Source organism: Rattus norvegicus, chromosome X (genome assembly GCF_036323735.1).
Source record: "Rattus norvegicus strain BN/NHsdMcwi chromosome X, GRCr8, whole genome shotgun sequence".
In the NCBI taxonomy this organism is placed as follows: Eukaryota; Metazoa; Chordata; class Mammalia; order Rodentia; family Muridae; genus Rattus; species Rattus norvegicus.
The window spans coordinates 138,486,754-138,556,625 of record NC_086039.1 but is presented as its reverse complement, the minus strand read 5'-3'; the positions used below and the strand labels follow the sequence as shown (position 1 = coordinate 138,556,625).

Genomic DNA, 69,872 nt, shown 5'->3' with positions numbered 1-69,872 from the left:
GGTTTTTCTGCCATGCTTTGTACAGAGAAGAACACAGCAACCATGTGAGGTCTCGGGGAAAGCTGGAGTCTGTGGCCATTACTATAGGCGGGAGTCAGGGATGTTTGACAGGGCTTAGGTGGACTAGCCACTGAACTTTAGGTCAGGTGGAGAGACGGAGATAAAAATATTGACAAGGGCACACTTTTCCAGGCAGGAGACAGTAATGCTCAGCAATCGTGCCAAGAAGGCAAGTTGTAAAGTAAACTCTGTGTGTGTGTGTGTGTGTGTGTGTGTGTGTGTGTGTGTGTGTGTGTGTGTGTTTTACCGGCAGATTCAAGGGAAGCTGGGAAGGGGCTGGTATTGCAGTCACCTCCTGGAGAAAAGGTGAGTAGAACAAAACAGAAGCCAGGTTGGTGCTGGTAGCACAGCCAATCCCAGAACAAAAGGTAGAAGCATAAAACTACATGGATCACCAGTTCCTGTAGATTGAACCTCCATAGGCATTAGGTCCATATGTGGTACACGTACACACATGTAGGCAAAATACTTATACACATAAAATAGTAAATAAATTAAGACAAAATTTTAAATAAAAATCACAAATACCAAGGTAGAAAAATGGACAACTGCCAAATGAAAGCATAATGGCCTACAAATTACCTGGTGCTCAGTGGCAAAAGTGTTTACCTCACATGCCCAAGACCTCCCTTTACTTCTAAGCTCTATAAGAAAACAAAAATAAGATATATAAATCAGTAAGAAGTTTAATAGCAACCAGTTTTAAGATACAATATAACCCCACAAGCAAATATTTTTGCAGAAATGGAAAAGCATATGGCTACTACAAGTTTTCAGGAACCAAAAGTATGCATGATGAGAAAAATATAAAATATTCCAAGAAATTTCATTTTCCCATACATTTAAATAGCAAAATTTAGAAATGTGATCAATACCAAGTGATCACGAGTACAGATAACAGTGTCCTGGTTCCTTAAATTATGTTCTTTATTCATCTTAATGAAGTTATCCTTATGTCCAAACACATTTTTAAAATTTAAAAATTTAATTTGTTATGGGGAGACTACCATAACACTTAGTTTTAGCCAATTGAAAGTTTTTGTTCCAATTGTCTTGTGTTACTCAAGTTTTTTGGGACCCAAGTATAGTCTTGAGTGTTTAGGGTAAGGATTTTTTAAAGAAAAAATAAGTATACCCTGGTATACTCACTCAGCAGCTGACTGTCCTGGAACTCACTGTGTAGACAAAGCTGGCCTCAAACTTTTGAGTGCTGCCGTTAAAGGCATGTACTAACACTGCCTGACCTTTTATTCTCTTTATTTTTTAAAAATTATTTCAATTATGTATATGGAAGGGTATATTTGCATGAACACAAGTGCCCATAGAACTCCAAGGTGTCAGATGTCCCCTGGAGCTGTGGTTACAGGGAATTGTAAGCCCTCCGATGTGCTAGGAATCAAACTCAGGTCCCTTGGGAAGAACGGCACATGTTCTTAACCACTGAGCTATCTCTCTAGCCCCAAATATAAACCTTTAAACCAATTCTAATGGGCTGGTTAATGGTCCCATCCATTCACCCCAACTGGTTCTTTCTGATAAGCTGTACCTCATCCTGTACCAAACCATACAACCCAAGTCCTACGCTGTTGGATTCGCGCCTTCTCCTGCCTTCTCCCGCACATCCCTCTCCTTATTGATGGTGCCTACTTTCTGCCCACGAAACCCTGATCCCTACCTGTGAATCCACTTTCCACATCCAAGTCCTGCCCCTCAAAAAGCTGCCCACCACCGGTGTCCCTCCCACACCCGAATTTCTGCTACACTCGAAAAAGAGCCTAACAGCCCACACACGCATGCTCACAGCATTCATCCAATCAACAAGGATCCTGGTCGGCATGTGCGCAGCATTCATCCAATCAACGAGGCTCCTAGTTGAGACCTCCCTACTTAAATTCGCTTACCTCAGCCTCTCCTCGCAGTATTGAAGCAGAGCGTCGGTGGAACCGGAGGTCTTCCAGAAGGCCACTGAACCCGACCCGTGGTGTAAAGGTGATTATTTGTCGGGACAGTAAACTTGGTTCAGTCAAGGTTCTGGTGGGAAGAGGGGATGAATGTGAGGAAAAGTGTGTGGAGGAGGGGGAAGAGTGAAAAGGAAGGATTTTGAGAAGAAAAGGGAGAAGGAAGGAATAATGTAAGAGTGAAAGCGAAGGAAGTAGGGGAGGGACGTGAACCCTTGGGGAAGGCCTGGTCCCGGTCGCCATTTTATTTGTGAGACAAATCTCTGGCGTTGCTCAAAGCCACCAAAGCGGTTGGGAAACTTGCTGTGGTTACCGAGGGGATAATGGAGATGATGGTGTGCCTTGCTGTGCTTGCGAAGGGGAAAATTGAGGCGGTGGTGAATCTTGCTGAGCTTGCCGAGGGGGAATTGGAGGTTTGTCAAGGGGAAAATGGAGGCCGTGGACCTTGCAAAGTAGCCAACCACAAAATGGAGGCCATGGTGGACCTCGCTGAGGTTGCCGAGGGGAAAATGGAGGTTTTCCGAGGGGAAAATGGAGGCCGTGAACCTTGCAGAGGTAGCCAACAGCAAAATGGAGGCCGTTGTGGACCTTGCTGAGTTTGCTAGGGGAAAATGGAGGCGGTGAACCTTGCCGAGTTTGCTAGGGGAAAATGGAGGCAGTGGTGGACCTTGCTGGGCTTGCTGACAGGACAATGGAGATTTTCCGAGGGGAAAATGGAGGCCGTGAATCTTGCCGAGTTTGCTAGGGGAAAATGGAGGCAGTGGTGGACCTTGCTGGGCTTGCTGACAGGACAATGGAGATTTTCCGAGGGGAAAATGGAGGCCGTGAACCTTGCCGAGGTTGCCAGTGGCAAAATGGAGGCCGTGGTAACCCTTGCTGGGCTTGCCAAGGGGAAAATGGAGGCGGTGAACCTTGCCGAGGTCTCCAATGGCAAAATGGAGGCCTTGGTGAACCTTGCTGAGGTTGCTGAGGTGAAAATGGAAGCAGTGTTGAACCTTGCTGAACTTACTGAGGGGAAAATGGAGGTGGTGGTGAGCCTTGTGGTGCTTAGTTTTGCCGACGTCACGAACGGCAAGATGGAGGCTGTGGTGGACCTTGCTGAGCTTGCCTGGGGGAAAATAGAGGCGGTGGTGAGCCTTGTGGTGATTAGTCTTGCCAAGGTTGTCAACGGCAAAACAGAGGCCATGGAAACTTACTGAGGTTGCCGAGGGGGAAATGGAGGCGGTCGTGAACCTTGCTGAGCTTGCGGAAGGGGAAAATGGAGACGGTGGTAAACCTTGTGGTGGTTAGTCTTGCAGACATCGCCAGTGGCAAAATGGAGGCCATGGTGTACCTTGCTGAGTTTGCTGAGAGAAAAATGGAGGCTTGCCTAGGGGAAAAGAGAGGAGATGAACTTTGTCACTAACGCCAAAATGGAGGCCTCGGTAAATTTTGCTGAGGTCACCAACAGGAAAATGGAGATGGTGGTGAGTTTTATTGAGGTCTCGATGGGAAAATAGAGAGATACTGGTGAATCTTGCTGAGGTTGTTGAAAGGACCATGGGGGCAGTGGTGAACCTTGCTAGAGCAGCAGGAAAATGAAGGTGGTGGCGAACCTGGCAGAGGCTGCTAACAGGAAAATGGAGGTGGTTAAGCTTGTCGAGTATTCGGCCTTGCACAGGTTGAAGCCTGAGTGGAAGGAAGGAAAGCCTAGAGGAGTTTGGAGACCCTGGGAGCTGGGGCAGTGATGGATGAGGAGAACTTGGGAGAGACTATGGATAAGGAAGACCTGGCCAGGGGTAAAGTGCAAGGAGGAAATGGACGAAAAGAAGTTGGATAGGGAGAGGATGGAGATAGTGGGAGAGAATAGAAACTGGGAAAGGACTAGGAGTCAGAGCTGGATAGTAGAGGTTTGGGGAGTAGGGATTGGGATGAACAAGGAGGAAATACCTGGTGATGAGGAATTAGGAAGAGGAGGGGCTGTGGGGAAGTTGAACCAGAGGAGCTTAGCAGCAGAAGGAATTGGGGCACTGATAGATGAGTAAGAAGTTGAGAAAGGCTAGGAGAAAGACGATGGATAGGATGATGATCTGGGAAGAGACTAGGGATGAGGAAGACCTGACAGGGAATGAGAAGCAAGCAAAAAAATAGATGAGGGATGTATGGAGAAGCTGGGGAAAGGCTTAGGGTTCAGGAGCTGAGGAGGGATTGGGATGAAGGAGGAGAGCCGAGAGGGGATAGGAGAGAGGAGGAATTGGAAGATGGTAGGAGAAAGGAGTGAATCGGAGCTGGGGGTTATGAAAAGGAAAGATTAGGGGTGATGAGCTAGAGTGTGGGGGAAGGGCTAGGCATAAGGATGATCTGGGGAAAAGTGAGGAGCAAGGAGGAAATGGATGCTGAGGTGTTGTGGAAGGATGTGGAGAATCAGGGGAAGGCAGAGCATGAGTTGAAATTTGAAAGGAGCTAGATATGAGCAGGTACTCTGGAGAGGCTAGGAATAAAGGTAAGAAGGAATTAGGAGCCATGAAGATTTCAAGAGGGTGAGGAGTCTTTGGAAGACTGAAGGGATAACTATAGTTGGGTAGGTGTTTGCTAGATGTAGGAAGTCCTGAGGAAGAGTGAGAGGGAAAGAGGAGCTGGAAAGGAGCTTCAGCTAGCTGGAGGAGCTGAAGCTAGTTGAAGCTGAAAACAAACCTTTCGGGTTGAGTAGGAACTGACTAGAGATATTGGTTAAAGAAGAGTTGGGGAGAGGTAAGAAGCAAGGAGGAACTCAGGGTGAGGAGCTGGGCAGGGTCTAAAGACAAGGAAGACATAAGGAGGTATGAGGAACAAGGAGAAATGGGGGCCCCAGAGCTACTGGAACTAAAAATGGGAGGAGTTGGGGGTGAGGATGAGCTCAGAAGGGGCTGGGGTGAGGAGCTGGGCAGATGTAAGAAAAAAGGAGGAACTAGATTTTGGGAGTGGGGAATCTGGTGGTAAGTAGCTGGCAATGGGTTAGGAGGTTTAAGAAGCTAGGAGGGCATGAGGTAAGGAATACCTGGGGAAGGACTATAAGCAATAGTCCTACTGATGAGGATGGGCTATGAGGTTAGAAGGAGATGGGGAGAAGTTAAGGGGAAGGAGGAGTTGGGGGAAGGCTAGGAGCAAGGTGGAGCTATGATGGGAGGGTGATCTGGGGAGTGGCTGTAAGTGAGAATATGCTGAGGAGGTATAGGTAACAAGGAGGAAATGGAGTAAGGAGGGGCTTATAGTAGAATCTAGGGAGGTTTTAGGGATTAGATTTCTGATGGGGGTGCTGGATAGTGGATACAGGTGAGGGAGGAGGGTTGGGGAGGGTTAAGGGGAGGAGCACCTAGAAGCAAGGAGGCGTTAGGGGTTTGGGAAGAGCTTGTGGGGAAGAGAACCTGGGGGATGAGATGTAGAAAGGAGGAACTGAGATTAGTTAGAAGTAGGGAAGAACTAAGAGAAAAGGAGCCAGGGAGAAATTACTGGGGAGGGCTAAGGAATGAAGAGGAACTGGGAAGGGTGTGAGGTGAGGTAAAACTGGGGAGTGAATAGGGGTAAGGAAGACCTAGTGTGTTAGGAGAGATGGGAAGAGATTGGAAGGACAGAGTCGCTGGGGAGAGATGGAGTAGGAAGAAAGCAGAGGACAATGACAGGCTAGATTGAGTAGGGAGTGAATCCTTAGAAGTTGAAGCAGATTTGAAGGAATAAAAGCATGTAGGAGCTAGTGTCGAGGAGGAGCTCAGTGCCAGAAGGGAACTAGGGATGAATCAGGAGTGTGGGGCCCCAGAGCTCCTGGAGCTAAGTAGAGTTGGGCAGCTGGAAGTCGCAAAGGGTCCAGGGAAGAGGGTTCTAGGGGCCCTGGTAGAGTTTGGGGGTATGGAGGAGCTGCAGAGCAGGTGCAGTCCAAAATTGGGAAGGGAGAAAAAGACCAAAGAAATTCAAAGGGGACAGAGAATAGGAAGTGAGTGGGGAGGGCATGGCCTAGAATAACAAAGAATGGAAGAAACAGCTATTACTGTATAACCAAGATAGATTCAAACCAGTGAGTCTCTGGACTAAAGTTCCTGCATACTAGGATCAGAGGAATGTACTACCACATGGAACTTTTTCTGTTTTACTTTTGTAAGATAGGATCTTACTTTGTAGCCCAGGCTGGCCTAGTTTTGGTAAGCCTTAAAGTTGCAATCTTTTGCCCTTGCAGTCTTCAGTATCTCAATTTACCAAGACCTTCCTCCACTTTAGCGGTAGGGTCGTGCTTGGGAGGAACCAAGGGTTTCTTAATATGCCAGGCATGAACTGCACTGTTGAGCTACGTCCCCAGTGCTAAAAATTGTTCGCTTTTAATATTTATTTTGTTCAGAGCAGATTTTTGGCATGCTTGTGTTCTATTTTCCAGCAGTATATATCTTTGAAAATAACATACAAACATATATTTGCTCAAATTTATTAAGAACTAGCAAAAAGATGCATAAAACTCCGAACATTGAGTGAACGGGTATAAACATGGTCCAAGTTAAACCATCATTGCTTTAACTTCTTTTACATTTGACAATTGACACGTTGTTTACCTGAGATCCACTAAAGTAAGAAAACCAACAGTCTTCAAGTAAGAACATCTTGATTTTATGTTAATTTTCTAAGTTGATTTAAATAATAATGCCTTTGGATTTGAATGGCTTGAGTGATTTGTTTTTCTTATTGTGTTTAAAACAGAAAACATACAATTATGTTTCCCCATGGACGCAGGGACCCTGAAGAATTTGAAAGCACACCAACAGAGGAAGAGAATTTAACATTTTATCCTTTTGATGACGACTTTCAGCACCCCAGTGCTTCACAGAGGAGTGATGCTGAAGGTATAAGGTGTCAGATGTTGCGGGCTGGCAAGCTGCCTCAGGGGGTAGAAGTGTTTGCCCGGAGAGCTAGAGAGGACTTGAGTTTTATTCTCCAGAACCCACATAGTGGAAGCAAAGAATCTACTCGAGAAAGCTGTCCTCTGATTGCCACATTGATGTGTGTGTATACACATAATACTAACTTTTTTAAAAAAATGAAAGCTAACTGTTGAGTATTGATAATGTCTTCTAGTTCTTTTGTTTTGAACCTAATACACTGAAAATGTGTTAGTTTCTTCCATGTACTGTGCTCTCATCTGGTCTTCATATTCCCATATCTAAAAATTCTAGAAATCCACATAGTCTAGCTTTCGAAGTTCTAACATGTTAATCAATAAAATATGTAACTTGCTATATAATTTTATCCAAGAAAGACTTGGAAATTTGTTTCTATGAATGGCCATGAATTGTGGTCTGACTTCATCTAACTGTCAAAGAAAATTTTGTATTCATGTATCTAATACAAAACCTTAAGTTGTCAAATGTCTGTGAAAGAACATAAAATATACTGTTTCATTGCAATATCTTTTTTCTTCTTTTAGGTTTTTCAAGACAGGGTTTTTCTGTGTTACTGCCCTGGCTGTCTTGGACCTCTTTGCAGACTAGGCTGGCCTCAAATTGGCAGATCTGCCTGTCTCTGCCTCCAAGTGCTGGGATTAAAAATGTGCACTACCATAACTGGCTTAATTTCACTTTCTTAAAATAACATTCAATTTCAAAAGTGTTTTTCTTTTTCTTTTCCTTGTCAACAGAACTGAGTTCAACATCTGATTCACATGGAAAGAAAAGTCCTTTAGAACTGTTTACAGATCCAGGGTAAAATATTAAATGATTATGTTTGTCGAATAATGTACTTCAAGAAATGTTTGCTTTATGTAACAAGTAGCATACATAAAATATATGACATTTGCTATTTCTAAGCTATTCTACCTCATGAATCCTTAAACAGTGTGTGATATCCACCAGAATGTTTTATGCATGCTTAGGAAATGCTCTATTACTGAACTACAGTGCCAGCTTTAATAATTTTTTAAAAATGTGGTTTCTTCATAGGGAAAAGGTAGAGGTTATTCTTGGAAATATTGGAGGTATGTTTTTGGATATCTTTAATTTTTTACAAAATTGTTTAAAACTACATAAAAATTTGCATAAAATACGTTAGCAGTGCATTCTATATCTGTTCTTCGGTGCATTGTTTTCATAAGATTTTTCGTAAATATTTGACTAGCATCATAGATGTCCTTCCTTAAATGTTTCCATAGTAAGAAAAGTAAAAACGATGTTTTTAGACATATGTGACTTTAATGGAATTTCAGAAGAAAATAGGAAATGTCTTTATATATCTTTGAACAGATGAAGTGATGTAATATTTCTGTATATCAGTTCCTTCTTTTACTGTCTGTATTAGTTTTTTAATTCAATTTATTTCTTAAGATTTATACTGTAGTCCTTTCTTTAGAGCAGACAGTATAAAATTGAAGCTTCTAAAATAACCCCTTGTTATTATTTTCATTCTAATAAATTATATATAATGTGAAACTTTGATAAACAGTAAGAAATTTAAAATGTGAGCCAAAAAATCCTTGTGTTTTAAGAACAATGTTAAGGATCAGTTATACTAGTTTCTTGAAGAGAATATTCACTGTTGTTTACTTTGTTTTGAGAAAGTCTTAGTATGGGGCTGGCGTTAACACTGTAGATTATCGGATTTAACCTCACAGATGTTGGCATTATAGAGACAGACAAAGCCAACCAAGGGGACAGTACTCTTTTTAAAAAGTTCATAGATGAAATGGCTCAGTGGTTAAGAGCACTGGCTGATCTTCTAGAGGAATCCAGTTTGATTCTCAGCATGCCCATGATGGTTCACAGCCATCTGTAACTTTAGTCCAAGGGGATCCAGTGCCTTCTTTTGGCCTCAGTGGGAACCAGGTTCGTGGTGCACTGGACTAGATGTAGCCAACCCTTCCTCACACATACAAAATTAGTTAATATTAGACCCCTTTAAGTATTACTTCTATAATCAACATTTTTGGAAGAAGTACATGTTTTATAGTCTGTTGTTTTGTCTATGTATTATAGCTGCTGAGATCATCTCTTTCATATATTTATTATAGGAAACAATTTTTATTTAGCTGATGAATGATAAATTATTGATATAATAGAGTTTTGCTATGGTTACTAAAAGTAACTGGTGAAAGGAAGATTTTTTTTCCTTATTGAGTTACAGTTTAATTGTGCAGCTCTGGGTGGCCTGGAACTTGGTATGTAGGCCAGGCTGGCCACAGATTGAATTAGTGGTGTATACTACCATTCTTGGCTACCACAGAATATTTGACATTTAAATTTTTGTATGAACTGTTTGCTGCACATCAGGGTAAAAATGCCCTATACAAGTGTTATGAAATATAAAGGATAACCAAAGCATACTAAAAAGACAAGCTAGGCAAGCAAGCGCCAACTGAACAACAGCCCCAGCTATTCATTGGCAGTTTCTTTTACAAGTAATTTTAATAATTGAATTACCTTTTTTGGTTTTTAGTGGCAGGGTTTCTCTGTGGCTTTGTGTCTCCTGGAACTCACTCTGTAGACCAGGTTGGCCTGAAACTGACTGCCTCTGCCTCTGAGGTGCTAGGTTTAACCTTTTTTAGATCTATTTTTAATAAACTTATTTCATTTTGTTCTCTCACACATGCCCTTCCAGTATAAAATGTTTTCTAAATTTTTATTTAATTCTTATTTCATAGTTCCCCCTTTGTTTTGTTTATTAGTTCATTTTTATCATCTCTCTAAACATTATCAGTTTAAGAAGCCTGATTGTGATGTGGTTGCTCAAAATGATTGGGATCAGAAATGTTTCAGATTTCAAAGTTTTAAATTTGGAATGTTTTCATAGAACTTGCTGATAGAACAGACCTGGTCAGGAAATGCAAAATACCAGATGTTCAAAGTATGAAATTTGTGTGCTATCATGTTGACAGTATTTTAAAATGTAGTTGTAAATGACTTTGCTATTGATGAATGTACATTACTCAAATTTGTAATTATTTGAATATGTAGGAACAGAATAATTTTCTTTGTTGAATTCTAATCAACATTAATTTTTAATATAGTTGACATTAACCGTGCTCTTAGTGCTAAGAGACAAAGATTGGAGACAACTGCCAGACAGTCTTTTGCGGGAGTTGAGCAGAAAATGAAAGAAGTTTGGAACTCACATGAAGATGCAATGTAAGTTTTTTAAGAACCATGTTTATATCAATTTTTTTTTGTTCTTTTTTTCGGAGCTGGGGACCGAACCCAGGGCCTTGAGCTTCCTAGGTAAGCGCTCTACCACTGAGCTAAATCCCCAGCCCCCAATTTTTAATGTATACTAATATAAATCACGCAAGAAAAATGATATCATCTTCTGTTTATTTGTGAGTCTAGTGAGTTGAGTTTTCTTTAGGAAGGTAACTCTGTGACCTTCTGCCTTCATAGAAGCCAGTGAAGATCACATTTTTCTCCTTTAAGTAACAATTGAGGTTTATTACTCCTAGGTATTCACTCCTGAAATTAGTTTGATAAATTTTAGATGAATAGAATCTAATAATTGTTAGCTAGTTAGCCATGGCTGACAATGTAAAGAAAGGTCAAGAAGATGTTAAACACCTAGATATTGTTTTCTACTAAATTCTGGCTGTGCCAAAATGGGGAGTGGGGAAATTAGTGAAATGTTTGTATTCATAAATCATTTGATATTTTCATGAGAATCTACATTCAGTAAAAAATAAAAATTAAACTATTTAGAAATAATAATTTTTTAAAATTGATGCGTATGATAAAACTTGCCTAGTTTTCAAAAGCTGCTACATAAGAGGAACATTTATGTTAGAAAAAAATACTTCTGGAATCAATATAAATCTAATTTTCCTTCTGAAGTTTCCATCAAAAGATTTAACTGTTATTTCCTCTTTATACTGTGATAGTATGTCAATTCAATTTTGTCTCAAATATTGTTTTCATGATAGTATAAGAAGTAGCATTACTATTGAATGTTGTTTTCATAATAGTATGAAGCAAAACATTACTATGTTTTACAGGGCACAGCTTAATGAAGAGTCTGCTCAGGCATTTGCAAATCTGTTTGAGCGATGGGATGCGGATTTTAAGAAATTTCGAGAACAATATGAGAAACTAGTGGTTGGTATCTCATTTGCAATTAATCTATTATATGTAAAGCTTAAGTAAGAACTGTGAAGCTATTTGAGTTGAATGAAAAACATCCAGGCTTGTTTAGAGATTGAAATGTCCAAGAATGAGTAATGTCTTCAAGTTGATTTCCTACCTTGTGTAGGGGTTATTTTAGGATTCTGATGAAGGGGAAAAATAGCATGTGAGGGGTAAAAGAGTATCCCCACTTAGACATAAGGCTCACTAAAGGAAAAATACTAAGGGCAGTCGTCTTAAAGTGTCTTTTTCTGAGTTTAGAATAGTATTGTTTTTTAAATTTAAAGTTTGAGGTTTTAAGCTGTACCTCAGAGGGAGGTACACCCTTGCACATATGTGGCCCACAGCTACAACCAGCTCTTACCAAATTGTTAATAAAGTTTTTTTTCTTTTGTATTTGTAGAATGATTTTCAAGAGGAGGAGAAGAATTTTCAACAATCTAGACTTATTCAGAACCAGAGACTGAGAACAATTAAACAAGTACATGAACAATTCTTACAGGTAATGTTATGTTCCTTAAAATAAAATGCACATTTTCCTTACCAGAATATGATAATTTCCATTTTGAATTGTTTCTAATTGATGTGATAATTAGATCTGTAGCATTCTAATTGTTTCATGGTGGTTATTAAAGACAGAAGATGGTAAGTTGTGAATTTTCTATAGATATATACTTGACCTGTAGTATAGCCATACTTCAAGCTTAGTCATTGTTTTTTACTGAAAATCCAAAGTTTACATATCATTTCTATGCTCTTTGTCTTTGTAATCCCAGTATACATTAAATAAGAAAGGCTTGAAATAGATCTTCTCAAAGATTCAAGGCAAAAGATTCCCTGGAACTGGAGTTAAAGTTGTGAGCTGCCTTGTGGGTGCTAGGAATCAAACCCAGGTCCTCTGGGAGAGCAGCTAGTACTGTTAAACTGCCTAGTCATCTCTCTAGCCTCAGGAAGAAGCCAAATCAAGTTAAACCCTTTTTTGAAATTTAGTAGGGAATTATCTTCTGGTATGTTAGATTTAGCAATGGCTAAAATAACTTAATATATCAAATTATAATCATGTTAGCCCAGAACTTAACAGTTAAAGATTAAAAGTTGGTGCTTGAGAATTAAGCATATGCTGGTAAATTGAGATATAAACAATAATTTTAAAATAAGTATTTTAAAGAACTTTTGCTTCTACCCAAGTTATTTTATGTTTACAAATACAGTTGTTGCCAGTTTGCTCTACTGTTCCCTGAAAACAATTTGTTAATTGGTACCAATAAAAGTATCTTCTAGATAATATCGTCAAATATTACTATTAGGAACTTTAGTATAATTTTTAATTTTCATACCCATGTTTTCACATTCAGTAACTACTAAAATTCTACCATTTTTAATCTCAGTAGTACTTCATTATTTCTTTAACTCTTACTTCACAAATAGATTATGTTAATATTCTTATGATCCTTTGCTCATCCTTCTTATGAAAACTGTTTTTACTATTCTTCAGTCCATGCTTCATAGCCTTGCCATATTATATTTTTAAAACATGTCTTTTTTTCCTATAAATCTATTAACTTCCCATTTTCTGTTCTGAAGAAACCCCATAACATGAATCTCTTTTGAGGTTACATTTATTCTAATTATCCATTAATACACATACCTTTCTACATATTCATTTTCTCTGTATCTCTGGATATGCTATTCTCCCTCTCCTTTAAATATTGAACTCCTTTTCATTAATTCAGATAAGTTCCTTCATCACACACACAAAGTGGAAGCATTTCCCACTTTATATTTATAGGCAGCTGCATTTTCATTCCCAATATAAAGTTTGTGTGTTATTTCAGTTTAAATTTTTATTTTCTCTTGGAAAAAGGGAGCAAATTGTACACTATCGTCTTTTATTTTCTTCATAGAACTTAACATGGTATTTGTCACTTGGTTAGTGATTTATCTCAGTGAAAAATGATTAGAAAATATTTAAAATATCATTTTAAATGGATAGCAGACACATGTAATATTTATTAGTGCTGAAGAAATTCAGACAGAAGGATGGATGGACAGTTGGAAGGTAGCCTGAGCCTGGTTAATATAGTGAAATACTGTCTTACAAAGTAGAAATAGAAATTTTGCTATTAATTACTTGAAAAAATATCCATTTTTGTAGATTATTTTCCCTTTTAGTAAATTCATGTCACATTATGTCAAACTGACGTTTGGTCTTAAGTAGATTATACACTGATGGTTGAGAAAATTACTGAATTATTCACAATTACTATAATGTTTGCTAAGAAGACCCAGCTTTGTTTCTATATTTATATTTTTCTTAAGAAAAAGTGTATGTATTGCACAGACTAGCTTTCAAGCTCTCAGTCCTCCAGTTATGCTTGCAAACTTTGTGATCCTTGCCCAAGTCTTCCCTCTCCTCCCCCCAACTTGACCTTAATATTCCCTCAAACCATTTTTGAGCAGAGAATGTCATTGGATCTTCTATAATTATATTTGACTGACATCAAGTTAGGAACTTGGATCTTCTTGTATTGGGATTTTTTTTTACTTGAAATAATGTGTATTCAATATTTAAAATTTACTTTAGAAATTTTCTTTGAAAATTTTACAACTTGAGGTGAAAAGATAATACTATGGGGATAAACTAGCCTTTTGTATTTTAGAATTTGGAAGACCTGGAGAAGAGGAATGATGATCTGCTTACTGGGACACAGAGTGAACTTAAAGAGGAAATAAATAAGCTGCGGAGAAAAATTATGAAAGAATGTGTAAGTTGTATTTCAAACCTGAAAAATGAATTATTGAAAGCACTTCCTGATGGATGACTATCACTAAAATAATGTCCTGTCCTTTCCATCCCCTCTCTCCTCTCTCTCTCTTTATATAGTAAAAGCAGGGGATGGCGAATGTTCATCACTCTTTCCAGTCCATACTCTTTTGATGGGAAGAATATTTGAAGAAAGAAATTAAACTGAAACGATACAGTTCAAGTGTCAGCTAGGAGCCATGCTTTAAGACAAGTATTAGTATAAATGATAAGATCTTTAGTCACTAGTTTGTTTCTCTTATCCTTTATTTAGAATAAAATCCAGTTGTTAGTATCAACTATTACTGTATGTCAAGGATTTACCTCTTTTGTAATACAGTGAATTCTTCTTTATGACACTGTGGAGATTTTTCAATAAAAATGATTAAAGGTTGGATATTGGCTTTAGTATATTTATAACTCCCAAAGGCACAAAGTTTCAGGTATAGAAAGTTATGTTGGTTTTATTTTATTTATTTTTCTGGCAACGTCTTAGCATGTTTGCCATGATGGTGTCTAATATTGAACCAAAAAGAAACTTAGCTATAATCTCAGGGAGTCCTGGAACCCCAGCCTCCAGAGCACCCGAGATCACAGGCGGGGCAGCACTATGCCTACTTTACATGACTCTTGAAAGAAAACACTTCCAATCCATTTTATATACTTATTAAATTGCTTGGTCCATTCTAAGAAAATGTATTAAAGAGCTTGAGTTCATGTTTTGGCATTAAACAGTTAAGACATTAATCAAACTGACTATATATACTAGGTGTTGCTTTGCTTTTGTTTTTGTTTTTTGAGACACAGTCTTGCTTTGCAGCATTGCTTGGCCTGCAACTTGCCATGTAGACAAAGTTGGCCTCAAACTCATACTCAAACTGCCTCTGCTTCCTAAGTGCTAGGTTTAAAGACATATACCTGCATGCCTTGCCTTTAAGACAGTCACAAATTTCATTTCCATGGGGCATCAAAATGCCATTGGGATTGGTCTCCTGTTAAATAGCGCATGTCCTTAGCACTGATTGAGTAATGATTATCACGATTATGAAATAGTAATGATTATTATGAAGGCAGGGCATCATAGAAGCACATGCTTTACTCCCAGCATTCAGGAATCAGAGTCATGCAGATCTATGGAGTTTGAAGCCAGGTTTGTCTACCTAAAGCCATTTCCAGGACAGCCAGGGCTACAAAGTGAAGCCCTGTCTCAAAGTTTAGAAAAGGCTATCATGACTATAGCTACGTTTTTACTGTTTAAGGATGAGGTACCTATCTTCAAAGATAAGTTTTCAACTGATGGAAACAGATGCAGAGACTCACAGACAAATACTATACAGAGTTTGGGGGATCCTGCGGAAGATGGGGGAGGAAAGATTATAGGAACCAAAGGGGTGAAGGTCATCACAAGAAAACACACAAAATCAACTAACCTGGGCTCGTTTGTGGCTCACTGAGACTGAGCCTACAACTAGGGAGCCTGCATGGGCCTGACCTGGGTCCTCTGTGCATATGTTACAGCTGTGTAGCTTGATCATCTTGTGTGACTCCTGACAGTGGGAGCAGGGGCTGTGTCTAACTGTTGCCTGCCTTTGGAACCCTTTCCTATTACTGGGTTGCATTGTCTAGCATTAGTAGAAGAGGAGATCTTACAGCAACTTGATGTGCCATGGCTGCTGGATATCCATGGGAGGCCTGCCCTTTTCTGAAGAGAAACAGAGTGGATTGGGGGAGGGGAGTGGTGGAGGCAGGAACTGAGAGGAAAGGAGGGAGGGGAAACTGTGGTCTAGATGTAAAATAAAGTTTCCTAGAGTAACATTTCAAACACTTGAATATTAATGTTATCAGATATTTCCAAGTTTTGCTTTTACATTCATGATCCAATATGAACAGTTTTAATAACTTGCCTTTTTAAATGTGCATTTTGAGCCAGGAGGCCTTGGTTCTCACCTTTAATTCTCAGCAGTAGGGAGGCAGAGGGAAGTGGCTCTCTGAGTTGTAAGGCCAGCCTAGACTACAGAGCAAGTTCTAGGACACGCAGGGCTACACAGAGAAACCCTGTCTCTAAAAAGCAAAACAAACAAGCAAAAAAACCCGAAAAACAAAAAATCATTTTTCCAGAGAAACTTTACAAAAAATGTGGTTTAATAAATGTGAAACTTTAAACATATTTTTAGAATTCGTGGGTTAAACTCATTGAGTTGACATTGCTCTCAATGAATCATTTGGAACAACTCCTTAAATTCTATTTTTTGCTCTTATAACCCACCCTCATCTTACAACTTAAATGACTTGTATAGCTTATATAGAAAGAAATTAATCTTTCACCATTAGTGCATAATTAGATTAAGAGAACAGTTTCATTCCTTTTTGTGTATGTGGTTCTGGGATCCTTCTAATGTCTTGTCTTCCTCTTGTACTGGAGGGAATCTCTCAGGTCACCCATGACATAAAGGCCAGGTTCCTTTCATTGCTAAGAATTGAGCAAGACACATGGTAATAGTAGTATCTAGACTTACTAGAAGTAAACATAAAAGCATAAGCTCGGCTGCACAGAACAGGAATGGCCTGAATAAGTAGGTGTGTAGCTCGAGAACCCCATTTGACATGTCCAAATGCTTTTTACTACAAAAGAGAAAGTACAGGTTCTCTAAAAAGGGTGGACCCTTCGTTGGCTGCTCACGTGATTACTGTTCTTTGCTGGAGGGTTTTGTACGATCCTTAGGGCAGTCAAAGAGATGCTTTTTTCCAGTTATTGTAATCTCCTTGGGACTCATGGTCAAGTGTGGCTGGCCCTATTTCCCTGCCTCATTTTCCATGGGCTATATTTACAATATGAAATAGGAATTGTAAATACTAATCAAGGTTCTAAGGTGTTCTTTATGTTTCAAATTTTACTGATCGTTACAGAGGTGAAATAAGTACTTCAGATACAGAAAACTTATTCTCTGTGTACTTTGTTCACACAGGTATACTTTTCCTTTTAAGGTATATTGTCTTTCTTCACTGTGCCTGTTCGTCCTATATAGAGAGTACATGCTTCTTACTCCCCTCATTTATCAGCGAACATAGGGCATATGAACAGTCCATAGCTGAAGAAATGCTCCCTTTTTTCAGCAAATCTGCTTTCCTTTTTTCCTCTCCTGAGCCAACTTAAATGGCAACTTTTAAAGAGCTATTTGCTATGTCCCTACCACACCCTTCCTGTGACATTGCCCCCAGGTAGGTAATAAGGCCTTTCCCAAATGAACCCCCAGACAGTTGTGTCATGTGCTGGAGACATTCCTGTATGGAGTAAGAGTATGTTGTAGGGCATTGTCTGTGACTGTCTTCTTGAATAGTATGCCCTACTGCAAGAATGGAGCCATGTAAATGCTAACGCCACCATGTAAATGGCCACTTGTTATCTGGTCAGCTGAGCATCCAGTCTCTTAAATCTCCAAACCACCTAAATAGCAATTTAGGGAGTAACTACATAAAGGGGTACATATTATGTAGTACAGTATACTGGTTCAAGATATAGGTGAAAGTACCTGGAATAGTTTACTGCCAAATATTCCTGGGGTCATGAACCTAAGAAACAGTGGTGTGAGCCAAGTTCCATTAAAACCTGGACATGTGTGCTTTTGATTTCATTCCAATATCTAGATCACAGCCTAATACATAACACATAGTTATTAAGAATTTACTTAAGATAAACCAGTTCATTCCTATGATCTTAATTACAAAGTGGAGTAAAGCCCATAGGACCATGGGGAGTGCCTACTAAAAATAGAAGGCAAATTCATAATCAGCTTACGCAGGGCCAGGAGCATATGGTAAAGTACTGGCTCTTAGGGACACTGTTAGAGCCCACCATTACTTTCCATAGGCTTCACAACATGGCAGTCACCCGGGTACATTGCTGTTAAGAAAAAAATCAAGGAATCTCATGGGGTAGACCAGTGGATCCTGGGAACAGTCCCCAGCTTGGTTAAGCAACCTCCCCTTCCTTCATAGTATTTGGATTTGTTCCAATTCTTGTCGGTAGATAGGCAGTACCCACCTTTCTCACAAACAGGATCACGGAACATGATGCAGACCCCATATAGCAATGTTTCTGTTTCAAAAGAAACCACCAGCAAGTAAAAAACTAATAATATACGGAACAATTTCATTCCCGAGACTGACCGGCAAATTAACTACAGGTAAACAGTATTGATGCTCAGGAAATAGCTTTATTGAAGGTATAAACGTGCAGTCTGCCCCATCCACCAGGCACTGCTCAGAGCTACAGGACAAACAACACTGTGTATGGCTTTGGCATTCTAACATGGGAGGATGGGTTCTACTAGAAAAAATATTAAATATTAAACCAGGCCCTTCACTACCCATACAAGTAACGCTGAAGATTGAACACAGGTTTGGTTCCTACAACACTTGTACTGGGGTCATAGCAACTGCTCTCCAGAAATAGTTGGGATGAATGCTCTGCACTGCAACCACATTGACAACGTCACCTGCCTGCGGCACATATCCAGAAGGAAGTTTAAGAGAATCCAAGGTGAAAAAGATGTCGTTTTCCAACACCCCAGTTCTTCCATCCATTTTTGTAACACAGGCCTGTGATTTAAAAGAAAATGGCAGCAAAGAGTATAGAAAATCATAATCCATGGTCATAGACTCTGCCCTTCTCCCTGGCCCTAAGCAGCAGACTCCTGCATTCCACCACGGATTCCCATCCAGCTCGGCATGTTAGCAACATCTAGGTGCTGTATAAACAGAACCCCCACCCCACAACCCCTGCCTAGGTCCAACCTCACAACAATCAAAGCAGTCTAAGCATGAGCACCTGGTCTCCACTGAGAGAATTTGGTTCTAAATCATTACCCGCCATGGGTGTTAACTTGTAGTTCAGGCTGATTGCTTGAAAAGGGTGGGAGAGGAGTGTGTTGTTAACATTTTCCTCTGCTTCCTCAGTTGCCTTAGAAGCACATTCCTTCATTTTTCCAATGGTTCAAGACAAACGTCAGCTGAGTAACTCGTTTTCAGATTTTACTGCCCACATCATACCCACATGCTCGTGAGGAGTTCAGTGACACTCCACCCATTTTTTCCTAACAATTCCAAGAAACCTGATCACTAAATTTTTTTTTGGTTTTGTTGCTCTTAGAACATTCTCTGCCTCCCAGATAGACCATACCAAGTTCAAATTTTGAACATTATGTACCACATTTGTCTCATTTTCTTTCAGAATTACAGGGTTTTTATTCACTTTACATCCTGATCACAGCCTTGGTCATCTCCTCCTTTTCTCACCCTCCCAAATCCCTCCCCCCCATTGCCCTTTCTCCTTTTCCTTAGAGAAAGGGAGTCCCCCCTTGACTGCCACCCCGCCGTGGGTCATCTCGTACCAGCAGGAACAGGGACATCTAGTCCCAACAGGACCAGGCACATCCTCTCCCACTGAGGCCTAGCCAGATAGTTCAGGTAGGGGGAAGGTAATCCAATGAAAAAGAGCAGAGACATCCCTGCTTCACTTGTAAGGGGACCCACATGAAGATCAAGCTGTACATCTGCTACAAATGTGTGGAGGCCTAGTTCCAGTACCACCATGTCCAGGTTAGTTTCTTCCTGCGGTGTCTGTCCTTGACCGCTCCAACTTGCTCACTTCTATCCCCTACTCTTCCACCACGCTCCCTGGGCTCCACCTGACGTCTGGTGATGGGTTTCTGCATCTGCCTACATCTACTTATTTTGGCAAAGCATTTATTTTTGGTTTCCTAACACTTGCAATATAATCCTAAGCAGGAAAAAAAAGATCACTAAATGAAAGATTAGCAAAAGTGCAAGGCACAGAAACTACCTCATTTATATGACAATGTTTCAGAGGCTTCACCAAGATGGCCCTTCTGTTCTGTGTGTCTTGCTCATCAGAAAACTCAATTTCTACCAGGTCACCATTATAAGGCCGAAAATCTGTAACAGTCATGGAAGAAACTCAAGTTAGAGGAGGCAATGTGACATTTCAGCATTTCCTGGAATGTGAGCCCTGACACAGTTTCTGTGACACATAAAGTATGTTTTGAACATGTAGAACCCTTGTGTCGAAGAGATGACCCGAGGAGTTTTACTGCTGTTGCAAAGAACGCAGGTTTACCTCCCAGTGTCCCCAGCCACCTCTAGCTTATCTGTGGATTCCTTTGGTCTCTGAGGGCACCCACATAAACATGGCAGGTGCTTGCACAAAAGCACACATACACATGAATAGAGGCACTGCTTTGTCAAAGATGCGGGCTAGAGAGGTGGTTCTTCAGCTAAAGGTACTTGCTGTTCTTGCAGCACATCAGGGCTCACAGTTTCCACACCCACATGGAGGCTAGAGATACCAGTAACTTCCAACTCCCGAGCGTCTGTAGGCATGTGAGCAGTGCCGTACACATACATGCCGGCAAGCCTCTCACATACACAACATTTAACAAAGACAAAAGTAAAAAAACAAAGCATCTGGAACACCACGAGGCAGGAAAATAACCTGCACAATGGTCAGGAAGGAAATAACCTATGCATTTCTCAGTATAGGACAAAACAAGGATTTTTGTCGTCTTTCCGTTCTTTTAGTTTCTCATTGAATCAACTACTGAGGCTGTAGCTTACTTAGCATGGACAAGAACCAGCATTTGATTTTGAGCAACCCATGGGTAATAAAAATAGTAATGAAGAACTGTTTGCCATTTTCACTGGGTTTCGTACTATTCATTTAATAGCATTTATTCTGACAATTATAGATATGACTGGCTGAGGCCTTTAAGATTGGTCCCTAGTGCTAGGGACCAGCAGCACCTTCTTTTTTCACCACTGTCTTTTCTAGAACAGCCTGCTACAGTGACTAACCCTATTCCACAGAAGGAAGCCTCTCCGCCTAGGCCTTGGTCCTATCCACTAGTTCAGGGACCTGACTCCATCATTTCTTCCTGCTCTCCTCAGCACCTTTAGTCCTATCCTTTGCACTACAAACATGTCTGAGTCCCTTCCACTCTGAAAAGAGTATTTCTACCATCCTTCCTGTTGTTGACAACTTCCTGTTGGGATATTGACAGGCTAATAAATTGTCTTTGAAACTTAACAATCACAGGGACCCTTTCCTCTGAATACTGAGAATCTGAGGGAAAATGTCATAGCATCCTAGACACTGCCAAGCTGTCATTGTTGAAGAGATCCTGAGATAAGAACCAATATTAAGAAAATTAAACTGGAAAGCAGTTTTGTGTAGGTGGGACAATGTCACTCTTTTTGTCCAAGTTAAGTGGCAACTGACTAAGCTGCAGTGGGTGTGATTTATTTTCCTTGCACTCCTCTTACAAAGTTGAACCTGGTACTAGAAAGCTGAGGCAAGACTTTTAACAGTTTGAGACAAAACACAGGACACTAGGAAGTCCCTGTCTCAAGGCAGGAGGTATGTGTTATAATAAAGATGTCAAATTTATATTTCACTAGGTTTATATTTTATTCGATTTACATTTCATGATGCATAAAAAACTGTCTTGGTTCTCCATTGTGGTCATTAAAAGCACAAAGTAGCAGGGTATAGTCCAGCTAACATAATTCACAGCCCAATCAGCCGTTTCTGGTTCTCCCTAGCACTGCTTGTCCCAATGTTTCTTCCCATCAGCCTAGTTTAATGGATTCATGTCTGTCTCTCCTAATGATACTATGAGCTCTTAATAAGCAAGGTTTAATTAAGCTGTCTATATTTTGTCCTCTGCCTTCAATATCTGGAACTCTCTTTTGAACCAAATGAAAGTCCAATAGACTCTTTAAATGAACATGTTGTTGCCTCAGACATAAAACAATAAAATGTTATATCAGATAAATACAAATAGAATTCAACACTGCTTACACATATACATGGCTTTTCAGGCAATTTCCAGGCCTTATTTTAAGCATTTAAAGTATTATGAAATAGTATCTTTTCGCTTGTGTGATGGTGTTAGAATAGAAATTCAATACCAATATAAAGAAAAAGTTGCACAAATATTAGTGTACCCAAACAGATGAAGACATAACAAACAATAGCATGAGATGTTTGAGCCCTGTGCTACACATTATTTTCAAATTCCAGTGGTCTACTTCACACATTGAACTGCAGCTGAAACGGGCCAAGTATAGGACTGGGAATGTAGCCCAGTGATAGAGCCCTTGCCTAGCAAGCACAGGCCTGTGTCTGACCCAGGCAAAGATCCAGTTTACTGCACTAGGAGTTGTGAGACAAAAACCCTCTCAACAAATAAGCATGTTCCAAATTTGACCCCGAAAATGATGCCTACACCTAATTGGTAATATTTCAAATGGGTAAAGCCTAATTTTACATTTAAGAATGGGAGTTGTACCTTTACAAGCAATGTCTAGAGAGAAGGACAATCCGTGATCATTGTAGTCAGTGTCACCTGTCACACAGCCAAACAAAACTCTCATGTGAGAGTCTGCTGGTTGTTCATCATGGTCATAGGAGAGAGCATCCACCTGTATAACAAACAAACCAACTAATTTAAAAATGTTGCTTCTAACAAGTCAAAACTAAATACACACAGACACATGCATACATACATATATACATACGTAAATCTGAAACCCACCCTAAAATCATTGTTCAAGCAATAGTTCAAATAATCGTCATAGACAAGTGATAGAGAAATTGGTATGCGCTAATGAAATAATGTTTGAGCTTCATATCATTTTTTACTGTAGTTTTAGGGTAGATTAGGAAGATTGAGAAGAAAATACAGAGTTTCACATACATTGATGATAACCGATAAGCCAGCATCAACGCTCTTTATAAAATTCATAGTTTACATTAAGGCTCAGGCTTTGTGTTATACAATCATAAACTTTAAAAATTTCTTCTCAGTGAACAGGATTCTTGGGGGAGGGTGGCAATGGGGGGAGGATGGGGAGGGGAACACCCATATAGAAGGGGAGGGGGAGGGGTTAGGGGGATGTTGGCCTGGAAACCGGGAAAGGGAATAACATTTGAAATGTAAATAAGAAATACCCAATTTAATAAAGATGGAGAAAAAAATTTCTTCTAAAAACATTATTTGCATATTTACCAGACTTAAAGTAAGTCATGGTTTGTGAAAAAAATTAAAAATTGGTCCTTAGGGGTTGGGGATTTAGCTCAGTGGTAGAGTGCTTGCCTAACAGGCGCAAGGCCCTGGGCTCGGTTCCCAGCTCCAAAAAAAAGAAAAAAAAAGTTCCAAAGGAAAAGACAATTCAGATGAAGAACATTAAGACTACAGAAAAGGTTTCCAGGAAGTGATTTCTTTTTTTTTTTTTCCTTTTCTTTTTTTCGGAGCTGGGGACCAAACCCAGGGCCTTGCGCTTGCTAGGCAAGCGCTCTACCACTGAGCTAAATCCCCAACCCCCAGGAAGTGATTTCTGACCTGGTCTGTGAAAGAAATGATTATCTGATAAATTAAGCTGAGATATATGTTTGTCTCTATGTGTGTTTGTATTTCTGTATGTGTATGTGTGTGTGGGTCACTGAACTAGATGATCATGAGACAGGAGGAAGAACATTTAACAGAACAAGGGATAGACAGGGTAATAGAATGCATGTGACATAAAAGCAGAAGAGGGGAGGGGAGGAAGGTAAGGGGTACACAGTGAACACTGGGGGGAAGTGGAGAGGGGAGAATAAGGGCAAAGTGTAATGGTATGTAATGAAAATTTTAAAACTCATTTTATATTTTGTGTATGAGTGTTTTGCCTGCAGGTATGTATGTGTGCCATTGTTAAAATTTCTTCCCATGGAGACAAGTGAGCAATGTCTGCCCCTTCTCCTATGATCCCAAATGACAAACAGAGACAAGATTCCACTGGAGTTTGCTCTCAGGAACCAATGAGTTTAATAGGCTTCTATACAGAGCAGAGGTGAGGGGTTACTTATGGGGGTGTGGGAACTCCTTCCTCAGCCATCCACTTCTGGAAAACCTTACCTTGAAGGGAAGAGTGTTTCCTGTAGCTGCATAGACAAAACCATCTCCCAACCGCAAATCAGTCTTCCCTGGCCTACATGTTGACCCTAGCCTCTTCCCCAGATGTTATGCAGAGTTGATTGTTGGTAGAGAACGGTTGGATATTTAGCTGGAAGGGGTGGGGGTGGGGGCGCTGAACAGGTAACAAGTCCAACTGGAATGATCTTTTGAAAGGGGGCACAGCTGAAAACCAAATACCAGTTGCTTGACTTGTCATGGGCCTACCTGGTGCCTTCAGAGATCAAAAGCAGAGACCTAAAGAGGTTATCAGATCCCCGGATTTACAGATGGTTGTAAGCAACCATGTGGGGGCTGGTGATTGAACCTTGGTCCTCTGCAAAAACAGAGCCATTGAACTGCTGAGCCATTGTTCCAGTCCCCAGGCTAATTTAAGCAGACTCAACAACAACAATAGTAATAAAAACTAAAAATCAGGAAATGGGAGGAAAGAACTGTGGGTTGGACTTGGGCTCATAGCAGAAAAGACAGCAAAGAAACAAAAGAAGGGTAAGTAAATCAATGCTAAGATTCCCAAGCAGAGCCTCTGGGGAGACAAAAGAATGTCAAGATAAATGTGAGAAAATAAATCTAATGGCCATATGCCACCTTAAATATGATCAGTCTCGTCTGATCTTGGAAGCTAAGCAGGGTTAGGTTTAGTTCACTCTGGGATGGAAGATAATAAGCAAGATCTGTAGGGTCTAAAAAAAACACAGTTAATTTAGGACTTTATCTAAAATAATAAAAAAATTCGTATTTTTATTTCTTAGAATTATAGTTATCTTTATCTTATGTTTTGTTTTCCTCATTATAAAAATAACACATTTGGCATATAAAATGTAAAAGAGGCAGAAAAGCAAGAAAATCACATATAATTCAGAAATCCATTCCCTAGCCAATAAGCACTGACCATGTTCTCAAGATGTGACCAAGACAACATCATGGCCTAATCTTACCCTGACTCCATTTTGTGTCTGCTCAGACAATTTTCATCCCTAATTCCATGAACAGTCACATCTGCCTTAGCCACACATTAAAGGCTTTTTAAGACCCTGATCATGGCCTAGATGTAGAATCTAAGTACCTACTGAATGCATAACCAAAACTAATGTAATGGTTTTCTCCTAACCTCTACCTCACAACGTCATTGCAGGTTTTTGCCTTTATAAACTGTACCTAAAGGGCTCACATTTGGTTTGGTAAGGTACTAGTCTGAACTTTCTTCCCTGGACTTGTTCTGGATAATTTACCTATACACCCTTTGAAAGGAAAATGTAATATCACACATGTATAATAAATATATAAAAATGGGCACAAATAAGCCAGTTAATTTTAACTTTTAAATGGATATCATGGTGTCCTATGAAAGGGAAGTGCCATAATTTAGGGGCACTATTCCACAGTTGGGCATACAACTTATAATTTAATACACTACATAGTTTCTTAGTATATACATGTAGGATCAGCTATCAGGAGCAGAATTTCATATTGAAAAGTTTCCATCAAGAGTTCACAGTTACAGGCCTATGGTGTGAGCCCAGTAGCCCTGGACCTCATTGTTCCCTGCCCCAGCTTAGGTACTACTCTTAACATCTGTTGTGGCTCCTGAAGCCTTCCAGGGAATGTAGGAGGCTTGGGGGGGGGGTGTCCGATGCCCTGATGGGAGTGGTGTCCTGCTGAAGGGAAGAGTAGAAGCAATCCTGTTAGGAGGCCACCAAGGATGCTGTGCTGAGTCTGGCAAAGTCAGTCACGCAGGGCCAGCAGTCCAGAACCTCAAGGAAACCTGTGCAAACCTGGGGCGGCAGGCCAGGCCTGCTTGTTTGTTTTGTTGGCTGCCTTTCTTTCCTTAGTAGGTCCTCTGAAAGAAGAAGAGGACGCTATTGCACAGATTCAACGTTGTCCTACTTTTTCTCACTCATCCCTGCCCCCTCTAACCTCTGGCCTCAGGCTTCACCCAGAGCTGAAGCTGCTGTCTCCATCCTGGGGGCACTGTCTTTGTGACTGATTGGCTAGAATGCACCCAGCTGGGCTTGTCCTGCCTCTTTCAAGATTTCCCTCAGGCATGGAATAAATTGAGGCTGCTTGCATGACGTTGTTTCTGAACTGACTAGGTCTTTGGAACATTCTGTGTTTGAACTGTTTAGAGAGCTTCATCAGCTTTCTTGTTTATTGATTGGTTTATTTATCTATTTTAATCTATTTATTTATTCTTCTCTTATACAATGCATCCCTCTTCTTTTCCCAGTCTCCCTCACCCTGTCCCCTTTGTGTGTACTGTAAATTTTTTTTGTTTGTTTGTTTTTCTGAGGCAGGGTTTCTCTGTGTAGCCCTGGCTGTCCTGAAACAATCTCTGTAGTCCAGGCTGACCTCAAACTCACAGAAATCCTCCTGCTTCTGCTTCCCCAGTGCTGTGTAATGACTCTTACATAGCTATTTGCTCTGAATTTCACAAGTCATCACCAATGCTGGGGGACACTTTTTGGTGACAGAGCTGCCTTTGAGTCACCTGTGATCCTATGACTTACCTGCCTGTAAGACTCCAATAAGCTCACTACATATCCAAGTTAGACTTGGCTAGAGTCATTTCTTTGGTCTGTCTCTGGTGTTCTATCTGGACTGAGTAGACTTTTGTTCCTATGTCCCTAGGAAAAAAGCAAGTAATGGTGACTCAATTCTTGTTTTTCAATGTGACGGTCTAGAATGAGAAAGCATTGGTTTACCATACTCTAGTAAAATGCCTGTGTTGGAGGAAGCTGTGACCGGGAGATGTTCATGCCTGTATGTGCAGAACTCAGAGGCCCATAGTGGGCTCTTCTGTAATGGTTCTCCAGCTTTCCTTTGAGGATAGGCTCTCTCGCCAAACCAAAATTCCTTAACTGGCTAGGCTGGCCAGCAAGCCTCAGGAACTCTCCTGTCTCTGCTTCTCCAGCACTGTGATTAAAGGTCACACTGCAATTGGGTGCTGGCGTAGTCCATTAACTTGTGCAGCAAGCACTTCACAGGCTGAGCCATTGCCCTGCACCTCCTTACTCTCCTGAAAGTTGATGGCCCTTTAGTAAGCTTCTAAACAATGAATGGTTTTTTCATCCTCCAGATGCAAAGAAGTAGCTGGAATTGTGGTGGTCCTGATTTCTGTGGCTTATTCATTAAACTGGGTTTGGGGGAAGAAAGGAGTGAGAATTCTATGCATTATGAATTCATTTGTAGGTTTCTAATTTGGAAGACCCTAGATTTGCCATCTATTTAATCTCCATCTCCAGCTGTCAAAATCAATTTCATGGTTATTTATTCACTCGCTCGGTTTTATCCATAAACCAAATAGCAGGCTCACATTTCTCTACCACCAGTGAGTAGCTATGTGGATGATCCACTGCGCCCTCTGATTTCAGTGCTCTGGCTTCACACTAACAAGCAGTCATACTACATGTGGAAGCCTACGTAGCTTTTTTCTTCCTCCTCTTCCTTCTCCTCCTCTTCTACTTCCTTGCTTCCTCTTCTTTGTGTGTGCATCTGCGTGTGAGTGGCGTGGCACGGGGTGTGTGTGTGTGTGTGTGTGTGTGTGTGTGTGTGTGTGTATGTTCAATTGTGCTGTTGGAGGTTTAGAGACAGGGTTTCTCTGCATAGCCTTGGCTGTCCTGGAACTAGCTCTGTAAAACAGGCTTTTCTCGAACTCACAGAGCTCTGCCTGCCTCTGCATCTCAAGTGCCAGGATTAAAGGCATGTGCTGACTGTCTGACTGTCTTTTCAGATCTTAGATAGCTAAAACTTTCAAAGACTTACAATATTTCCACTCTTGCCAACCCTGAGACTCCTGCTGCTGCTGGTGTCAATTAGTAATAATAATAATCTTAATTTGCATATATAGGTCAAAATTATAAGTAGCTGAACTGGGGTGCTAGATTCGATCCTGTAAATCTAAAGAGGTTTTAAACTGGGGAACTCCATAGTAATTCAGTTATACTTCAATAAAGTTTTATTTAAAAAGTAATTGGGGCTGGGGATTTAGCTCAGTGGTAGAGCGCTTACCTAGGAAGCGCAAGGCCCTGGGTTCGGTCCCCAGCTCCGAAAAAAAAAAAAAAAAAAGAACCAAAAAAAAAAAAGTAATTAAGGTATATGTCTATTCATCTAGTAATTAACAACACAGAGCTATTATTTACATTATAAGAGGAAGTTACAGGATAATATAAACTCCAATAATTATTGTTAAATACTGAGGAATAGATTATGCAACTTGTACTTTTCTAAATATATACTACTACAAAATAGAACAGATGTTCCATGCAAACCCCAAATTAGACTTCAACTTTTATCCACTGCAACATGTCCATTTAAGAGGGGCTGAAAACTAGAAGCCACAGTGAAGGAACTCAGAAACAGAAAAAGCATCCAGGATATCCAAGTCTTACTGTGACCGAGTTCAATCCGTGAGTGCTTTGTTCTTCTGCAGCTGCAGGAAGTTTTTGTTGAACTTTCGGAGGGCTGTCGCAAGTCACGATGACGTCAGTACTGAAGTGGATCCAGTCATAGTTAGTACAGGACCCTGCCATAACTTGATGTTTGTATTGTAATATGGTATCATCTAAAAGATGAGTAAAGACAAATTTGCACATACAAATTATTTTCAAGTGCAAACACACACTACAAGTAAGCCCTACCAGAGAAGCTGTGGTAAATAATCATCTAAGTCTAGAAATAAAGTGATTTTGATTTAAGATAGGCATTAGGTTAGTGAGCAGTGATGAAGCATGCAGGACTCTGGAGGGAGAGTGAAAAGGTCTCTGTGTATGGTTTTTGTTCAATCTGGGTGTGTCAGGGTATGAGTTCTGCTGGGCCACAAACTAGCTTGTGCACCCTCTGCGGTCTGCCTACTTTACTTAGCTGTAGCACAGACGTGGTAATACTGGAACGTCTTTTATTAAAACAGAGATACCATTTACCCCAGCCATCATTTAGCTGACTCTCACTAGGGAAACACTAACCTTCAAAATAACCCATTGTCAGGGGCAGACTCCAGGGCATGTGTTTAGGGATGCAAATGGAGCAAATAAACTTTGATTCCTATCTCCTTACTGATCATAGATATATAATTAATTTGTTTGGCTTCTGATATAGGTTGGTGTTAAACATCTTCTATAAGCTTGGTCCCAGTGTAGGAGTGTTCAGAACTGAAATCTTTGGATTAGGAAGGCTCTAACCTCATTAGTTGAGTAATCTATTTATGAATTTGTATATAGCTTCATGAATTTGGAAGTGAAGGCCTTTGCTATAAAATTGATCTTTTTCTCTCCCCTCTCTTGACTGTCATGAATTGAGCAGCTCTGATCCACTATATCTTCCCCACCAGGGTGTTCTGTCTCGCCAGAATACAAGAAACATAGTCAAGTGACCACTGACTGAACTTTCAGAAAATATTATCCACGAGAAGCTTTTCTTCCTTTAAGTTAACTTGTTTCAGGCATTTTAGCACAGTAACAGTAAGCTGGTTGAGAGATAGATCCAAACCTGTGCTCAGTTAAGAAACAAAACCAGTGGGATAGCAAAATGGCTCCTTGGATAGAGGTGCTTGTCCCCAGGCCTGACAACTTGAGTTTAGTCCCATGACTCTACAAAATAATAGCTGAAAACTGACTCCTGAGGCGCCCTGCTGCACAGCTGTACTCACACAGGCAATCAAAACAGATAATTTTTAAGATAAAGTAACTAAGAGAAACAACTACTGTAAATACAGAAGGGAATCTTCCTGTAACCTACGGTAAACGTAAGCAAGTGAGTCGATGGAAACCTGGTTTAACTGGGAGACCTGGTCTCAACTTTTTTTAAAGTTCCTCAAGTACCTAGATAAATGGAAAAATGGGGCACAGAACCTCCCCCTACCACCCCCAACCTCTACCCTTTCTCTGATTTCCTACCTCTGCTTTCTATGTTTAGAAATTCTTATCACTTGTACTTTAAGAATTTCATAATATATTTTGATCAAACCTATCCTATCTGTTCCAGTTCCTCCCAGATACACCCCACCTTCCTGCTCACCCAACTTACTGGTCTCTCCCAGTTTTTCTTTTTAGCCCATCAAGTCCAATTTGTGCTGCCTAAATTCTTTTGAGTCTAGAGCCTGTCCTGGAGGGTGGTCCATCTAGCAGTGGCCCTTCCTTAAAGAAAACTGGTTCTCCCTTTCTTAGCAGCTATCAAATGCGGGTAGCACCTCACCCCTCACTCCCCCCTGCTTTCTTGCCTTTGGCCATACTTTGTTCTTTTGTTCTTTTTTTAAATTGTGGGAGTGTTATGCGCGCACACTAGCACGCGTGTACACACACACACACACACGCACGCACGCACGCACGCACGCACGCGCATGCACGCACCCGCGCATATTTGTGCATGCTTGTTGCTCCTGAGTGTATATATGTGAATGACATATCCTTAGAGGACAGAAGAATACTTCTGAGGCACAAGAACTAGAGTTATAGGGCAGTTGTGAGCAGCAATGTGGCATTGGGAACTGAACCCTGGTCATCTAAGAACAGTAAAAGCTCTAAATTGCTGAGTCATCTTTGTAGCCCCCATTGTTGTAAAGCTGTTCCTTTGGGCAGGGGAGTTCTGGAGTGAGTGCATGCAAGACTATCCAGCATACAAGGTGGCATACAAGGGTGCGGGCCAAGGAACTGGCGATGTCTACTGTGGAGATAAAATGGCGCTGCTCTGGCCAGGTACCAGGTTCGGGGTGGGGGTGGGGGTGGGTAGGGAGTATTCTAAGTTCCTCAGACTCTGGAGCAGAGATGGAACAGACCTCTAAGAGAAGGTCTCTTTGAACAAAGAACTAGTGCAGTACCTTCCAAGAGCCTCTGCTGCTCTTCCCTCGCCTCCTTCAGGTCCGCTTTCCTTTGAAAGATGGCACGAAATCTGGAAATTAGCCGGTGCATAGTTCGTTGTCTGAGCAGGCTTCGGCACCAGGTGGTACCAGGACTAAGGCTTCCTTCTCTCTAGTTCTCTGTCTCCCAGGAGAGCCCTAATCACAGCAACTCTCACAGACACAACTCTACTTCCGTGTCCTCTGTACAGCCTCTCTAGTCTAAGACTCCCACAGGGGGCAGAACTGCCACGTGTGGAGTGCCAGGGTATCTGCTCAATCAGCCAATAAGAGAGTCGTTTGCTCAAAAAAAAAAAGCCACTGACCTATGGCAAATAGGGAGGATGCACTTTACAACGTGCTCCATCGCATAATGCTAAAATCCAGTACTCCATCTAAAATGGCCTCCACCCATACACTTTTATAGGCCCGGTTTTTATTGTTGTCATTGTTTCGTCGGTAAGTTTATTTCTGTGTTTTTTGAGATAGGATTTCATTCTAACCTAGGCTGCCTCAAACTCATGACAATCTCTTGTCTCGGCTTCCTGAGTGCTGGGATTATAGGCATGAGTTACAGCACATCCTACTGGACCCTTTCTACTAGAGGAAAAACACAGGAAACAGACCTCGTTGTTTGTTTACAGCAAGAGATTATTGCTTTAAAAATGATTTTTAAAAAAGCCATGGTTTCCTGACTAGAACCCCAGAAGCATTGGGCACAGCAGCAAGAATGAGGAAATAGAGTTACACTGAGAGCACATTTCAGTAAAATAACTGGATTAAGAAGAGCTAGCGTGTGCCTCTCTCCCCGCAGCCAAGCCATGTGCTGAAAGGGCGGGCCCAGCCTCTGCTGTCAGAACAAGTAGGAGGCCAAAAAGATGGAGAATACTCTTTCAGATGAAAAAACAACAACAAAAAAGTAAACAACAAAAACCAAAATAAGTAAATAAAACAAAACCAAAAAACAAACAAAAAAAAAAACCCAAAAAAACCAAAATAAAACAAAACAAAACAAAACAAAAAAAAAAACCCAAAAATCCCAAATTCTAAGAACTTCTGGCATTGGACAGGACATGCAGCTCAAAGGAGATCTGCTTTGTCAGGTGGCCCTGCTACAACCAGCTACAATGGCAAAAGGCTCTCTTCCATAAATGGCCAAAACAAAACAAAAAACCCATGTCTCTTGTGATTAACCAGACCATCAAATGGCTACCCAGATGCTCAAGCTCACCCACCCGTACACATCAGCTCGCAAATGACCACCATAGAGCTGGTGGTCTACCCGCCTCCCTAATGTCACAAGACTGGAGTGGGGATGGGGGGGCAGTGGGGGTGAGGAGGTGTCCTGTTCAGTCAGGGGAACACCAGTACAGGGAAGCTGGTCCACTGGAGGGCATGAACCACCACTCTCTTAACACAAATTAAATCTGTCTTTACAAAGACACCGTAGTTAAGCTGGTGAAAGTTCTGAGAATCGATGAAAAGTAATGCAGGGAGATCTGCCATCCTAGGTCCCAAATCTGTGGTTCACAGTGCTAAGCTGCAGAAGACCAAGGCTAAAGAACTTGCCGTTAACCAGGCTTAAATATACATTGCTGATTTTGTTGTGTGTGTGTGCGCGTGGTATGGGTGTGTTCAAGACATGGTTTCTCTGTGTAGTTCTGGCTGGCCTGGAACTCGCACTATAGATTAAGCTGGTCTTTTTTTTTTTTTTTTTGGTTCTTTTTTTCGGAGCTGGGGACCGAACCCAGGGCCTTGCGCTTCCTAGGTAAGCGCTTAAGCTGGTCTTGAACTCAGAGATCTACCTGCCTCTGCCTCCCGAGTACTGGGATTCAAGTCCGCACCACCACCACCACTTGGCCTGAATTTCCTGGACATAAGTTTAATTTTTTAAAAATTCTAAAATTGACATATATGTCTAACCATGGAATATTAGCCATAAAAATTGATAAAACATGAGGCAGTGGTGGCACATGCCTTTAATCCCAGCATTTGGAAGGCAGAGGCAGGCAGATCTCTGAGTTCAAGGCCAGCTCGGCCTGAAGAGCAATTCTGGGACAGACAGGGTTACATAGAGAAACCTTGTCTCAAGAACCCCCCCAAAACAGAAGGGGGAGGAAGAATAAAATCTAAAGTGCTGCACCATTTCTACTTAAATATTCTCCTTTTTTTTTTTAAAAGACAAGCATTAACAAGTGCTGGCAAGGGTATAAACCAGTTAAACCCTCACACATTGTGAATGAGCTCGTTTAAATTGCATAGCAGCTAAAAGACCCTCTCCCCTGGTCTGGGCTGTCCTCAGAAAGCTAAAAGCAGAGTGACTACATACCCAGGTGATTTCAGTGCTAGACATATTTCCAAAAGAATGAGACTATATGACCACATATTCATACATTCACAAACAAACTGAACTTTGAACATTTTGTCCTACGTGAAAGAAGTCAGGCGAAAATACCGAACACTCAATCAGGCATGATGGAACATTCTTGTTGTCCCAATACAGGTGGACACAAAAAGATTGCTGATAAAAGATTGCTGAGTGCCTCGGGCTAGCCTGCAATATATGACGAGTACTTGGAGAGGGAGGGAGAGACAGATGTTTTTCTCCTTTTCTTTTCTTTTCCTTTCTTTCTTTCTTTCTTTCTTTCTTTCTTTCTTTTAGAGGATCTCACTCTGTAGGCTAGTTGTGGCAATCCTTCTGCATTACCCTCTCAGTACTGGGATAACAGAAGTAAGCTACCAGGTCCAGTTTCAGTTCTATGGTTTAAAAACATGAACTTTGCACTTTGAGAATAACATGTTGTCTTAGTCACTGTTCTATTACTATGAAGAGACACCATAACCAAGGCAACCCTCAGAACAGAGGTCACTTAGGTGGGGCTGGCTTACAGTTTCAGTTTAGTCCATTATCATCATGGCGGAGAGCATGGCAGCAGACAGACACGGATGACTGGAGAAGGTGTTGAGAGAATGGACTCTCAAATGTGCGTGCACATGTGCCCAATAACAGAATTAAAACTATCTAAGAAAAACTTAAAATAACAAAATAAAACTGCTACTTTTCAGCATAAGGCCTATATTGAGAGACAACTCAGTTCTTGTCACCAACTGGTCAAGAATCTCGTGACAGTAAGTTAAGCATGATGGGAGACATTTTTTTTCAGTTGTCATTTTTTTATTGGATTTTTTTTATTTATTTACATTTTAAATGTTATCCCCCTTCCTGGTTTCCCATCCATAAACCCCTTATACCATCCCCCTCCTTCTATGAGTGTGTTCCCTCATCCATCCATCTCCCTTTCCTGCCTCCCCACCCTCACAGAGGTCTGCCTGCCTCCGGATCCTGACTACTGAGATTAAAGGTATGTTCCAACATGTCCTGTGGTATCATAGTTTTTAAAACAGAGCCGTGTTTTAATAGCATGCTCCCTTATGATTTAATGGTTAGGGTATTAAGGAAAGGCTTATAATAAGAAAAATGCTTTAGAAATACACATTAGTGTTTGTAGTGTCTGAGTAGTAATAAGATAAGAACAGTAAGGGAGCTGAATCACACACTGGTTGAGGCCTTCACTTTAAATGTTAGCAGCTTTATTTGATTAGGTTGACTCTTGCAAGATGAACTATAAGGTATTATTTCACAGAACAAAGTATGATATTTTACAGCTATGGTTTTCATTACTGGTCTTTCCATCATACCCTCAAGGAGTAAAAAAGAATTTTGTTTATTGTGTTTAGCGACAAAGCCTGTATGTTTGCTGACTGTCAGTTGCTTCAGCCCTGCAGACCTGGCTTACCTTTGCTTTCCCTTGAACCTGACGCCTTAGGGCAAACTGAATTTTACTAAACACCAATTCCTAAACTGTTGTCCTTCTTTTATTTTAACAGATTTTGTTTAGGACAGGGCAGTAAAACTTGGGGATAGCAGGGTTAAAAAATCATGGGAACACGACAGGGCTGAGGATTTTTTGGCTGTTTTCTTTGAAGTAGAACATTTTTTAAAGTATTTGATGTTTTATTCCAGTTGAGAGGGGTTTTAAAAAAAGATTTATTTATTGAAGTCGCATTGTACTTGTTCTTATATAAGAACCACCGGTTATATCAATGATTGTTTGTTTTTGTTTTTTATTCATTTTACATTCTCATCACAGCTCCTTTCCCTGCTCTTGCCCCTGTCCCACCCTTATAAATCTCTACCCCTATTGCCCCCTCCCCTAGAGACGGGGGGGGGTCAGTACCACCACACCCTGGGACATCAAGTCCCAGTATGACTAAGCACATCTTCTCCCACTGAGGCCCAACCAGCCAGTCCAGGCAGAGGAAGGGGAGCCAATGGCAGGCTAGTGGGTCAGAGATAGTACCTACCCTACTTGTTAGGGGACCCACATGAAGACCAAGCTGCACATCTGCTCCAAATATGTGGGGGTCTTGTTTTTTTTAATTTGTGTAATAAGACATTTTTATTATTATCTATTTGTACGTATTGCCTACAGAATATTATTTCTTTTTTATTGGATATTTTATGTTTTTACGTTTCAAATATTATCTCCTTTCCCCCTTTCTGCTCCCCCTCCCTTTGTTTGCTTTGTAATAACTACATTTTGTTTTTTATTTTACTTCTTGCCTAATTGTTCCCTGTATTGTGCTAACTAAATATTTTATATTAAATTTTGAAGTGAGTTTTTAATCTATTCTGACAATGTCTGTCTTCTATATTTTTTTTTGAGCCGAAGACCGAACCCAGGGCCTTGTGCTTCCTAGGCAAGCGCTCTACCACTGAGCTAAATCCCCAACCCCAATGTCTGTCTTCTAATGAATTGATTTAGACCACTAAAATTTAAAAGAATGCTGGGGATGATGGTGTATGCCTTTTATCCCAGCACTCAGGAGGCAGAGGCAACGTGGATTTTTCAGGGTTTGAGACCAGTGTGGTCTATATAGAGAATCCCTTGTCAGCCAGGACCACAGAGTGAGACCCTGTCTCAAGAACAAAATTAACATGAATACTGATAGGATTTGAGTAGGACATGTTAACATATTTTTGTTTCTTAATTCTGTTTATTTTCCTGTTCCTATTTTATTCCTATCTTTGTAGACTGCATGAAAACTTTTAGAATTTCATTGTGATTTATCCATACTACTATGGAATACATGTAATGCAGTCAATTACAATATACATATTAATGTCTCACACACTGATGACATTGACATTTTAAATTATGACCAGTGGTAAAGAAATCTTCCTTCTTTCAGGCCTGCTTAACTTTCTTTTGTACATTCATTTTTATTTTTAAATGTCTCAGCTGCAGAAGGAGAGCATCATGTTAGATGGCACTTATTATTTGAGGTTTCAACTCTCAAACATTATTTTTAAAGCACATAAGGAGGCTGAAGAGATGGCTCAGCAGTTAAGTGCTTACTGATCTTCATGAGGACTCAGGCTTGGTTCTAAATCTCCACATCAGTAAGCTCAAAACCACCTGAACTCCAGTTCTAGGCAACTGGACATTCTCTGGCCTCCCTCAGTGTGCCTCGGTGTGCACTAGACACCACACATGGGGCACAATAAACTCACACAGGTGCGTATACATACACAGAAATAGAAATTAAAACCATCTGTGTCTGCCGGTGAACACCTTTAATTCCAGTACTCAAGAGGCCGAGGCACATGAATCTGTTAAGTTTGAAGCCAGACTGGTCTACATATACAAAGTGAGGCTATGGAGAAACCCTGTCTCAAAAAGGCAAAATAATAATAGTAACAACAACAACAAAAAACAACAACAACAACAACAACAACAACAACATATAAACCTTTAAAGGAAGATAGTCTGTTCCACTCGTCCTTACTTTTCCTCACTTCATTTTTTTAAATCATAGAACGACATTATTCTTTTGACATTTTAAAGAGTGTATCTGCTGTTGAAAATTTCTCCTCAATTCTGAAAAGATGCATTAATGAATGTATAAGCTGTATCATCTCTTAATGTTTTCTCAATGTTTCAGGTTTCCCCTTAAAAAGAAAAACAACCAAACAAAATTTCTGCCATGTAAGCAGGACTATTATCCATGTGTATGTGAATATTCTGGTTCCTGTAAGCCATTGAGTGGCAATCATAGAACAAGTAAAGTGTACGGTAAACAGGCATAGGTAAAACCTCCCTGTAAAAACTTAAATGGCACCAGGGTGACTGCTTTTAACTTATAACTATAAGGAAACATGAGGATTCATTGTTTTATAAAATACATAGGGCTCTCACTGTGTTGGATTTAATTTTTTTTTATAAAACATACAAGTAGGTGGAAAAGCATGAGGTCATTTCAGCAGACTAGTGTGTAGGGGTCATAAACAAGGCGCAGATGTAAATTCAAGGCAACTGTGTTTAGCAAGCAGGATAAACAGATTAAAAGAAGCATTCTTAGAAATCCAGAGACTATGTTGTAATTCACCAACAAGGAAATACACAGCTCCAGTAAATAAACTAGAAAAAAATACCTGCATAAAAATATCTTTGATCGTACTCCATGGTACAGTTACAATTCTATGTGAATTCATGAAAGATCCAGTGGGTTGGGTGGCCACATTTCCTGAGGAGACTGTGGAAGAAGAGTGAAGCTATCCATAAACCAGGATTTCTGGATATAATTTCTGTACAATGTCAGCAAATGTGTCAGTACCTGCCAACACACCATTATCCTAGAGGATTCACTAGAGCAAATTAAAGCCTTCTAAACAATCTTTGGGCCTAGGCCCTGAGAAGCCAGGAAGGCAGTGGAGATTAACTCACAATGTGTGCTACTGGGTGACACTGGTCGAGTGACAGCCTGGGCTCAGAGGAGACTTAACATGAGAAACCAAGACTCAGGGCCTCAAAAACCAACAGCTCCAGGGCCACAACCTCCTCAGAGAGCAAAGGGGGGTTTCTTTACACAACCTTTGAGGTGGGACCCTTAAACCAAAAGCTCCAAGGCCATGACCTCAGAGTGCAAAGAGGGTCCTTTACTCGACCTTTGAAATATGGACCTTAAATCTTAAACAGCTTCAAGCCATGGTCTCAAATGGATTTAGCCCTTTAAAAGACCTTTGAGACTTGTCTGTTTGCAAGTACTCAGCAGGGCATGGAGGTTGCCATCTCTTTCTTCCCAAAGCCTGAAGCAAAAGGGCAGAGCCAAACAGTTGCAGATCTGGCGCCACGGTCTCCTTGTGGTGCTGAGGGGAGGGGAGCAAATGAGGGGGCGGTATTGGGGGTGGAGCAGTGGAGACTTCGGGGACCCGGGAGCCTTAGGGCATAACTTCTGGAAGCATAGACTGGCGCTTTATGACTGACTGAGCTGGCTCTGCAGCAGGTCGGCAGGACTGCGGCTCTCTCAATTGTGGCAGCAGCAGCGGCCTTTTCGAGCCAGACACTGCGCGCAGCTCCTACAGCGCCTTCTGCAAGGGGCTCACACACACGCTGCTCACCTTCTAAGACCTGCCCTGGCGCCTGCGCGTGAACTTCCCCTACTTCTACATGGTGGCCTCCGTGATGCTCAACGTCCGCCTGCAGGTGCGGATCGAGTGAGCAAACGCTCCCCGCCGCGGCGGAGAGGGTCACCCGTGCCTTCCGCGCCGTCCTGGCGGCCACAGTAAGGACAGCGGGGCCACACGGTGCCTCGAGACTGCGGCGGGGGACGCAGGCGGCACGGCCGGGGCCCCTCCATTTTAGGTCTCTGCTGAGGGCCTAAGGAACCGCATCCCACACCGCAAAAACCTTCACAGCCCAGTCCTTTTCCTCTGCATCCAGAGAATCGCCAGAGTCTGGCAAACCTGTTGCCTCCCCATTGGCCGAAAGCGGGAGAGGCCCAAAGAAGGGATGCTACCACAGGACTTGATTTACCAGGCCCTGTGCCTGAAGGTAGGCGACCACAGGTTGGGATGGGGGCAGATGGGTATGAGGTCATGGCATCTGGTCTGTGGGAATAAAGAATAGAGCCGGCACATCTGCCACCTAGCCAAGCTGGGAAAGTAAAAAGGTAGGCGAGGCTCTTCACAATTCCTGGTAGTGTGGTTCCTTGATAGGGTGAGAGAGAGCATGGTATCTCGGAGGGTCAGCTAAAAAGGTAGGTAGTGTGATTCCTTGAGGGGCTGAGGGGCGTCACCAGCACACAGACAGGGAGCCCCTCCCACCCACCTTCCAGGCATCCAATCCCTTTTTGTGCAGAGGACTCATGAGATGTCACCTGAACCTGACAGGGACAGGGTTGGGCCAGTGAGCTCCCAGGAATGCCCTAGACAGCAAAGATTTATCTATCCATCTAAGTCAGGTGAGCAGTTAAAATAAACAGTTCTTTTTGAACCAATCCGCAGGCCTGTCCCCTTCTTGGCGGGGACGCCCAAGGATACTCTGCAGCTGTGCACAGTTCTTCCCAAATTGCCTCCAGCACCGTTGGGGATGGTGCAGGGGACTGGACTCAGCCACTTATTCCTAACCCCGTCTGAGGGCATTTCTGAGACTCTGCATCTGCAGACAGGGAAGAACAGGAAATAGTTGGTTCTAGCCATCTCTTCCCCCACAAGCTGCTTCTCCCATCTTCCCTGTGTACCCAGGCTCCCTGAAGTACTGCAGGGACACCCGAGAGACCCACAAGCCCATCTACCAACCATGACCTGCATGGCTACTGTGTGCCACAGGATCTGGAGACGTGAAGGACCCCAGAAGCAGGCAGCTGCTCTCAGAATAGGACAGAGAAGGGGAGCACACAGGAGGCCAACTCTGAAGTCTCTCTTTCTTTTTCAGACATTGGTCTTCTGGGTGATGGCTCACCCCGTCTCTGAACATTTCAAATCGGATCCTAGAGGTGCCACTGTTGCTGTAGTAGCCCAGGTAGCAGCTGAGTGAAGAGCCTGCCTAGAAGGAGAGGGGCCTTTCTGGTGAGCCCAGAGGAGTGAGGTGGCTCAGGTCTCCTGGTCCCTCCACAGAAAAGCCTTGGACACTGATATCTCCCAGTAAGTGTGAGGGAGATGTGCTCTCCCACCTGTTACAGGAGAAGAGGAGAGAGCCCAGCCTGTCTTGGACCGGCATTCCTCCATCCCTGCTACAGTTTCTCCACAACCTGGCAGGACATTGGGGTTGGGAGGGAGTGGAGAGCTACCAAGGGGCCTAGGGAGAAAGAGAGGCCATGAGATAGGGGAGCTGGACGTCTGCATTCCCTTGGAGTGGTCTGAAAGACGGGTGAACAGTTGATTTCATAAATAGAGGGTAAGGTTCAAGGATTTCCTAAAATGTCCAGCCCCCTCCAGAACCAAGCCCCCCACTTCTCTGGTGCTTGACTAAGAGCTCCTGGGCTATTGTGTGGTATGGACAGCCGTGAGGATGGCATTGTGGTTTATAGGGTCATGATGTCACTGGAAGGTTGAGGAGATGTGGCTGAGACCCATGGTATGGCCCTGTTTCTCTGTTCCCAGCTCGCAGGCCCATCCCTGGTGTCACATGGGAAATCTCATCCAGATAAGCAGAGGACAGCCTGTCCAGGAGGCCCTATCTAGGGTAGAAGTTGTGATCTCTCAATGCCCAAGAATGGCCCAAGGGATACTTTTGTTACTTATCCCACACTCCTCCAACTTCTCTGGTACTGTTATCTCAAGGTCTATTCATTCCTTTCCAGCATGCCAGCCGGCCAGCCCCAGGGACAGAGGGGCCCAACTGCCCACTCAGAGTCAGATAAAGATCTCAGTTTGTCTCACCCAAAGGGCACAAACTGAATGGTGGCTGCCACATGGCCTCTGCTGCTCACCATAGGGCAGGACTAATGGCTTCCTTCTCCCAAGTTTCACTAGTAGTCCATGTACGTATGTTTGAATGCATGTGTGTGCGCCTATATGTAAATGTGTGTGATGGGGTGGAGTCGTTGGGTAGGGAAAGGAGCTCCTGGAAATCCCCTGTTTTCCAAGTTACAGGAAGGATCATGGACTACTGGGAGAAATGAGTGTGAAGCCTGAGGCCCCTTCCTCTTAGACCTCACACTACTACAGGGAAGCTCGTCCCTGCCCATGCTCAGACATCGGCTATGGTGTGAGATCAGAGCACTGGTATTAGGCTAGACTTTGGGCCCAGTGATGTCATCCTGGAGAGAGGCAGAGTTAGGACTCAGCTTTGAGCTCATGTCCCGTTCTGGCCCTGATTAGTCTGTGAGCTTCTGCTTTGGCGTCCCCTTGGCTACTTTTGTTCTTCCGTGGTGCCCTCGCTGTATGATGTCATGGTGCCCTTGCTGTATGATGTCATGGTGCCCTCGCTGTATGATGTCATGGTGCCCTCGCTGTATGATGTCATGGTGCCCTCGCTGTATGATGTCATGGTGCCCTGTATTTGCAGGCTGTATGATGTCATGGTGCACTGTATTTGCAGGCTGTATGGCAGGCAATGGAGCTTCAAATTCAGAGACTTAGCCTGGATGACCTTACATTTCCATGTGTGTTGGACTCTGCCTGGCCAGCTCCGTCCGGTCAGAGATAGGGTTTTCGAAATTGTCACGTTATCTCCCAAAGGTAAAAGAACATCTGTACACCAAACACTGCCTGTCTGCCTCCTGTTTCTGGTGGGTGCCATACCTTATCCTGGGTGGGGAAATGGGTGGGACATGGGACAGCAAGCTCCAAGCCAAGAGGGCAATCCAGAGATGAGCAGAGAACCTCCTCTCCTTCAGAACCTCCTTCCAGATCACCCTTGACAGGACGACCACCCTCTGATCTCCCCTCTATACATACATACACACACACACACACACACACACACACACACACACACACACACACCCTAAATGGGCAACAGTGGAGCCAGGCCCAGAAGGCTCCAGTTGGTCGCATTAACATGGTTCAGAGAAAGAAACTGAATCAAAGTCGTCTCTCTCATTCTAGGGACTGGAGTCAAGGTGTTGAATGCAAGTTGAACCTCAAGAGTAAGGGGAAATGGAACCAGTGTCTGCAGGCCACTGTGTGCAGCCAAGTCCTCTCTGCAGTAGTAAGTGGTAAAGCCCTCAGTGCCTTTTGGCAGACAGCTTGCTAGGCATGGCTGAGAAGATAAAGCACCCACCAGAGGCTGGAGCTGGAGCCTGCTTTCCTCTCCTTGCCTTAGCTCTGTTTTCTCAGAGCCCCATTCTAGGGGAGTACCTAAAAGGTCAGGAACTCTAGGGCTGAGCTGAGGTGTGGCTTAGTAAAAGGACAGGAGGCTCAGTGGGGAGGAGCCCAGAGGAAGTCAGACAGGAAGGCTGTAAAGAGTCCTCTCAGCAGGGAAACTGGAAGTAGTAAGGCAGCAGACTGGGAAGGAAGGGAGCAAAAACTTGTCAGAAGTGCAGGAAGCCATCCAGGAAGGGATGATGCACAAATGCATTGTGGGAGACAGAAGGGAGTCAGGAGATGTTTCTAGGAGGGTAGAATCATGAGGAGCAGGAGGCTCAGGGTAACTGTAGACCCCATGGGAGATAGCTATCTCAGGAAAAAGACATAAACCTGAAGAGATGCCCAAGAGCTTCTTGGAATACAATAGGATACTGGGGTGCGGTGGGCGAGTAAAGGCTGCAGAGGAAGGCTGAAGAAAGAAGGCCAGAAGCTCAAGGGAAATCTCAGGTTCTGGGGAGGGAGGCAGCAGGCTGCAGGCATGGTAGGATGAGAGGATAAGTGGAGGATATTGGGTGCTGAAAGCCCCGAAAAAGGCGGGAGCCTTGAGGAAAGGTTATACTGTGAAGCAGGCAGAAGGATCATAGAGTGGGGTGGGAGGCTAGAGAGGCAGGCCGTAGACTCAGCGGGAAGTCTGGGATGAGAGGGAGTAGCTGGAGGAGGACAGGTTTAGAGGAGGCCCATCATCCCAGAAGAAGGTTAATGAGGCCCAGGACAAGGGCAGGATGCTGAGAAGTATAGAACCTCAGCCAGGACAGAGGATCAGAAGAGAGTATGAATCCTCTCACAGAGCATGAGCTCATGGGTCTTGTGGAAAGCTCTAAGGGCTGGGAGGAGGCTGGCAGAGCCAGGGGGTACTACCCTAGGGAGAGCAGAAAGCTAGGACTGAGAGCCATGCTGTCCTGGGGATGTGGTATTCTGGGAGGGAAGACAGAACACTGAAAAAGGTAAGCTGGAAGGAAGGCAGGAGGTTCGGGGACTGGGAGAGGGTGCAGGTTTGGGAGGTAAACAACAGGCCTCAGGAGAGTGGGAGACACTGAGGAAGGGAGAAGCTAAAAGAGGCCCAAGGGCTGGAGGCCCAAGGGCTGGAGTCATAACACTGGAGCTGATCTGGAAGGGGAATGGCCTGAGGCTTGTGAGGGCAGTGGGCTGAAGAGACAGGCAGAGTGTCATGGAGGACTGAGTTGGGGTTTGAGTAATAGGGCTGGAGGACAGAGGAAAGAGGCATGAAACTGAGGAGGGCTAAAGAGACAACAGGAAACAGGGAAGCATCTGTGGAGAGGTGTCAGAGGAGAGGTGACCAAAGGCCTGGGAGAATGGAAGGCTGAGGAGAAGGGCACATACGTGAGGAGGGCAAAACACCAGAAGGATGTGAGAGGAAGGAGGTTCTGTAGGAGAGGAAGACGACTGAGCAGATGAGTTATTTGGATCCTGAGGACAGCAGGAGAAGGGCAAATGGAGGGTGAGGAGGGAAGGAGGTTCTGGGAAAGTAATGGCACTGTGGGAGGGTATAAGTACACTGAGGAGAGCAGGAGCCATGGGGGGAAGGGCAGAAGGCTGAGGCAGTGAGCCTGAGGCTAGGGAGTCCTGCAGGAGTGGGATCTGAGTCTGAGGAAGGGCAGGGGTAAGGGGAGGAGCCTCAAGGGAGCAGAAGGCTGGAGAGGGGGCAGGGACAGAATAGAAAGGTGGACTATGGCCAGAGGCCATCAAAGCCGAAGGAGGGTCTGTTTGACTTAGAAGGCAGAGGGGAGGGCAGCAGGCTCCTCAGGAGGAAGGCAGAAAGAAAATAGATGGCTAAAGGAAGATGGGAGGTTAGGGGAAGATTAGGGGAAGGAAGGCTTGAGGAGTCAAGAAATCTGGGGGTGGGAAGCAGAACGCTGGGGAACAAGATGGGTGGCAACAGAGGAGGACAGGGTGGTTTGCATCCAGAGAAAGGAAAGAGGATGGAGGAGAGGAGACTTCAGGGAGGGCAGACATTCTGGGAGGACAACAGCACGGAGCCTTGAGAGGAGGGTAAGACACTAAAGGAGCTCAGATGTGCACTTGTAGGCTAGGAAGCTGATGACAAAGGCCAGGTGCTCAAGACATGGTAGTGACATTGGGAGCTAGGTACCAGATGAATAAGGATGGGGGTGTGTGTGAGGAAATTCTAGGATTCTGGAAGCAGGTAGAAGGCTGGAGTGGAACATTGAGGGGTGTCAGAAGGCCAGAGGAAAGCAAGCTGCCGAGGGGAGGGCAGGAGGCTAAGGTGTAGAGGGGAGGAGGGCTCCTAGAGGATGGGCCGGGTGGCAGGAAACTCAGGACTCAGGAGGAGGCTAGAGAAACACTCAGACCTAGAAGGATGCAGCTAAAGGCTGGTGAGGAGGCCTAGGAGGGCTTAGGAGGTTCTGGACAGACACAAACCATAGGTAGAATGGAGCAGGGCCTAGGTAGGATAGTTGGAGACTCGGGCAGGGGGCAATAGGCTGTTCAGGACCAAAGCTGGAAGAGCAGGGTAGAGATCAGGGAGATGGGCAAGCAAGTCAGTAAAGTTAGATGTTGGAGTAGGCAGATAGCTCAAGAGTAAGGTAGTGGGCTAGAATGGAAAGACTTTAGGAGGGAGTCTATCTGAGGAGATATGTAACAGAAGAGAGTAAGAGTTTGGGGAGACAGGCCCCATGCTGAGCAGGGTAAGAAGGTTGGCAGAGGATAGGATGGTGGGAGGAAGGCAGGGGCTGAGGAGCAGGGTTCAAAGCACAGAAAGGAAAGAAGGTTGAGGGCTGATCTGGAAGACATGTGTACCAGCAGGCTGAGGAAGAAGCTGGAGATGAGCACGGAGTCTAAGGCATATGGTGTGGCAGGAGACTAAAGGAGCGTCCAGGGATGAGGAGGATTACAAGATGCTCATGGAAATGGAAGAAAAACAGAGGGCGGGCTTGAGAGGGCTGTGTAGAAGACAGCATTGGATGGAACTGAGGAGAAGGACCTGGAGGAGGAAAGAGGGATGCAAGGACAGGTTTAGAGGGTGAGGACAGTGAGGAGCAGAGCAGGCTTCTCAGGGGAGGCATGAAGCTGGTAGTAGAAGGAAGGGGTCGAGGAGGAGACAGACCAGAAGCTGTGGGGGTATCTAGGAGCACGAGTTGCAGGGCAAAAGGGGAGGCTAACGAAAGGGCTGGGATGAAGTATACAGCTACAGGGAACAAATGGGAGTGAGAAGAGTCTGAGGTGAAAAGGGACAAGAGAGGGTGAGAATCTGAGGAGGAAGGTACGCAGGATGGGGGTAGAAAGTCAGGGGAGGAGCAGGAAGCTATGGGAGAACTGGGGGACACTAGGAAATGAGAGAGGACTCAAGGGGCACTAGGAACTGGGCAGGGGACAGGAGGCTGGTGTGTGGGGCAAGAGCTTCAGGGAGAATGGGGAGTGACAGGACTCTGGTGAAAGAAGGGTGTTTGGGGTGGGGCTAGGGGACAGAATGCCTGAGAATGAGGACTCAAGGGTTGTAGGAGACTGAGGAAGGGGTCGGAGACTCAGTGTAAAGGGAGGAAGTAGGAAGTAGGATGGGAAGGTGAGGGAACAGGGCAGAAAACTTGGGGCAAACATTGCAGGATGAAGAGGAGGCCAAAGGCCCACAAAAGGGTCTTAGGAAGACTCCAAGACGTCTCTCTAGAAGGACAGATCCGAGGTGACCAAACAAAATGGAGCCTGCGGGTGAGTGTGGAGGCTATAGGAGGTTACAGAGCACTACAGTATACTGAAGAGGGCTGGGGGATGGTGAGGGTGTTGGGGGCTGGGGGGGTCACTGGAGAAGGGCACAAGAGAGGACATGTGAAGAAGAGGGGAGAAGGAACACACAAAAGGGGATAGTGGTGAGCAGGGTAAAGGCTAAGGGTTGGGGAAGAGATCAGGGAGCTCAGGGACAGGGCAGACGTGCATGGAAGAAGCCAGACGCTGGAGGGGTGAGCAGTACAGGTAGCTTAGCAGAGTTAGAAGGATGGGGACAGACAGAAGATGGACCTGAGGACATGGTGTTGGAGGTGACAGAATACTAGTGAGAAGAGACAACAGGAGATGTCAGGAGACTCAGCAGGAGGTCCTTTGTAAGGAAAATAGGAGAGTACCAGACTAGAGAAGACCAGGGAAGAGGTGAACTGTCTTATGTGTTGGACTAGTGAGCTCTGGAAATGGAGGAGTCTGGGGGAAAGCAGGCTTAAGGGGATGTCTTAACGGCTGTGGAGGGACACCAAGTCTGGATAGGACATTAAGGAGGCTCAGGGTGAGGGTATCAAGTTCCAGGCGGTCCCCAGAGACAGAACTGGGTGTGGAGAGTGTCACCAGGGATGGAGTCTGAGAATGGGGTCAGCAGCTCTTGAGAGTGTGAGGCTCTGGGACTACAGAAGGGTAATGGGGTTAGAGTCTTAAAAGAGAAGGGGAGGAGCATAAGAGAACAAGCCTGGAGAGGAGGTCAGTAGGAGCATGGAGAGGAGAGCAGGGCACACAGTGGGGTTGCTGGAAACTAAGAGGGAGTGCAGGAGGTGAGCTCATGCCATGGGTAGAGGCCAGAGGTAGGAAAAAGATGGTCAATGTCTAGAAGATTGGAAGTGCCAGCCCTGTGGATAGGGGTAGGAGTCTTCTGCAGCTGATATGTTTGATAGGAGGGAAGTGTATTCCCAGGCAGAGCAGGACACGGAGGACCAGAAGCTGTCCCAGGGTTCCTAAGACTCTGAGTACCAGACCAGGAGGGTCCAGTTGAAACTTAGAAAATGGAGAACAGAAAGTAGTTTGTCAGAAGGGTATAGGATAGTGTAAGTGACTGGGTAAAGGCTAATGCCTGTGCTGAGATGTCAGGAACTTGGGGAGAGGGGGCAATGGCTGGGGATGAATGCAGAAGTCTCAGGAAGTGTGGATCAGAGATTGAGGTAAGGGAGAGATCTAAGTGTCATGGCCATGTAGGGAGACTGGAAAGAGCTGGAGAAGTCTGGGAGGATGGGGAGACTTCATAAGAGGGCAGGAGGCTCAGGGTGTGCCAAGGTGACAAGACGCAGTGGAAGAAGGCAAGCTTGTTGATGTATGTATTTAATCCCAGCAAATGGAAGGCAGAGGCAGGTGGATCTCTGAGTTTGAGGACAACCTAATCTACAGAGAGAGTTCTAGGATAGCCAGAAAATAATAGTAATGATGATAATAATAATACTAACTACTACTACTACTACTACTACTACTACTACTACTACTACTACTACTACTATTATCATCATCATCATTATCATTAGCAGCAGCAGCAGCAGCAGAGGGACAAAATCTGAGCAGGAGGATAGGAGACTCTGGTTGAGGGTAGCAGCTTCCAAGAGGTCCCAAGGGACACAATCTGCTGAGTAGTCTAGGAAAGATACTAGAGTTATAGGCCAGGCAGAAGAGTTGAAAAGTCCTGAGTTTCTTCGGAGCATCCAGGAAGACAGAAAGATGTTAAGGATATGGGGTAGACTAGAGAGGAGTGGGAATAGGGAAGAGTAGAATGTTGAGGAGTGTTAATGGGATAATCAGGAGGGCAGGAGACAGGGATTGTAAGAAATGAAGGCAAAATGCAGGAAGGGACACGGTGGCCAGATGTCATGGTGAGGGGCGGGAGGTTAGAAGTGATGGCAGAGGTCTGGAAGATTGGAAATCTTCTATCATGGGGTAGGATTCTCAAGAAAGGGTCTTGGACAAGTGGGAAAAGTGGGAGAAAAATGAAGTTCTTGTGGAGACTAGGACACCAGAATCAGTCACAGGGTATATAGGAATCCTGGTTCCCCAGGTCAGGAAACTCCAGTGATGCCTCAGCAGTGGAGGCTAGAAATGTCAAGAGGTGGTTATTTCCCTAAGGACTTGGTAGCTGGCTGCGTAATGGGCAACATTTGGTTTTAAGTGTCGGAGCCTCAGGGGTAACAGAGCAAATAGTAGGGAAGGGGGGATTGGTCTCCAGAGTCGAGGCTCAGAGATGATGGTGAGGCAGAGTTCTAGGAGTGGAGAAGGCTGAGGATTATAGCATGATGTCTCATGAGAACAGGAGGTTCAGGGAATGCCTTGGAGTCTGGAGGAAGACAGTATTTTGATAGGAAGGGGAGGGGGCTAGCAGGAAAAGGGGATGGCTAGGCTGAGCGTAGGTCCCTGGAGTGGGAGATCAGATTCAAGGTACTGAGCAGTCTGTAAGGAAGATCAGACTTTGGTGGAGGGACCACAGTGCCATTGAGTACTCATAGACACTAACAGGCTGGACACCCTGTCAACAGGAACTCTGCTGAGCCTCACTGCCTCACTGCCTCATCATCTGGCTTCTGTATGGACTAGAGGAGAGTCATTTGCCCTACCCTGCTTCTCCCAGAAGCGTTTGTACCTTCTTGACCCCAGGCAGGGCTGCCTTCTGTAGTGCTTATTACCACCCCTAGAAGAGAAAGGGTGACAGCCTGGTGTAGACATGTGGGGTATGGCCAGCTTTTCACCCACCCCTGAGCTAGACAGTAGCTCACACTCTCTGCCAGGCACAGCCCTATAGTGCAAAGCCCCAAGAGGAGAAGCAAGGGGAACTTCCCTTACCTCTAGGAACTCCATGGGAGAAACCCCTCTACCAGCCCTCCTACAGCCACCAGGGAAAACAGGTTGGAAACAAAGCCCTTCCCTGTAAGGAGTCATAGGCAAGAAAGGACGGACACACCCAGGCCTTCAATTCTACTTCCTTTCCTCCTTAGGTGACCTTAGCACAGAGAATACAAAAGACTGGAAAATCAGACAGGAGGTGAGAAGCGTAGGTGGTCAGGACAGGGGAGTACACAAAGATCAAGGAAGAGAAGAGAAGGCTATGTTTAGAGGTGTCTCACAGTATCAGGAGGACAGGACTGTAGCAAAGAAGAGGCTCAAGGAGATGGGAATGTGTCAGTCCAGTGAGGTTGATGTTCTACATGTAAGTTTGGGGTCTTAGGGGAAAGCATGCTTCATGTTTCAGAGGCGATCATGAAGCATGAAGATTACGCGCTAGGCTGGGCTTATGAAAAGGATACCCAGGAGGCATGCTGCAGAGGGTACGAATCTAGAAAAAGTATCAAAAGCTGCTAGGGGCAGGAAACCTGGGAAGAGACCAGGAAGTTCTCTGCAGGGGAATGGGAGGCTCACATAGATGGGAAGATGTCAGGAAACTGGGGCGTAGGTAGGAGAACTGGATTGTGTGCAAGTAAGCAGGAAGCAATGACAGGGAGAAGGATTAGCCTGGAGGCTGAGTGAATCAAGGTGAAGAGTACAGAGAAAAGACACGTAGCAGAGAAGGTAGAGGTTCATGGAAAAAGGGAGCCTGTTGTGGACACGTCAGCTTAAGAATAAGGCCTCAGTTCCAGACAAAAGAGTAGGATCTGGGAGTGGACATCTGGCTCAGCACTCAGGACCCCTCTGCTCTTCCACAGACCTGAAGTTTCATTCAAAGGATCCACATGGGGCTCAGAACACTGTGAAACTTCAGTCCCAGAGCAACCAGTAATGTCTTCTACACTATCCTGTGACCATGTGTGTACTCTCTGCTAAGATCATGCATACAGGCAAAGTGGCTATTGAAAGAAATGATTTTGAAGAATGAGGAGATTTTACTAATAAAGGAGAGTTTAGTTCATGCCTAGGAAGCTTGGAACACAGAGTACTGGACTGAGGAGTTTTGCATGGCCGTATTTTGAATGGCAGCTAGAGGAGGAATTAGGGAAGGGGAGAGGGGGAGTCATGAGCAGCTTGGGATGCTATGGGAACCTAAGAAGCCTAGAGGGGACAGGAGAGAAGTTGCCTATGGAGGTGTGACAGAGCATGAATTGGACGCTTGGGTTTGGGCAAAGATACGAGGAAGGCAAGATGCAAGCAAGTGTGGGCAGAAGGGCAGGGAAATCCAGGGCGGGAGGGGGAATAGCAGACTCCAAAAGGTCCCAAGGGTCAAGGGGAAGTAAGTGGACTGGAGTGGTTATCAGGGACTTTGCAAGCTGGGGATGAGTGAATGTTCCTGGGGAGGGTATGAGGCTAAGGGAAGCCAGAAGGTTGGTGATAAAAGAAGAATCAGAAGAGGGAGAAACAGAAGCCTGGGGGACATGTTAGTAGGTGGATGGGGAGGAGGACAGGAGATATGTGAATTGCAAGAAACCAAAGGGGGGGGATTACGAGGACACTGCGTGATCTGTGTCATTTGTAGGATCAGGAGGTTGGAAGTGATGACATGATTCTGGAAGATTGGGATGCTGGTAAAAGGATAGGAATCTAGGGCAGTTAAGAACGCTGTGAGGACGGGAAGAGGTTCAAGGGAAGAGTAGGAGACTGGGTTCCAGAAGCAGCCCCAGGGTGTCTAGGCTTCTGGGTATCAGCCTGGGGATCCAGTTTAGGCTTGGGAGGCAGAGGGCAGGAAGGAAGAAGGTAGGTCAGGTGGCTACAGTAGTCTGGGTAAAGACTAACACCTGGGTTGAAATGGTAGGGGTTCAGTAGTACAAGAGCAAATGGCTGGGGTGGAAGGTTAAGGTCACAGGTCTCGTTGGTCAGAGGCTGAGGGGAGCCAGAAGTGCAGGATTCGGCTCTGTGTAGAGGGGCCTAAAGGAAGGCCAACATCTGGGGAGGATGGCAAGACTACTCAGGACAAGAGGCTCAGGGTGTGCCTAAGAGGACAGAAGTCAGGATTTAGAGAGAGATCAGAGTACACTAAGATGGCGACAGTATGGCCTGCTGTGAGTGCAGATTTCCAGACTGGAGAGGAGGAGGGTAGGGGCTATAGAAGCTGTGAGGATGTGGGGAGATCTTGTGGAAGTGTAGAATCCCGAGAGAAAGTCGGGGGTTGTCTGAGGGGACAATGCCACTGAGGAGAACATGGCAGTCACTTGTAGTACAGAAGACTGGAGAGGAAGACTGGAAACTGAGACACTGGAAGGCGTGGAGAGAAGGAAGGCAAGGGTCAGGGAAAAGAAGAGGAGGCTAATGAAAAGTAGATGGCTAGGGGTGGGCAGAATGCTGGAGAGGAAGGCAGGACAGCAGAGCCATGGGGCAGCTGCTTACAGGGGAATCAGGGTGGAGAGAGAAATACTGAGTACCAGGGGAGCTCAGGTGTTTTACATGGATGTAAGGAGTCTTAGGGGAATCTAGGATCGGATGTGGTAGGGTGAATTACCTTTTGTCTAGAAATGACCCAAGAAGGTTTCCAGCAGAGGGGGCTAGACAAGAAGGACGGGGATGAGTGCTGTAGGGGACAGTCCCAGCCAGGGGCAGAAGTGGAACTGGGAGAGAAGAACAGGAAGCTAGGGAAGAGGCCAGTGGGAAGAGAGTGGCTTGGGTGGATGGTGGCACAGCAGAAGAGACAGAAAGGAGGCTAGAAAGGAGAACAGGAGGACGTGGAGGTGAGCATGAGTCACTGCAGAAGGAAAGAAGGGTGAGGATACAAACAGGGTGATAGACAACACGATAGAAGGTCTGGTGCTTGGCAAGAGGCTGAGGACAACGTTGGGGAACATGAGAGGATAAAAGAACCAAGACATCAGTAGAAGCCTCCTAGAAAGTTGGAAGCCACCTGGAGGAAAGAAGGTTGCATAAAAGGGCCCAAAGGTCAGACAGACGAGGACAGTCTCATGCTGGAAACGTGGCTTTGAAGTCAGGACAGCTGTCTACTCTTCCAGAAGTCCAAGGTTCAGTGCTCCTACATGGAGTCTCAAGTGCATTGGAGCCTCCAGTCCCAGGGGATCCAGTGTTCTCTTCTAGCCTCTCCTGAGACCAGCAGTGCACCGGGTACTTACAACACGGGCACTTGAAGAGCTAGTCACAGAACAGTTTAATATTTTTAAAGAATAGGCAGTCTTTTTTAATAATAGGAAAGGTGTCCTTTTTCTGCAGTGAGAGTTGTAACACTCAGTGCTGGAGGGGTGGTCTGGTCCGGGGCAGAACAATAAAAAAGGAATGCGAGGCTGTGAGATGGCAGAGGCCTTAATCAGGAAGCCAAGGATAGCTTAAAATGCTATAGGAGAAGCCCAGATTAGGGAGAGTGGAAGGGTCCTGCTGAGGAGGACTTCAGTGTGGGTTGGAGGCTCAGGGAACAATGTGTCGAGGGAGGAGGGGAAGACACACTGGTAGGTTCTGAGGCTTGGGAAAGGTACAAAGTCTGGAAAGAAGATGACAGGAAGATCCCAGGGAGGGTTCCAAGTGGCCCCAAGTTTCAAGGTTCAGCATTAGAGGATCAAATACACAGGGAAGCTCTCAGGAGGTTAGTGATGGGAGCTGTATGACCTGGAGAAGACTAGAAGGCTGAGGGAGGGTGGGAGGAGGATGATGTCAGGGGGCAAAAGAAGTGTCAAATGAGAATATGAAAAGCAGAAGGCTGAGGACGATGAAGGAAAAGAGGGCCTGAGACACAGTAGCAGAGCAAGAGGATGAGGGGGAAGGAATAGAGGAGGGACAGAAGTTGAACATCTGTCATGGGGAAGGGCAAGAGGCTGGAGGTGATGGCAGAAGTCTGGAGGATTGGAAATGCTGGTGCTGGGAGCAGGATGATAAGGGAACAGTAGGGGATGGGACAAGTGGCAATGATGAGAAGAAGACCAGGAAGGTTTGGGAAGAGCAGGACATTGGGTGTGGTCCCGAGTTGTATAGGAATCCAAGTGTGGAGTCTGGAGGATCCAGTGGAGAGTTGGAAGAGGGAGGCAAAACACGAGACTGGAGGTCAGGTGACTGCACACATAACTAGCTGGTGAAAAGGCAAACCCTAGCATGAGCTTTGAGCAGGCTGATGACGGGCAAGAGTAGAAATGGCTGTGGAGGAAGCAGGAAGCAGGGCTGCTGGGAAGGGGACTGAAGGGCAGATGACTAGGTATCTGGGCTAGGTAGGGAAGCTGCACAGGACAAAAGTCTGAGCATTCTGGGATGTTTCTGCTCAGATGAACAGGACACTCATGGTGAGCCTGTGAGGCCAGAGGTCAGCATGCTGAGAGAAACGGTAGTGAACTGGAATATGACAGGATAGCCAAAGTGAGGGTAGGTCCTCACATTGGATTGGAGAGACTGGAGGCATTGGTGGCTGCAGGAGAGGGGAGGGAGTTCGTGGCAGAGTGGAAACACGGGCAGAGAGTCAGAGGCTTGCTGAGGGTACAGTGCTGCTAAGAAGGGCAGAACTCTTTTCATGGGGAGGATCCAAGACTGCTGAGTAAGGTAGGAAGTTCAGGGAGACATTAAAAGCCTAGGAGGGAAGAAAGGCAGAGAAGATGGCAGCGCGGCCAGGGAGGAGAAGAGAAGGCTAAGGGCAGAATAGCAAGTGGACAAGACACAAGGACAAGGAGGGTCAGGTGTTATAGCAGGAGGTGAGGAGTCAGAAGGAAAAGGCAGGATTGGGTTCTCCTGGGAAGATACGGAAGTCGAGACATTAATGCCAGGCTGGCATGGAGAGGAGGAAAGGGTGGCAGCTGGGGGAGAGTTGAAGCCTGGGAAGATGACAGGGCATTCTGAAGGATGGGAGAAGGCTCAGATGGATGATGGCATAGTGGGAAAGTCAGAAAGAAGGATAGTAAGGAAGGATGAGGATAGAAGGATGAGGAGGTGAGCACAAGACGCTGTAGGAAGAAGGGTGTGGATGTGGGCAGGAGAATGAGGTTTTATAAGAAGGCCCTGGTTGGCAGGCTGAGGAGCTCACCCAGGGAAGGTGAGAGGGCAGAAATCTCATGAAAAGGTGGAATCCAGCTACAGGAAAAACTGCAGAATAGGGCCAAACGTTCAGATCAACTGGGGGAGTTTCGGGCTGGAGACAAGGTATGACAACTTTCTACTCTCAGGAAACTGGTTTTATTCAAAGGACCCACAGGGAGGCTCACAACCATCTGTGACGCCAGTCCCAGGGATCCAGTGTCATCTCCTGGCCTCCCCTGAGAGCGTAGAGGCATTTGGTGTTTAGAACACATGCAGGCAAAACATCCATTCACAGGAAAATATTTTGTAAAATTCTGAGCACGGGGGATTTTTAACCACAGGGAAGAAGTCAATTTACTCCAGTCACGATTGAAGCACAGAGTTCAGGAGAAGGAGCTGGTGTGGGTGGGGTACTAATTAGGACATAAAGGAGGACATAGTGGAGGTACTAATTAGGGGATAGAGGAAGGGAGCAAGCTGGTAACGAGGGCAGGAAATCAAGGGCAGCTTAGGGTACTATGTAAGGGAAAGAAGACTAGGCTACAGAAGAGGGCGGGTATCTCTCAAGACATGTTAGTATTGTGTAAGTCAGGATTTCAGTGTCAAGGCCTGGGTTGGAGGCTTGGGAAAAGCATGGGTGCTTGGGGTAGTAAGGGGCTCAGAAGTGCTCAGGAGGCAGGGAGCCAGATCAGAGGCCAAGAGGCTCTCTGCAGGGTGGGAAGTGGCTCTGAGGTATGGTGGTATGGCAGGGGGACAGAGTGGAACCTAAGGAAGGAGAGCAGGTGTATGTGGAGGTGAGCAGGAGGCACTGTGGGAGATAAGGAGAGAAGAGTGTAGGCAGGAGGTGCCAGGAGTTGGCAGGAAGATGGAGGAATCTGGGTCAACTGTGGAAAAGAAGACTGGATTGAAGGAGTCAGAAAGGTCACTGAAAAGTGGGAGCATGCTGGAGGAAAATGGGTTTTAATACAGGGCCACAAGTTCAGCTAGAACGAGATAGTGTGGGGCTGGACATCTGTCTCAGCACTCGGGTCAACTGCCTGCCCCTCTCCACAGGCTGAAAACTTGAATTGAAGCATACACATCATCTCACAACAGTTGACAAGTACAGTCCCAATGGGTCTGATGCTTTCTTCTGACCAGGAGTCCACTTGGTGCTTTGAATATACACATAGGCCTAAAGAGCCACTCACAGAGAAGTGTAATGATTTTTAAGAGTGGGTTGTTTTTACTAATAGAGAGGAATATAGATTGTGTGTATGGTATTTGGAGAACTGAGTACTGCAGAGAGGCTCTGGTGAGAGTGGTATTCTAAATAGGGGTTCAAGGGTCATCTGGGGAAGGTAGGAGTCTAGGAGAGAGGGGAAGAGGTCAAGGGAAGCCTTAAGATGCAATGTGGAGGTAATGGGGCAGACTAGGGAAGAGGAGAATTGCCTGGGAAGCAAAATTACATTGTTAGAGGCTGAATTAGAGGCTCGGGGTGTCAGCACAGGAGGCTGGAGGAGGTTAAGATTCCCATTGGTAGGTTCAGAAGCTACGGAGAGGGGAAAAGTCAATGAAAGAGGACTAGAGGCTTGGGGTGAAGGTAAGAAGTTGGGGAGGCTCCAGGAAGTTCTGAGACATGAGGAGGTGAGGAGACTGGGAAAGATCAGAACAGTTGCAGGGCATGAGGACCTCATGCTCTCGAGGAGGGTATGAGGCCCTAGGAAGGTAGATGGATAATACTTGATGGGGGGGGGCAGAATCCTAGGGAACACATTAGGAAGACATGGGGAGGAGGGCTGGAGACACAGAGGCATCAAAAGAAACTAAGGGGGATTCAGTAGGATTCAACTAGATGCCGTGGTGTATGTAGGAGATTGGGAGTGGTGACAGATGTCCAGAAGACTGGAAAAAAAACCGGCTGTAAGAACAGAGGTAGGAATCTTGGACAGTTGAGAAGGCTGTGAGGAGGGCAGGAAGTTCTGCGGGAGATTAGGACTCTGGGTTCTAGAAGTAGCCCCAGGGTGTCTCAGTTCCAAGCCTGTGGAATTGGGTGGAGCCTTAACAGATTCAGGGCAGAAAGGAAGAGATCAGTTGACTAGTGACAGAGTATCTGACTTAAAGGCCAACATCTGCATGGAACACTAGAGGCTCGGGGGCAAGTGAGCAAATAGCTGGGGGTAAGAGTGGGAGTCTCCAGAGTCATGGGTTGACGGCTGAGGTAAAGCAGAAATTGATATCAAGCAGAGCTGGATAGGGAGACGAGAAAGGAGGGCAGAAGTCTTGGAGGATAGCTAAACTATTGAGGACGGGAGGATATGAGTATGCCTGGGAGAACAGAGGAACTCAGGAACTAGTGAGGGAGAGTCATGGCGAGGGTCAGTGTATGTCTCCATACACTGGTGTGGTAGGATGGATGTCTTCAGGTTTAAGAGGCTGTGGGAAGCACAAGATATTGTCTGTAGTGTGGAAGCTGTATTGTATCTTAGAAGACTGTTCAAGGGCATGGACCTACTGAGAGGGGCAGGATGTGTACAAGGAGGACAAAAGATTGGGCTTTAAGGCAGGGTATCTAGGGAGACCTGAGAAGCTTCAGGGACTAGAAGGTCAGAGAGTAGTGCAGAGGCCTGGGAGAAGACATGGAAGTAGGAAGCCATAGGTATTCTGCTTGCAGAGTCTTAGAGAAAGTGGTTCATGCTTTGGAAGAGAGGGGATAGGATTGCAGTAGAGAGGGAGATGACGGGAATGGGGATACTAAGACCAAGTGACTTTGAGTGTTGTAGGGGGCTGTTAGAAAAGGCAAGATGCATACTACAGAGAGGTTTACTAACCAGGGAGAGGAGAAACTAGGCCGGGTTAGCCAAGAAGAAAACAGACAGACAAAGCATAAGTCCGAGGGTTTCAGGATCAGAGCATGAGCTAGATGCTCAGGGATGGGCAAGGTATCTGGAGGAGGGCAAGATGCCTATTGGTACATCCAGAAGCTGTAGAGGGACACAAAGTCTAGGCAGAAAGACAGGAGTCTTGGGGTGAGAGTAGGAGGTCCTTGGGGGATGTCAGGAGCGTTCCAGACTAGATATGAGGGATGGATGCTCCTAAGAGTAGAAGGCTCTGAGGAAGAAGAAGGATGGAGAGGATCTTTGGTTAGAAGAGAGAATAGGACAATATGGAATGGAACAGGGGAACACATTAGGAGGCAGATGGGAAAGTAGGAAACAGAGGGGAATGCAGGATGGACAGGGTGGGTGGTTGTCATGGCGGGGAGGTTGGAAGTGATGGCAGAGTCCTGGAAATGCTGCATCTAGGAGAACCATGTTAGGAGAGTGGAGGAGGTTTAGGTAGGTGAGAAGTCTAGAAGTCCTTGTGGGAGCTTCAGAAGCAATTCTTGAGGTTTTAGAAACTAGAAAAAAAAATGTTCAGAAATTCAGTGGAGGCTTTAGAAAGTAGGGCAGAAAGCAAGAAAGGACATCAGTTGGCAAAGGACAAAAAAGTGGTCAGGGGCCATTAAGAAGAGAAGGTTGTGAGATCGGAGGAGGCTTAGAGGGGGACAAAGTATAGGACACAGGGCCACATGCTTTGCAAGGCAGCAGGAGAACAGGGCTTTGGAAGAGGGGAAGTCAAGGGAATGAAAGAGACAAAAACCAAGGGAGTTCCATTGTTGGACAAGATGAGGCAGGGAGGTAGGAGTCTGGGAAAAAGGCAAAGTGTCTGGGCGGAAGGCAAGATGTATGCTACAGAGAGAACCATGAACCAGGGGATGTAAGCACTATCCTGGGTTAGGTAAGAGTGTTGAAAATGAGGGGTACAGACAAGAGTTCCAGTGTGCAGGGACAGTCAAAACTGGGGGTGGCCAGGAGGCCTGGTATGCTCTCTGCAGGAGGGGAAGTGATTGGTGTATATGGTAAGGTGACAGGAAGGGGCAAAGCTGTGCAGGAGGACAGGAATATTTGCAGGAGAGCTAATGACAATGTGGGAAGGGGGATAAAGACAGAAAGATGAGGGAGTGATAGGATGCTCGGGTTTGGCAGGATGATGGGGGATCAGGGTGGACAGTGGAGAAGACAGGTGTAAGGGAGCGAAAGGCTTATAGGAAGATGGGCTGGAGAATAGGGACTCAAGGGCTGGTAGCCTGGGAGATTGCAGCTAGGCATCTGTCTCAGCGCTTAGAACATCTGTCTGCTCTTCCACAGGTCCAAAGCTTGATGCCAAGTACCCACGTGGGATGCACAATGGTCTGCAACTCCAGTTCCAGAGCACCCATGGCAACCTTCTGCCCTATTCTGGGACCAGACATGCAGCTGCTGCTTCAAACACTCGCACAGGCCAAACAGCTGTTCACAAAACTATGCAATGATGCTTAAGAGAGGGAAATTATTTTTTAATACTTTCAGAAGAGTGTCTACACATGTGACGGTTGGAGAACTGAGTATGGAAAGAAGGTTCTGGTGAGAGTGGGATTCTAAATAGAGGATAGAGGAATATCTAGTGGGTAGAAGACTTGGAGAGAAGGGAGGAAGTCAAGGGCCATGTAGGATTCAATGTTGAGTAATGATCTTAGACTGTGATGGAAGGCAGGTGCCTGTGGAGGAGGGCTCTAGGCTCAAAGCATGGATTTGAGGCTCTTCTGTGGGAAAAGACATCTGTAGAGAAGGATAACGTTCCCATAGTCGAGTCCAGAAGCTCTGGGGGACGACAAGGCAGAAGGTTAGGGTAAAGGTGATAGGCCCCAGTAGCTCCTCAGGGACATTAGGAAGTGAGTAGACTGGGAAGGATCTCAGGAGTGTGGAAGATTGGGTCTGAGGGTGCAGTGTTCTTGGAAGGCAGGAGGATGTAAGTGAAGAATTCTACAAAGGAGGAGAATGAGACTCCGGGAAAGCAGAGGACAGGCTAAAGGAGTGTGACAAGGGAGAAGACACAAAGGAATTGCAAGAAACTAAGAATGCAGGAGGGACGGCAACCAAGCAGAAGTCACGGGAGAAGCAGGAGTTCAGAAGTAATCACAGAGGTCTGGAAGGCTAGAAATGCTGGGTGTGGGCTCAGAATGCTAAAGATGGGATAATTTGTTTAGGGCATATGAGCAGGGTGGGATAAGGGAAGGAAAATTTCTACGAGAGATTGGGACACTGTGTTCTAGAGGTAATCTCAGAATGCTTAGGAATCTAGGTATCAGCCAGGGAAGGTCCATTTGAGACTAAGCAGGCAGAAGGAAAATGGCGAGAGATTGACTTAGGACAATGTAGGTAACTGGGTGAAGGCCAACTCCTGTTTTGAAATATAGAAGGTCCCGGAGCAAGCGAATAAGTGGCTGAAGAGGAAGAAAGGGACTCTTAGGTCAGAAGCAAGTTTAAATCTAGGTATGAGGGTTGTTGTTGTGAAGAACCATAGGTGAACAGGAAGTGAAAGAGGACAGTAGGCCAAGGAGGAGGGCAGAAAGATGAGGGTGGATGCAGGAGTGTCAGAAGGCGGCACACACCTGGCTGTAGGAGCCCTGGAAGGATAGGAGTAGGGAGCCTTGTGTTGGAGGGGGGGACTGGCAGACACAGAAGGTTCCTGTGAAAAGACCACAAAGGAAGGGAGTCATTTTGAGAATGACAATGTCTGCTTAGGAAGACGTTGCCTAGAGTATGTCTAGAAGAACAGAGTTAGTCAGGATTTAGAGGGCATGGTAGGAGCCTAAAAGGATCACAGGCTGAGTTCAGGTCCTGGAGTGGAGGATGAGTGTTTGACAGCTTGGGGGTCTATGGAAGAGCAGGATGGTCCCAGAAACTTGAAAGCCTGGGTGAAATTTCAAGGCACTCTGAAGGCATGAAGATTGCTGTTGTTGACACACATGGCAACAAAAGATGGGGATAAGGACACATGAGAGACTAGGAACACTGATGGCAGGGAAAGGGCAGAGGCTAGGAAGGAGGAGAGGCTGTGGTAGAGAAGGCTACAGTGCTGTAGAGGAGAGCCTCATGTTTGGCAGTTTATCAGGAAGACAGAGCAACTGCAGAGAGGACGATCAAGTTCAGAAAGAGGGTAGCTAGTGAAGTTCTCAAGTATTTACATAGTCTAGTGGAAAGCAGGATTAGGGATGCATCAGGACATCATAACTACAGGTAGGGGGTGATAGAGATGGTGGTGGCGGTGGTGGAGGTGGTGGTGGTGAGATATTTGACTTGACTTGAGCTCCAGAAAGCCAGACAGAAGCCAGTAGGCTCAGAAAAATGGGAGGTGGCTTCGGCTTTGATGGATGGTAGGACTGAAAAAAAAAAAAAGACAGAGTACTAAGACAGAGGACTGTGGGTAGGTCAGGAAGAACCATAGTGAAAGTCAAGGAGATTGTCGATTTATTCAAGAGGATGTTGGGAAGGTGTGGTGGGAGACCAGAGGGTCAAGGGAGGCTAGGAAATGAGGAATGGGTGAGTTGAAGACAAATGGAAGGACAGAAAACTTGTGAAAGGTGGGAGCTGCAGTGTGATGCCAAAACTTCAGCTGGACAGGAACAGTCTGGGGACAGAGAAATGCCTCAGCTGTTAGAACAATTGTCTGTTCCTCTAGAGAACCCAGGGTCGATTCCAAGCCCTTTCCAACCAAAGTCCTGGGAAGCAGACTCTCTGCCTTCTTCTGGCCTCCCTTAGGAGCACGCAAAGTCAGAATGTTCACACAGACCTTTCAAATAGGGTGAAAGTTCAGGTAGAATAGGGAGTATAATAAACAGAGGAAAGGTGTGAATGAGGTAATGAGCTGATGAGTAAGAACCTGTTGGGGGAGATCTGTACCTTGAAGAGGAAACAGACCTCACAAGGGAAGCTTGGAACATGCAGAAGGGAAAAAGTGTAGGAAAGGGTTTGGTGAAGAAGACAGCAGGCTCTGGAATGGTGGGAGGCCAGGGAGGACAGAAGTCTGGAGAATGTGACAGGATAAAGAGTGATAGCAGGCGGAGGAGGAAGGACAGGAGATCAGGGAATGTTGGAAAATAGAAGCAGTTGCCAGAATGGTTGATGGTTTTCTAAGAGGACGCTGATTACATGAGGTTCAGGAGTCTGTAGGAGCCTGACCCATGATACAAGGTGGGAACTTTGGGTAGGAAGCTTGGGAAGAGTCTTGTTTACTGTCGTCTTGGTTAGAACATGAAGTTCTCAAGGAAGCTCACTTGTACTTGGGACACTAGGGGCTAGAGAAGAGTAGGGAAGAGGCTTACCGGGGAAGTTGGAGGGAACTTTAGAAGCTGTGGGAGAAAATAAACCCAAGGAATGCAAAGTGCTTACGAAGTGGCACAGCTTATGAGAGCAGTCTGAGAGGGAAAATAGAAGAGACTGGAGAGGGGCAAGGAGTCTCAGAAATAAGAGCAAATGAATATGAATTTGGACGAAGAGCTCAGTTGGAGGGCAGAATCTGTTGTGATGATCAGGCATGTGGCTAGAGGCTGGAGGAGAAAGCGAACAGGCCACTGATGGCTAGATAGGCCCTCAGGACGATCAGGGATTCATGATGTAAGGGGAGGAGAGCTAGAGGCTGGCAAGGACTGGAGGCTCTGGGAAAGGCAGAGAGCTCTGAGGTGGAGACCAGGAAGTTCGAGTGGAAATTAGGAGGCTAGTGAATGGTCGAAGACTGTAGAGGACCACAGGATCTAGAATAGGAAGTTAGAGACGGCTGTGATGAAAGCTGCAGGTTCCAAAAAGTGAGGGAATTTTAGAAGAGGGCAGAAGGATTAGTGACGGCCCAGAAAGCCATAGGTGAACAGGAAGTGAAACAGGACAGTAGGCTGAGGAGGAGGGCAGAAAGATGAGGGTGGATGCAGGAGTGTCAGAGGGCGGCACCCAGCTTGGGTGTAGGAGCCCTGGAAGGATAGGAGTGGGGAGCCTTGTGTTGGGGGCAAGCAGCAGACGTAAGTAACAGGTTCCTGTGGAAAGGCAGTTTCTGGCAGAGGCCAGGGGATTCTGGTAGTAGAAGAGCCTGTGAAGTATACCGGAAGTTGACTAAGGAGAGCAAGCATGAGCCTCAGGGTATGATGCAGGCCTCAGACTGTAGATGGTCTCAGAGTAAGGCAGGAGGCTCAGCCTCACAGTGAGTCCTGAGGGAAGAAGGAAAGTTGGAGAGAGGTGAAGAAGCTCATGTGGATAGAGTGAGGACATGATACAAGTTTACTGGGGAGGGCAGAAGGCTCTGGGGAGGAATGGAGGCTGGGTTCAGGAGAGGTGGTTAACCTAGATGTTTGGAGTCTGAGGATTATGAGTGCAGTTCAAAGAAGGCATCCAAGGAAGGGTAGATGAGGAGGAATCTGGGCACCAGGCCAGCGAGATACTAGGAGTGTGCTTATGATAGCAACAGACACTGGGATTGGGAGAATCTAGGACAGGGTATAAGGCTCAGGAGGAGTGCAAGACACTGGGGAAGGGACCAGTAGTTAAAGAGACAGTATGAGGCTTGGATGAGACACAAGGCTAAGACAAATGTGAGAAGTGTGGGGCATGGGAGAAGTCTAGAGGAGAACAGACAGATGCATGCTATGGGGTAACAGGCATAAAAGCAAGGAGGAAGACAAGACTCTCAAGGATGGGGGAGCAAGGACACATGGGAGGCATAGGTATGTGCAGAACAGTAGGTAAGATCTGAATAGTAACAACAGGATTTGAGATGGTAGAAGGGTGGTTAGGCCATCAAGTGGGCTGGGGAAAGGATGGGAGTCAGAGGTAGAGGAGGGCAGGCTGATTAGGAAGGGTGTTGATGTTTGAAAAGGAGCTCTAAATGCTGTGTAAGAATGCAGGAACCCCCTAGAAAGGTCTGGGAGGCAGTGAAGCAGGACCAGGGTGGATGTAGGAGACTTTGGGATGTCTTAGGTATGTGGGGAATATATGGGCAGAGGGGGAAAGCAGAGGGGAAGGGAATAGTTGCAGAGGGCAGAAGGCACATGGTAGGGTGAGAGGACTCTGGAGGGAGCAAGGGAGAGCAGGAAGCTAGGAGAAGTTGTCAGAGGCTTAGAAAGGTAGGAGCTCAAGGGAAGGCCAGAGCACAGGCTGGGTGGGCAGGGCAGGGCAGAAGTCTGAAGGACAGAAAAGACTGGGGAGAGGGGAGGTAGGATCTGGGGTAGAAAGCAGGGAGGAAACTAGGGGATGAGGGCAGAAGGCTCAAGAGCAGCAGGGCAGGAGGGTAACAAGGAGGGTAGGGAGTTGGGAAACGGTGTGGACATGAGGGAAGGTGGCTGGACAGGAGGGCAGAGGGTTCAAGAAGAAGCTGGGGTCCCGGAGACGGTGTGGAAGAAAGCAGAAGGCTGAGGGGAAAGGTTGAAGACTGGCTGGAGAGATGAGTTGGTTTTCTGAGTGAGAAAGGCCAGGGTCCATGAAGAAAGGTGTGGAAAGAGGGCCCAACATTTCTCAAGGAGCAGCCTTCCTAGGGGAGTCAGAGATAGGCCCAGGCTATTCAGAGCATCCTGGATTGAGGTGTTCAAGGAACACTTGCTTGTCACCAAGAGCTCCCCACGGACCAGAGTGCGCTGATAAGAAACCATTCCTATCCAGCCTTGGTCGTGGTTCTTGTACCCTGTAACAGTACAAGCATGTACCCAAGTCCCTGAGCTGCACTGTGTCTGTCCCAGTCATCCAGCAGGTCCCACGGTCCCTCCTACTGTTGCAGGACCACATAGTTCCTGTGAACCCAGGGTCCAGACCTATGGGTGACTTTGTGTGAGGAGTAAGCTCTGCTCTATGGGGACACTGACCAACTTAATTCCGGGGGACTGGATGGCGGTTGGCCATGGCTGTGGATAAGCACTGCTGCTGCTCAAAAACTTCATTTATTAAAAATAACAACACGAACTCGGTCCTTGTTATCTATCACTGCAAGGGGTTTTCTGGGATTCTTCAGAAGATGACGATTAGAAAGTTCCCAGTCTAGTAGAGGAAGATGGCCCATTGGCCACTCTGATGCTTGCCGTCTGGTTGGATCTAGGCGGGCTCTTGACCTGGAAGTTCATGGTTAACATGTTCTTTAAAATTCCTAACTTAAGCATTTGCGTTGACTGGGACCCTCTATTGGCATGAAAATAATGAGGAGAGATTCCCAGGGCCAGTGACCCCTACGACTTGTTCAACTGGGGTCATGGAGATTGCTCTCCAGTTGTAATTGGACCGGATGCTCTGAACCATCACCACGTTGACCATGTGGCCTACGAGAGGGGTGTATCCCAAAGGAAGGTGCAGGGAGTCGAAGGTGAAGAAGATGGTGTGGTTCAACATTCCTTTTCTCCTGTGGATACTGGTCACACACACCTGTCAGAGAAAGGGTGGCATTGAGTGTGAACCCTTGGTCACACCCTGTGCCTCCACACTATCAATAACCTCTTGTGGACCCCCTCTGTCACTGTTGCCTGTCCTGCCTGCTATGCTGCCAACACTGGCATGCTGTGTCCCCACTACCCTGACAGAATCCAACATCACACCAGGTGAGGAGGAGGCTCTTGGTGGAGCTATCCTGCTCAGGGGAGACCTTGTCCTACACCTTAGGCACCTATGGCCATTAGCCCCTAGGCTTAATGTTGAGAGATCAGGAATTGAGTAAAACAGAAAGACAGCATGAAGTGAACTATTACTCCCGCCCCCTGTCACTCTTGAAGGCATGATTTCATGTGTACCTTTGTGGAAACTCATTTTCATGTTAGCTTGCCCACGGCCCCACCGCGACCTCCCGCCCCCTGGACCCCCACCTTCCCGGCAATGTTCTCTGGACTGCTCCCTTTCCTTCCTGTTGTTTTAGAATATCCCAAGTAACAGTCAACCTAGCAAACCCTGTGCCTCAGAAGCGAAGCATGTCCATGTATGTTCTCTGGTGCCCTTCGTTCCTCTTTACAAAGTCCTCCCACTGAAGCTAATGACACAGGGAAGCATGCACCCGAGTGTGCACATGCGCCAGCGCCCCCAACAGATAGACAGGCACTAATATCACCACAAGAAGTGTCCCAGTGACCCAACGATGTGGAAAACCATTACCTCTTCCAGTCGCCTCCGTTTTGTGGCCTTCACTGAGTGTACTGTGATTTTTGAAGATCCTTGCTCCACAGAGTACTCGATATCTAGCCAGTCCCCTTCGTAAGGCGTAAACCCTAAGATGGCTAAGAGAACATTGAGTGGAAAATTCTACATCTCGCTCCAGTCTCACCTTTGCAGGGTTCTGGATAAAAGCGATTACGTTTTAGCTTTGTCAAGTAAAAGTGGCTACATTGACTTGTAAGACCACAATCAAGCAAGCATCGGGTGTAAAGTGCAGGCAGCTTAGAAATCTTGCACCTAGAATGGAAATTTATCATTCGTAGGCACTGGTTTTCCTTTGCTCCCTTAGCACAGTCAAATGGGCAAATGGGCAATGGCATCACAGCCTTTTCTTTGGGGCCCCCGAGGATTTACTGCTCAGTTGGTCACATCCTGAGTCCTTTTGTGGAGACAGAGTCTCAGAGTCCCAGGTTGTCTTCAGGCTGGCAAACTCTCTCCCCTTCCCTCATCTCTGCTGTGCTGTCTCCCTCCCTTTGTATCCTCTCTCCTCTTTGGTCTTTATATTCGTATCTCCCTCTCTCCCACTCTCTCCCTCTCTCTACTTCCCACTCTTTGGTTCTCTACAAATCTCTCTCCTCTCTCTTCCCACCCCTGTATCTCATCTTCTCCTGTCTCCTTCTTGACTCCTTCTCTCCCTCTCCCTCCACACCTCCCTCAATCACATTCATCTTCCCTGCCTTTTCTCTTCCCCCTTCCCTCTCTCTCCCTCTCTCCTTCCTTGTCTCTATTTCCTCTCCATTCCATTCTTTCTAGAACACCCTCCTGCTCCCTCCCACTGCTTTCTCCCTCCTCCTCTCCTGCTCTTATGCTGGTCTCTGCATACTTTGCACCCTCTGGCTCTCTGAGGCCTCTCTCTCCCCAGGTAAAGACACACACACACACAGACACGAACACACACACGCACAGAGACACAGACACAGACATGCACACACATAGACATGTACACGCACAGACACACACACACACACACACACACACACACACACACACACACACACACACACACACGGGAGCCCATAGTCCGAGAAGTATGTGCTCTAAACTACCGCACATATATAGCCCGTGAAAGAAACCTTTAGTAATGCTGTCTAGATGGAAGTGGTATTCATCAGCCATGTAGATGATATCGTTCTTCACATGGGAAACACAAGCCGATAGATCTTGGATCTTGGAGTCAGCTCCCTTAGGCACATTGTCTTCTGAACAAATACAAACCTACAAGAGAAGTTTGCAGCTTGTCTCCTTGGGAATTCTTTCTCCTCTGGGGTCTTTCTAGCACTCAACATCAGTTCCACACTCATTTCCCTCAACGTGATCTTTCTTCCAGGCACTGCCTATCCACTACCACTCCCAGTAGTCCCCAAGCCTATGAGGCATTGCCCCACAGGCTGGTCTGTGCCAGGACGCCACAAGCCCTCACAGCTACAGTCTCTAATGGACCTACCCACAAGCCTCCTGTCCAGGACCCATTGTCACAGGGCCCACTCCCTTACCACCACAGGGAATGCACACAGGCAGATTCAGATGTCTATGAGGACCACAGAGCCACCCTTGAGTAAACTGGAAGTGCACGGGTTCCTCCCCTGTGTGGAAGGGACAGACAGTGAGATGTGAGCTTTGTCTCTGTGTATGCACATGCATTGAATCCAGCCCTGCTAAGTGTTCAGATGGGACTAAACTGTGATTGGAGCCATGATTTAATTCCAGGTGAGATAGGAATTCCTAAGACTGTGTTCCTCACCACCATACTGAAAAGAAGAGCTACACATGACACATAAAACACTGAATACCAAAAAAGTCCAAAGGTCAAGGAGATGTGACAAAAGGCCGTGAGCCTTCCCATTATGTTTTATGACAGCCCCCCCAAAGTGCTAGCTCTGTAAGCAGTAATGATGCATCTGATTATTGGTCAATGGCTGTCAGAAATCAAAAAGGAGGCGTTCTCCTGAAGACTCCCCTAGCTCCAGAGAGAATCTCAGACTGTTTTCCCCTCTCCCTTTGCAAGGCTTGCGACCTTCACAGCCCTTCCTCAGATCCTGGTAAATGGGCCGTCTGTGGAGGATTATCAAATCTCTGTTCTACAAGATAGAGTTTCATGACTCTATAAACCATAAAAACCATTGGATCTCACACCCAAAATGGGAGAATCCTGTGCATCGTTAGTGTGGCTCGGTAAGTGTTTTCTGGAAGGTTAACATACAAGTCATTTGAGACAGCACTCCCACCTTTGCGACTGTGGCCTTGAAAACAGTCTTTTACCAGACAAAAGGCAGCCAGATTTGCAAGGTGGTGCTGTCTCTAATACTTACGACTGTTGATCCTACTGATTGAACACTGGAACAACACAGGGGTTTGTGCTGTAAAATGTGGGACTTACAGTTGGGTATGGTGGCATATGCACCAGGCCTAAAAGACTGAGTGTGGAGGAACCTTTGAGCCCATGAGATTTCAAGTATGCCCGGACAATAGAGATCCACCAGAAACCATTGTTAATATCTCTCTCTCTCTCTCTCTCTCTCTCTCTCTCTCTCTCTCTCTCTCTCTCTCTCTCTCACACACACACACACACACACACACACACACACACACACACACACAAGAAAAGAGGCCTTTGCATTTCATGACATGCTCCAGAGGAGCAGTACTAGAAAGGTTGCTTTGAAAGAAGACAGCTAATTTGAAAGCCCCGTGGGAAAAGTGAATCCTCCCAAACCTATGCAAAGCTTACTTCTTTGGCTTTCAATTCATGCAAGACTGGGTCTTCCTCCACATATGCAAGGACTTTGTCTCCAGCTTGCAGGGGCATGGCACCAATTACAACGTCAGTGCTGAAGAAGACACAGTCTTCAATCCAGCCGTAATCATTCCCGCAACTGGTCACGATGCCCTTCACAACTTTAGTGTTTGGTTCGCCTGTGAATGGGGACACCGCAGATGCCATGAAGTAATTACCAAAGCAAATGCCCATGGTAAAGAATCCTTGCCTGGGATGACATGGTACACGACACGTGCTTCTGCAAACAAGGGTTCTGATTTGAAGAAGACATGTTGAGGACTGGAAGCACTATGTGGCCACTGCAGGACTCTGAAGGCAGAATGTTAAGGTCCAGTCTTTCCTTTGCCATGCTCTTCATAGGAAGAGAATGAGCTGAGGACCAGATAGCCTCGGTTATAACCCTTGTCCTTCCCTGATGGTCTACATAACCACAAGAACATTTCTTAGAGTCCCTGACCAGTTTTGCAATTGGTGTCTCCTGATTTCTCTTGTGCACATTAACCAGCACATACGTGACCACTCCTTGGCAACCGTGTCTTGTATACCTTAAACTTCCAATGTTATTGCTGTCAGTGTGTCTGCAGGTGGACATTCTCTACGGAACCACAGCCACTGTAAATTGCTGCTGGCTAAGTTACCGTGGTGAGTTTCAGGACTCATCAGAGACAGCCCTGTAAACACAGGTATTTCAACCCTGCTACTAGGGAGAATGGCAGAGAAGGATCAAATGGTCAAGACCTTCCTAAGTTTCCTATGAAGCCTGAGGCCGTCCTGGGGCACAAAGTGTGTCCTTGAGTTAAATTCCCAATGTGAGCTAAGGACCTGGGCTGAAGCTGAGTTCTACACTGGGTTGCCTGGCCTGCAGGAGACCCTAGCTCCCATCTCCTGCATGACAACCGCATGCTTCATGAAATGGATTTGTATTCCTGAGGCCAAGGTTCACATCGTGGCACTAGACAAGTCCACGACTCATTCTTTATGCAGCTTAGGTTGGCATCAAACTTGTGGCCCTCCTGCCTTCACATCAAATTGTCTGTAGCCGTGGTGGGGAAAGACTAGAGCTTCTTTGGAGGCATTGCTCCTGAATATTAACCACGCATTGACACCAGGAATCACCAGATGCAAGTTAGAGTGACTTCAAACATGGATGCTCTACTAACTGGATTTGTGTGTCCCTCCATGGCTTCTGCATCAGCTCCTGCTTCCTGCCCTGTGCAAGGTCCAGTCCTGACTTCCTTTGGTGATGAACAGCAATGTAAAAGTGTAAGCTGCATAAACCCTTTCCTTCCCAACTTCTTCCTCATGATACTTGCTCAAATAGAAACCCTGACTAAGACAGATGCCATCCACCTGAGGAAACCTTATATGGCCCTAAACTCCCACCACCAAGAGGCCTTTTACCCATTCTGCTTGAGGGCTGACTAAATGTGAGACCTGAGTTGCTGAGAACAAAGTGAGTTGTACAAAATCATGGCCCCTGAACTTCTACCCATGGCAAAGCACTTGGACTGACTTCATTCTTCCTTCCAAATAAAGCTGGGAGTGGAAGCAAAAGGAAATCCATGCTCAAATGCAGAGTGCCTCCCTGCTCCTGGAAGTAGAAGACAGACTCTCAAGGGCCTTTTGCATCCCAGGTCTTGGGAATTGGTCAAGGTCGTTCCCACATGGACCCACCAAGAGATTTTGGTGGAGGATCAAAGTTCTCCCAACCATGGGTACCTGCTCCAGCGGGCAGCCACTGAGTGCAGCTGCAGGTCTAACCATCCCCCCCACCCCCACCCCGCCGCTGCTCACAGCTAAGGAGGGCCTTTCTGAGGGGTTTCATGTAAAGAAGACTAGGACACCGAGTGCCCGAGGAGTACCTTCAAGGTGTGTTCGGTCTCTTTCCACAGACTGAATATTCCATTGGAAGAAGTACAACAGCCTGAGTAAACGCCTGGCACCACAGTCAGAGAAACAGCTGCAGCAGGTGCACGAAGGCCGGGATGTCGTGACACCCATGGTGCCACCTCTTGATTTCTTCCCTCAAACCTGGGAAATGGTACCAGATGGCTACTGGGCAGCCCTCCGGACAGCCAGGCTCATCTTAGCACCCTGGCAGCTCAACAGGAGTCCCTTCCACAGCCTCTCCTGAGAGCTTGGTAACCAGTGGGCATTGTTCCAGAACAGCCAATGGGGGCAGAGCACGTTCTCATAATGCTCCTCTGGCCAATGGCAAGCTTCGGGCGGAGAAACATGGATCCTCTATGCATTTTGTCCCGGGGATAGGAAGAAGATATAAATGAACTATCTGATGATGCCTGGCGCGTTCTCTGAATGTTGGGAAGAGATTAGTGCAACATTCGCTGAGAGGACTAGAGCTCTGGCTTAGGCCCGGTGCCCCAAATGTGTCCCTGGGCGAACAAGCAAAATCCAGTATGCATTCAGAATAAAAATTGACCATTAATTGCCTAGCCAGTTTTCAACAGTGGTCGGGGTCGGGCTCTGAGTTAATCTTGAGGGTGGTGCGGTTCCTGTGAGTAAGCCAGGTAGTGTTT

The 69,872-nt window shown here is 45.3% G+C and overlaps 3 protein-coding genes and 1 long non-coding RNA gene across 5 annotated transcripts; 2 read left to right on the top strand and 2 right to left on the bottom strand.

The window, feature by feature from the left end:
• Positions 1-1,978: 1,978 nt before the first annotated feature.
• Fam9b (family with sequence similarity 9, member B) lies at positions 1,979-14,305 on the top strand. The gene is made up of 9 exons (NM_001408910.1): positions 1,979-2,049; positions 6,717-6,859; positions 7,651-7,714; positions 7,952-7,986; positions 10,012-10,129; positions 10,981-11,080; positions 11,511-11,609; positions 13,768-13,872; positions 13,992-14,305. Exons 2-9 carry the CDS (start codon positions 6,730-6,732, stop codon positions 13,992-13,994), a joined length of 654 nt encoding a protein of 217 aa, NP_001395839.1. The 5' UTR covers positions 1,979-2,049; positions 6,717-6,729; the 3' UTR covers positions 13,995-14,305.
• Positions 14,306-18,104: 3,799 nt separating this feature from the next.
• Ct55 (cancer/testis antigen 55) lies at positions 18,105-31,301 on the bottom strand. Its single transcript, XM_228664.7, has 5 exons — positions 30,753-31,301; positions 28,330-28,502; positions 22,277-22,409; positions 19,753-19,865; positions 18,105-18,509 (listed from the first exon to the last, which is right to left on the bottom strand). Exons 1-5 carry the CDS (start codon positions 30,841-30,843, stop codon positions 18,318-18,320), a joined length of 702 nt encoding a protein of 233 aa, XP_228664.3. The 5' UTR covers positions 30,844-31,301; the 3' UTR covers positions 18,105-18,317.
• A 6,773-nt stretch (positions 31,302-38,074) lies between these two features.
• On the top strand, positions 38,075-57,890 carry LOC102550394 (uncharacterized). The gene is made up of 5 exons (NR_110728.2): positions 38,075-38,665; positions 39,548-41,767; positions 45,507-45,609; positions 49,332-49,431; positions 57,720-57,890. It is a non-coding gene; the product is annotated as an uncharacterized LOC102550394 (long non-coding RNA).
• A 5,398-nt stretch (positions 57,891-63,288) lies between these two features.
• Positions 63,289-69,502, bottom strand: 4933416I08Rikl (RIKEN cDNA 4933416I08 gene like). Of its 2 annotated transcripts, none has more exons than XM_039100184.2 (5): positions 69,198-69,502; positions 67,288-67,472; positions 65,633-65,774; positions 64,500-64,621; positions 63,289-63,782 (listed from the first exon to the last, which is right to left on the bottom strand). In XM_039100184.2, the coding sequence occupies exons 1-5, from the start codon at positions 69,334-69,336 to the stop codon at positions 63,543-63,545; spliced, it is 828 nt and encodes a 275-aa protein (XP_038956112.1). In that variant the 5' UTR covers positions 69,337-69,502; the 3' UTR covers positions 63,289-63,542. The 2 variants fall into 2 exon arrangements, with proteins under 2 accessions (XP_038956112.1, XP_038956113.1); XM_039100185.2 differs by having other exon boundaries at positions 64,500-64,612; positions 69,198-69,482.
• Between the last annotated feature and the right edge of the window lie 370 nt (positions 69,503-69,872).

Excerpts from the sequence above, each read along its gene's own strand:
- 4933416I08Rikl (XM_039100184.2), bottom strand. The coding sequence starts at position 69,336 with ATGGGTGTCACGACATCCCGGCCTTCGTGCACCTGCTGCAGCTGTTTC. Across the intron at positions 67,473-69,197 it reads AGACCGAACACACCTTGAAG|GCGAACCAAACACTAAAGTT; the intron begins GTACTCCTCGGG and ends CCCCATTCACAG. Across the intron at positions 65,775-67,287 it reads ATGAATTGAAAGCCAAAGAA|GTTTGTATTTGTTCAGAAGA; the intron begins GTAAGCTTTGCA and ends CTTCTCTTGTAG.
- Fam9b (NM_001408910.1), top strand. The coding sequence starts at position 6,730 with ATGTTTCCCCATGGACGCAGGGACCCTGAAGAATTTGAAAGCACACCA. Across the intron at positions 7,715-7,951 it reads GAACTGTTTACAGATCCAGG|GGAAAAGGTAGAGGTTATTC; the intron begins GTAAAATATTAA and ends GTTTCTTCATAG. Across the intron at positions 11,081-11,510 it reads AACAATATGAGAAACTAGTG|AATGATTTTCAAGAGGAGGA; the intron begins GTTGGTATCTCA and ends TTGTATTTGTAG.
- Ct55 (XM_228664.7), bottom strand. The coding sequence starts at position 30,843 with ATGCACCGGCTAATTTCCAGATTTCGTGCCATCTTTCAAAGGAAAGCG. Across the intron at positions 28,503-30,752 it reads GCAGCAGAGGCTCTTGGAAG|ATGATACCATATTACAATAC; the intron begins GTACTGCACTAG and ends CTCATCTTTTAG. Across the intron at positions 22,410-28,329 it reads ACGGATTGAACTCGGTCACA|GTGGATGCTCTCTCCTATGA; the intron begins GTAAGACTTGGA and ends TTTGTTATACAG.